Here is a 72,089-nt window from a genome sequence, read left to right as displayed (position 1 = left end):
AAATTCTCGCACATGCGATCCCGCATCTGCGGAAATTGCTCAACCCAACTACCTTCGCTTCTGCGAGCTTTGGTCCGCATCTGCACCTTCGCAGGTGCGGAAAATTCCATCGCACCTGCGAACCTGCCCGCATCTGCGCCCTTCCTTTCGCTTCTGCGCAATATGAGCCACATCTGCAGCTCCAACTGGGCAGCCCTTCGTCCGCTTCTGCGAGCCACAGCTCACTTGTGCGAGTCCGCACCTGCGGTCAGTCCCTCCGCATGTGCGATGACACCAGAAGCTGCAAATTTCAGAATTTGCCTAAGTCCAAAAATTGATCCGATTTCGATCCGGATCGCACTCGGGGTACTCGGGACCCCGTCCGAAAATACCAACAAGTCCTAAATCATCATAAGAATTTAGTCAAGTCTTCAAATCACATCCAATAACAATAAAACACGAATCACACATAGATTCAAGCCTAATGAACTTTGAAATTTCTAATTTTTACAAATGACTCCGGAACCTATCAAATTACGTCCGATTTTTCTCGAATTTTGCGTACAAGTCATAAATGACATAACGGAGGTACTCAAATTTTCAGAATCGGATTTCGGCCCCAATATCAAAAAAGTCAACCCCTCGGTCAAACTTCCCAAAAATTCAACTTTCGGCATTTCAAGCCTAATTCCACTACGGACTTCCAAATAAGATTTCGATCACGCTCCTAAGTCCAAATTCACCATACAGAGCTGTTGGGCTCCACGTCTCGGAATCCGGAAAAAGTTACGAAATATGAATGCTCATTCAACTACGAGTCTAACCATACCATTTTTACAAAAATCCAACATCAACTTGACCTCTAAATCTCATATTCTCATTTTGAAATCCCTAGGCCCAAATCCTCTAATTTCACCTCAAAAACATGTAATCTATTTGAAATATTTAATGATAATCCAATATAATTGACTAACAATGATCACATGTGACTTACCTCAAGTTTTTCCGTGAATTCTCTCTGAAACATCGCCCAAAACCGTGTTGAAAATGTCCAAATGACAAAAATATCGAAACCCCTCTATTTTTGTAATCTGGTAAGTGCTTTCGCACCTGCGGACAAAATTCTTGCACCTGCGGTCCCGCATCTGCGTTGAAATACCGCATCTACGGAAATTGCTCAGCCCAGCTGCCTTCGCTTATGCGAGCTTTGGACCGCATCTGCGCCTTCGCAGGTGCAGAAAATTCCATCGCACCTGCGGACCTGCCTGCACCTGCGCCCTTCCTCTCGCTTCTGCGCAAGCGCCTCTGCGCAACATGAGCCGCATCTGCGGCTCCAACTGGGCAGCCCTTCATCTGCTTCTGCGAGCCACAGCTCGCTTGTGCGAGTCCGCACCTGCGGTCAGTCCCTCCGCAGGTGCGATGACACCAGAAGCTGCAAATTTCAGAATTTGCCTAAGTCTAAAAATTGATCCGATTTCGGTCCAGATCGCACTCGGGGGTACTTGGGACCCCGTCCGAAAATACCAACAAGTCCTAAATCATCATACGAACTTAGTCGAGTCTTCAAATCACATCCAACAACAATAAAATACGAATCACACATAGATTCAAGCCTAATGAACTTTGAAATTTCTAATTTATACAAATGACTCCGGAACCTATCAAATTACGTCCGATTTTCCTCGAATTTTGCGCACAAGTCATAAATGACATAACGGAGGTACTCAAATTTTCAGAATCGGATTTTGGCCCCGATATCAGAAAGTCAACCCCTCGGTCAAACTTCCCAAAAATTCAACTTTCGGCATTTCAAGCCTAATTCCACTACGGACTTTCAAATAAAATTCCGATCATGCTCCTAAGTCCAAATTCACCATACGGAGCTGTTGGGGCCCAGTCTCGAAATTCGGCAAAAGTTACAAAATATGAATGCTCATTCAACTACGAGTCCAACCATACCATTTTTACAAAAATCCCATATCAACTTGACCTCCAAATCTCAAATTCTCATTTTGAAATCCCTAGGCCCAAATCCTCTAATTTTACCTCAAAAACATGTAATCTATTCGAAATATTCAATGATAATCCAATATAATTGACTAACAATTATCACATGTGACTTACCTCAAATTTTTTCGTGAATTCTCTCTGAAACATCGCCCAAAACCGTGTTGAAAATGTCCAAATGACAAAGATATCGGAACCCTCTATTTTTGTAATCTGGTTAGTGCTTTCGCACCTACGGTCCCGCATCTGCAGTGAAATACTGCATCTGCGGAAATTGCTCAGCCCAGCTGCCTTCGCTTCTGCGTGCTTTGGACCGCATCTGTGCCTTCGCAGGTGCGGAAAATTCCATCGCACCTGCGAACCTGCCCGCACCTACGCCCTTCCTCTCGCTTCTGCGCAAGCGCTTCTGCGCAACATGAGCCGCATCTGCGGCTCCAACTGGGCAGCACTTCGTCCTCTTCTGCGAGCCACAGCTCGCTTGTGCGAGTCCGCACCTGCGTTCATTCCCTCCGCAGGTGCGATGGCACCAGAAGCTGCAAATTTTCGAATTTTCCTAAGTCCAAAAATTGATCTGATTTCGATCCGGATCGCACTTGGGGTACTCGGGATCCCGTCCGAAAATACCAACAAGTCCTAAATCATCATACGAACTTAGTCGAGTCTTCAAATCACATCTAACAACAATAAAACACGAATCACATATAGATTCAAGCCTAATGAACTTTGAAACTTCTAATTTCTACAAATGACTCCGAAACCTATCAAATTACGTCCGATTTTCCTCGAATTTTGCGCACAAGTCATAAATGATATAACGGAGGTACTCAAATTTTCAGAATCGGATTTCGGCCTCGATATCGAAAATTCAACCCCTCGGTCAAATTTCCCAAAAATTCAACTTTCGGCATTTCAAGCCTAATTCCACTACGAACTTCCAAATAAAATTCCGATCACGCTCCTAACTCCAAATTCACCATACGGAGCTGTTGGAATCATCAAAATTCTATTCCGGGGTCGTTTGCACATAATTCGACATCCGGTCACTATTTGAACTTAAGCTTTTAATTTTTCATCAAAATTTCATATCTCAGGTTAGGGACCTCAGAATTTGATTCCGGGCATACGCCCAAGTCCCAATTTACGATATAGACCTACCGGAACTGTCAAACTGCTGATCCGAGTCAGTTGAGTTTTAAAGTTTTAATTCATATTTTAATCCATTTTTCACATATAAACTTTTCAGAAAATTTTACAGACTGGGCACACAAGTCGAGGAATGATAAATAGTGCGTTTCGAGGTCTTAGAAAATATAATTAATTATTAAATTTAAAGATGACATTTTGGGTCATCACAGTTGCGCTAGCAAGGCGCCTATTCCATAATCCATGCACACTATGGGCCTCTATTCTTCTAGAAAAATACTGTAAATCCTCTTTGACCACTCCCTCAAACCCTTCTTTTATTTGGAAAAACATTCGGAGATGATGGGGTTACTGTAAGAAGGGCTCACTATGGACAATTAGCATTGGATATTTCATAAACTTTTGGCACGATGCATGGATTTCTCCAGACTGCCCATTACGCTCCCTCATAGCGGGGCCCCTAAATTAGTTTGAAAATAACATCTCTGTTGCAAACTTCATTCATAATAATCATTGGGACCTTCACAACACTTCTTTTGTCCTCCCCAGTACCTTGATTCAACGAATACATAATGTACACCTACCTCAGTTTCCTTCAGGCCATGATAAAATTATTTGGGCACTTAACGGAAATGCACAATTCACAGTTAAGTCCAGCTTCCACCTTCATTCCCTACTGCCTCTGGCACCTTTGATTAACGTAATCACAACTCCTTTAACAACTTACCACAAAAGGCTGACAGCCTTTTAATAACATCACGAGCCTCTGAATAGTTTTACCTAACCTCTCACACGTGCACCACTACACGTAAAACCCCTTTATATATCAAATGAAAGCCCCCCAAAGTGGGCCACTTTAAGTTAAATACTGACGGTGCCTCAGCTAACCGTCATGGCTCAAACGGCATTGGAGGTGTCTTTCGTGATTCAACAGGCGACTGGCTTATTGAAATAATCATAAATCCCACTGAATTGAAGTGAGTCTTTTGACTGCAAAAAAATAATTTTGCCCTCTAACAGAACACTATTATACATTTTATTCATTAGGTTCTAACGTTAAAACATACACCTTTTAATTAGAATTTATGAAAAAACGGTTCATAGCCACTTTAGCATACTCTACAACATTAAGATCAATTAGTTAACTACAGCAATAAGCCGGTGGTAAAATGTCGAAGAGTTCTATGTTAGTTCGACTGAATCTCCTCCTATATTTTTTAAATAATGTTTGTGCAGAAGAAGTTCACTATTCAAACGAAAGCTCAGCTCCGATACCAAAAAAAATTGTTCGTAATGTTTGTGTACTGCGAGTGTTTCTCGTTTTTGCACATTGAAATTTATAAATACTCGGAAGTGTTTACATTAGACAGTGTCTTGTTCATGATGCTTTAGAAAATTTCACTAAAGAAAAGAATTTATATCCTACGTGAATATAATTTTGTTGTTTTCAGTTTGTAAACAAAAGAGCTTATAAATGAGGTAGATCTGATCTCTTTAATTTTTATCTTAAACTTTAACTTGGATTCCTTAAGTAGTTTAATTTTAAAAGGATTCGTAAAATACCTATTTTCAAGCATGAATCACATTGTACACACACTCAAATATTGTTATGAATCAAAATAGCCGTGATTCCACATTTGGGCTTTTGGCAAATTACATATGGGACCCTGGCTGAAAATAGAGCATGTGCTGCGCGTGGGAGACCAAGGAAATGAGGCTCTATCTTCCCCTCAACTATTTCTCTCTGTGGCTCTATCTTCCCATCCCCTTTCTTTCTGTTACTATCCTTAGTTATTATTACTTTTCTTTGTTATCAGAATCAATATATCAATCTGTCATTTTTGTATTTGGTTGTGGATATTAGATCCATAACATTGGTGCTTTCATTGACTCCATCTACCATGGTGGACCTATCTCAAGACCCAGTAATGGGTTGTTTTAGCGGTGAGAATCCTCTAAATTGGGTTCTTCAGACAGAGAAGTATTTCACCTTCTATAAGATTTCGTCGGAGCATAAACTGTCATGGGCTTCATTTTATTTGGATGGCGAGGCTTTGAAATGGTATCATTGGTTATTTCGAAACACACAACTTGCAGGTTGGGACCATTTCGTGGACAAATTGTTTATTCGTTTTCGAGGTCGAAATCGGATGCACCTGATAAGCATTTAGCCTTTCTCCGACAGTTTACCACAGTGGATGCTTATCCGGCACGGGCTGTGACTATTCCGTCATGGAGCAACATTGCTAACTTTCCCTTTCCTCAGTACTGGAATGCGCCCTCAGAGAACACCAACCCGAACATTACCAACAAGGTGTTTGCGAAAAAGCCAAATAGGGGAACTAAAATTGTTATAGTTACTGAATCGATACTAACAACACATGAGGAGACCTACAATTCAGTTTTGGAGGAGGACAAAGAGGAATTTGAACCCCGTTTCCCACAATACTTGGTTGAGCCATCTGAATACAACAGCAACAATGGGGCGCGCAAGGTGTTCGATGAATTGTCCGATTGGTCTGAAGATGTTATTTAGGAGACGAATGCTATGCAGCAGCCACAAAAGGAGCTTACTTTAACAATATAGACTCATTTCCCTAATGATTTGATGTATCATCCGATTGATGCGGCAAACAATAATGCTAATGTTGTTGAAAATGAAGACAAAGATAATAAAGAAAAAGTTGTTGCTTCAATCATAGAGATGGCTCCACTGTATATTGGTTCTGCATTCTCTATTTCTAGTAACCTCATCATGATTGCTGGTCGATATGGACTTGGGCTAGCCCAAAACTTAGAGGCGATGTCTTGTATGCTTCCTGCTTGCAATTACGACCAACTTCTAAACAGAGGTATATTTAGTCACTTAGGTGACCTTGGTCATGCTGATCTTGTCTTACCATTGCATCGATAGTCACCTGATCAATTCGGATTAGACTTTCCATTTGATCCCAGCTCTAGTTTGCTTACCACGTTCCTTAGAGTTACAAAAGATTGTGTATTATGTGGTGCCTCGAGCAACTTTGAGCGTGATAAGTTCGTGACATTCACCGTGTGGAATTCTTGCACTGCACCTTTGAAATTTCGATTTAAAAATACATACAGTGTTCGCCAGTATGTTCTGTTGGGAGTTGCTTTCGACATGCTTTCTAGACTTGCCCAAGGTATTAGTATTGGTATAAACGATTTGGTTCCACAAACAAATTTAGGATATTTGCCACTGTGTTTTTGTTTGGATGATGCTCCTGGTATTTGGCTCTATTTTTATGGATCATGTGTCGATTTCTTTGCTCGAACACTTCCTCTTCAAATGACCAAGAAAGAAACATAAGCTATTGTGACTAACACTACACAAGTTATTGGTTGTATAATAATTTAGTTTAACATGTTGTGTGCTCAATTTGTTCGACGAAATGGTGGAAACTGTGATTATTTTTGTGTCTAACGAGGTATTTTTAGGAAATTGGAATGGAGTGACAGTAAGTCTTACGGTGGAGAACTATGGCTTGGTCATACAATTTTTGAAGTGGTTCGACACTGGGCATGCTTTTATGGTTGATTTTGGTTGTACAACTCTTCCTAATGTTCCTTTAAGCTCTAAATCGGACTCGCATACATCGTTTAACGAAATTGCTAAAAGGAGTAGAGGTTTTGTTGCAATGTCGTACTTTAAGACTGAGTGACATGGAATGTATGCGTCCGTATCCGATTTTCCCATGCTCTTATCCACAGACTGTGCAACAAATAGCAAAATTTGTCAATAGTGATAGCATCTAATATTGAGGTTGTGGATTATGTGGTTGGGCTTGAAGGTCTCTTACTAAAGGTGAAAAATTTTGAGATGAAAGCTTGGGCATTGGAGGTACATTCACTTTTGAAAACCTTAAGCAGGAAAGTGTCTGATTATATATTGCCACTAGCCAGAATAGCGATGTACAAAACTTGTTGGAGTTCTGGTTTCTATAATGTAGACTTGTTGGATGCATTCAATGGTGCACTTAGAGATGGGATTGTTTTATTATATTGGGGTCCTGATGCTTCCCAAGCAGATTATTTCAATGATGCCATTTCTATAGTGTCATTTCAAGCTTTAAGACTTGGAATTCTTGTGGTTGCTTCAGATGGTAATCAAGGAAGTCAAAGTTTATATACAAATCTAGCTCTATGGACGTTCATTGTTGCTGCCAGTTATACGAACATAGATTTTACACATGCAGTAGAGGAAAGGCTTAGTTTATATGATCTGATTGTAATGTGGTTAGAAGGAATTACTGACTCGAACATTGAGGGCAAGGTTCTTATTGAGGACAGGGGTATTGTTATGAATCAAAATAGTCGTGATTCCACATTTGCGCTTTTGGCAAATTACATATGGGACCCTGGCTGAAAATAGAGCATGTGCGCTGCGCGTGACAGAGACCAAGGAAATCAGGAGATAAATAATACGTTCATTGCATTCTAGAATTAGGCTGAATTTTGTAAAAACTTCCCCTCTCTAATCTCTCCCTTCCCCTCAACTATTTCTCTTTGTGGCTCTGTCTTTCCATCCCCTTTCTTTCTTTTACGATCCTTAGTTATTATTACTTTTCAGTGTAATTCCTTTGTTATCAGAATCAATATATCAATCAGTCATTTTTGTATTTGGTTATGGATATTGGATCCATAACAAATATTACCAGTGGACTGTAGTTTCCTTCCCAAAATCCACATGTTGAAGGATCCTAGTTTTCTTGGAAGTTAGAGTTTAAGTACAGTTGAACTTCCAATTAAATTAGTAGTGATTACGATTTTATCCGATATAATATTATTTATTTTTTAAATAATAAGTTATTTTCTGTTTGAAACAATTTGTAAGCTTCCCTAATTTTTTTCTTTACACGCATTTTCTCTGCTCTTTTATATGCTTGCGGTTATAATCATCTTTCTTGCTTTATCCTTACATTTTTAATTGTGTTTATGGTGCCTAATTAACTTATTATAATTTAGGGTAATTACTTCTTTCAAAAGAAGAAACCTCCCATTCTTACAATTTCATGATGAAAAATAAGAAAGAAAACTTGAAGAACAACATGCGACAACAGAGGAGAAAGCTCTCAATTATTGGTTGTGTAGTACTCTTGGTTGTGTATGTCTCCAGTTAGTTCTCTCACCTATGATAGGATGTAAGAGATTCACGGTGGATAATTTTCATAAATTATTCATTCCCTACTTTGAATTAAATGAACTTGATAAAAATCACTAACCAAGAAGGAAGAAATAGTTTTTAAAGTAAGAAAACATTCCGTAAGTTCCTAACTGAATAAATAAAAGGTATTAAAGAGCTTTCTAAAATGTCAAAAGGAATAAAATACCTATTCAAGAAGAAATCGTCATATTGTATTCGAAGATTAGAAGTAAAAAAGAAAAAAAAAACTTAGTATTTATAAAAAATATTCTGACACGTAAATAAAAATGAATCACGTTCCAGGATGGAATGAAATTCTTTACACAATAAAAAGGGTAAAAAAGAGTTCCTAATATTTTATTTTCCTAATGTAAATAAGAAAGAAAGAAAGAAAAAGCTCTCCAAGAAGGAATCAAATCATTTCAAAGTATATAAACCATTCCTAAAAATGAAACGAAATAGTGTTCAAAGGAAAAATAGTTCCCTATTAAGAAACGAAGGTCAAAGTAACAAGATAAAACAAGAATAACAAGCTAAGAGATATAGAGAGAAAGAGAAAAATGATTATTATTTCATCAAGTGTTTTCCAAGCGTGTACAATGTGATACCCAAACCCTCTATTTATAAGATGATATTTAGGAGTAATGGACATCCACCATAATTAAGTATTTTGTATACGGTCGAAATAGATTTCGGCATTCCTACGTTCGATCGAGTTCGAATGGTAAGCAACCGGAGTGGGATTTTGGGATGAGTTCCGAAGACAGTACAGACGAGCCTCGAGTTCCAAAGACTGATCGAGGAGTCGGCTCGATGCTATTATCGAGCCCATGACCAAATCGATCTACAAGGCAACGTGAGGGTGGTCGGAAATGCGCTACACCCCGAAGGTCGAACTCAAGCCAAAGCCGAGGGCTCGACCCAATAACGAGTTCGAGCCAGTATCGAGCTCGCAGATAAGAGCCGTTACAACCGCACTAAGGGAAAGAATCTTGGCGGGAATCAAGGAAGAGACAATTCATCATGGATTCTCCACTATATCTTTTTTTTGTAAATAAAGTAGGATCCCTCTACTATAAAAGGGAAAATCCTTGTAAGCATAAGGCAGTCTCACACACTGTAACTAAAGACCATTTCTCATATTGAAAGACATCCCCTTGTGCTTGTTTTACTTTATCTTATTCATTCTTCTTGCTTACTTTTCTCATTCTCATAGTCAAGAACATAGATATTACTATTTCTCTACACGGTTTGAATCAAATTATATCACATATCTTTAGAACCATACTCAAATTTAACTTTATCCAAGTTTCCGGGTAAATAGTTTGGCGCCCACCGTGGGGCTAAGGATAACAGTGGTTGTTTGATATAAATCTGTATTACACACCAGTTTACAACTTCGAATCAGCAATGGCTTTACCTATCGACCATGAAGCCGGCCTTCAAGATGAAACCAACAACTTGGTGCCCGGGACCGGAAGGCCACTTAATGATGGCACTGGAGCTCGAATCGAAGTACCTGAAATTCGAGCCGAAATACTGCTAGATGTCAATTCGCAAGTGGCTCTTGAGGCGAACCAGCGTTCCGAACCGGAAAAAAGTATTCAGGGCGGTACTCGATCCATAGCTCGAGACACCCATAATGTGGAGGAAATCGGAGTCAGCTTACGTATGATATTCGAGATGTTACAAGACCAACAAGTAGCGATAGCTCGATTGCAGAGCCAAACTCATATACAGAGCAGGCCAGATCCCAATCCGCTGCGGGAAATCACCCTCAGAACGGAGCCCGCCATAGTGAAGTCAAACGAGCAAGAATCTAGGACCACTCCCGAAATTACTAAATTGCTCGAGGAACTCACAAAACGAGTCGAAACCAACGACAAGAGAGTGAAAACATATAATGTCATGGTCGATCAGATCCCGGGAGCTCCACCAATGATAAAAGGGTTGGATTCGAAAAAATTCATACAAAAGCCTTTTCCCTCGAGTACGGCCCCAAAATCAATCCCCAAACAATTCTGTATCCCCGAAATTCCCAAATATAACGGTACAACCGATCCCAACGAACACGTCACCTCTTACACATGTGCCATCAAGGGTAATGATTTGGAGGACGATGAGATCGAATCCGTGTTGTTGAAAAAGTTCGGGGAGACCCTCTCGAAGGGAGCGATGATTTGGTATCACAATCTGCCGCCAAATTCCATCGATTCTTTTGCCATGTTAGCAGATTCATTCGTAAAGGCACATGCTGGTGCCATAAAGGTTGCAACAAGGAAATCAGACCTTTTCAAAGCAAAGCAAAGGGGTAATGAAATGCTGAGGGAATTCGTATCTCGATTTCAAATGGAACGCATGGAATTGCAACCGGTCACAGATGATTGGGCCGTCCAAGCTTTCATCCAAGGCTTGAACGAGCAAAGTTTGATAGCATCACATCGGCTGAAGCAAAATTTGATCGAGTATCCAGCAATAACTTGGGCGGATATACACAATCGATATCAGTCAAAAATTAGGGTCGAAGATGACCAGTTGGGAGCTCCGTCTGGATCCATGCATCAGAACAGGACAGTTATTAAAAACCAAAGGGAGATCGATAGAGAACAAAGGTCAAACGGAGACCAATATCAACCGTACGTCACAGATCGGATGAACAACGGTTCAACATGTAATACTGCTCGAAACAATCAAAGGAGTGATCGAGGGCAAAATTCTCGGGGACTTATGAGCAAGAGTGTCTTTGATAAATATGTTGATCCTATAGAAGCACCGCGGTTATCGGAATATAACTTCAGCGTTGATGCATCCGCCATCGTATCAGCTATCGGATGCATCAAAGACACTAAATGTCCTTGACCCATGCAGACCGATCCTGCCCAAAGGAATCCCAATCAAATGTGTGAATATCATGGCACCCATGGCCACAGAACGGAAGATTACAGGCAACTAAAAGAGGAAGTAGCCCGGTTATTTAACAAAGGCCACCTTCGGGAATTTTTAAGCGATAGGGCGAGGAATCATTTTAAAAATAGGGACTACGGCAAGCAAAACGAACAAGAAGAACCATAGCACTTCATTCACATGATCATCGGCTGCCCCGATACCCCTCAAGGACCAGTGCTTAAACGCACTAAAACATCGATTGTGAGAGAAAAGCGATCTCAAACTCAAAATTACATACCCATAGGAACATTGTCCTTCAATGATGAAGATGCATAAGGGGTCGTACAACCTCATAACGATGCACTGGTAATATCCGTACTCATGAATAAAACTAAAGTTAAGCGTGTGTTGATTGATCCAGGTAGCTCGGCCAACATCATCAGATCAAAGGTCGTAGAACAGCTCGGCCTGCAGGACCAGATCGTACCCGCAACCCTGGTTCTAAAAGGATTCAATATGGCAAGTGAAACCACCAAGGGCGAGATAATTCTACCAATACACGTGGCCGGAACCATCCAGGAAACAAAGTTTCACGTGATCGAAGGCGACATGAGATACAACGCCCTTTTCGGAAGGCCATGGATCCACAACATAAGAGTTGTACCTTTAACCCTGCATCAGGTCCTCAAATTCCCAACATCGAGAGGAGTCAAAGCAGTGTACGGAGAGCAACCAGCCGCAAAAGAAATGTCCGTCATCGAGGAAGCGAAACCAATATCCTCGCTTTCGCCAATAAAGGGATCGGGCTCTGAAGGAGAACGAGGTACCAAATAGCAATCACAGACATCAGCTTCGACCCAACCAGATAACCAGAAGATCGAAGAAGATGATGATCAGAGGATCCCTCGATCCTTCATGATTCCCAATAACTACGACGCCACCAAATCAACAATTGAGGAACTGGAGTAAGTCACACTAATCGAGCACTGGCCCGAACGGAAGGTATACCTGGGAACGGGGTTGAGCCCCGAACTCAGGAAGAAACTCATCCAATTTCTTATCGATAACATTGATTGTTTTGCCTGGTCCCATTTAGATATAACAGGGATCCCACCGGACATAACGACGCATTGACTAAGCTTGGACCCTAAGTTCAGACCGGTGAAGCAAAAAAGAAGACCCCAGTCCGAGGTAAAACACACATTCATAAAAGACGAGGTAACCAAACTTCTTAAGATAGGGTCCATTCGGGAGGTAAAATATCCCGAATGGTTAGCCAACATAGTTGTAGAGCCTAAAAAAGGTAACAAACTCAGAATGTGTGTGGACTATAAGGATTTGAACAAAGCATGCCCCAAAGATTCTTTTTCACTGCCCAACATCGAGCGCATGATCGATGCCACGGCCGGTCACAAGATCCTCACTTTTCTCGATGACTATTCCGGGTATAATCAAATCCAGATGAACCCGGAGGACCAGGAAAAGACTTCATTTGTCACCAAATATGGAACATATTGTTATAATGTGATGCCCTTCGGGCTAAAGAACGCAGGGGCTACGTACCAACGCCTAGTGAATAAAATCTTCGAAGAACAAATAGGTAAATCAATGGAAGTTTACATCGATGACATGCTTGTTAAGTCCCTGCGCGCAGAGGACAATTTGGCTCATTTGCAGGAAAAGTTCAAAATTCTAAGGAAACACAACATGAAGCTCAACCCCAAAAAATGTGCTTTCGGGGTAGGATCGGGCAAGTTCCTCGGCTTCATAGTGTCGGATAGGGGGATCGAGATCAACCCCGACAAAATCAAAGCCATCGGAGACATCACCGTCATGGATAGTGTGAAAGCAGTGCAAAGGCTAACCGGACGGATAGCTGCCTTAGACCGATTCATTTCAAGGTCATCAGATCGAAGCTACAGATTCTTCTCTCTACTCAGAAAGAAGAATGATTTCGCCTAGACCCCGGAATGCCAACATGCACTAGAACAACTGAAGTGGTACCTATCGAGCCCACCATTACTTCACACTAGAACACTTGGCAGTATCGAAAATTGTTGTGAGTGGTGTCCTAGTTCGAAAAGAGCAAGGTACGTAGTTTCCTGTTTATTATGTAAGTCGGACCTTAGGAAAGGCAGAGATTAGGTACTTACACTTAGAGAAACTGGCGCTTGCATTGATAAGCGCCTCTAGAAAGTTAAGACCATACTTTCAATGTCACCCCGTATGCGTTTTAACCACTTACCCGCTTCGAAACATTTTGCACAAGCCCGAGCTATCGGGCTCGGTGGGTACAATATTGAATATCAGCCTCGGACGGCCATCAAGTCCCAAATTCTAGCCGACTTCGTGGCCGACTTCACACCAACCCTTGTACCCGAAGTTGAAAAGGAACTCTTGTTAAAATCGGGTACATCGACGGGGGTTTGGACCCTCTACACAGATGGTGCTTCAAATGTGAAGGGTTTCGGGCTTGGCATCGTACTAAAGCCTCCCACAGGTGGAATTATTAGGCAATCCATCAAAACTACTAGATTAACTAACAACGAGGCCGAGTACGAGGCTATGATTGTAGGTCTCGAGCTAGCTAAAAGCTTGGGAGCAGAAGTCATCGAAGCCAAATATGACTCTTTGCTAGTGGTAAACCAAGTGAACAAAACTTTCGAGGTTCAAGAAGATAGGATGCAGAGGTATTTGGACAAACTACAGATAACTCTACACCATTTCAAAGAATGGACCCTACAACATGTACCTCGAGAACAAAACAGTGAGGTCGACGTACTCGCAAATCTGGAGTCATCGGTCGAAGAGGATAAGATAGACTTGGGGACTGTCATTCAACTCTCGAGATCTATAATCGAGGGTGGGAATGCCGAAATAAATTCCACAAGCTTAACTTGGGATTGGAGGAACAAGTACATTGAATACTTAAAAAATGGAAAACTCCCATCAGACTCTAAAGAATCTAGAGTTCTACGAACCAAAGCTGCTCGATTCACGTTGGTTGAAGATGGAACATTGTATAGAAGGACGTTCGATGGACCACTGGCAGTGTGCTTAGGGCCAGGGGACACCGATTATGTATTACGGGAGGTCCATGAAGGCACTTGTGGAAACCACTCCGGCGCCGAACCACTAATTCGCAAAATCATCAGAGCAGGATACTACTGGGATAGCATGGAAAAGGACACTAAGGAGTTCGTTCGAGGATGCGATAAATGTCAGAGGTTTGCGCCAATGATCCATCAACCAGGAGAGCAACTCCATTCAGTCATCTCTCCAAGGCCATTTATGAAAGGGGGAATGGATAACGTCGGCCCTCTACCATCTGCCCCAGGTAAAGCTAAATTCATTTTATTTATGATTGACTATTTCTCTAAATTGGTTGAAGCACAGGCGTTCGAAAAAGTAAGAGAGAAAGAGGTTATAGATTTCATCGGGGATCACATCGTGTGTAGATTTGTTATACCAGCAGAAATAATATGTGACAATGGTAAGAAATTTATCGGCGATAAAGTGACAAAATTTCTCGAAGACCATAAAATAAAAAGGATACTATCAACACCATATCATCCTAGTGGGAACGGACAGGCCGAATCAACGAACAAAACTATCATCCAAAACATGAAGAAAAGATTGAACGAAGCTAAAGGAAAGTGGAGAGAAATTTTGCCCGAAGTCCTTTGGGCATATCGGACAACATCTAAATCCAGTACAGGAGCAACTCCATTTTCCCTAGTATTTGGCTCCGAAGCCTTAATTCCGGACAAAGTCGGGGAGCCAAGCGCAAGGTTTCGACATGCATAGGAAGAATCGAACTACGAGGCAATGAATACTAGCCTTGAATTATTAGACGAAAAATGAGAAGCGGCACTGGTTCGAATGGCTGCACAAAAACAACGAATCGAGAGGTACTACAACAGAAGAACCAATCTCCGCCATTTCAAGACCGGGGACTTAGTCCTAAGGAAGGTCACTATCAACACTCGAGATCCTAATGAAGGGAAGCTCGGCCCAAATTGGGAAGGACCCTATAGAGTCCTCGATATAGTCGGGAAATTGTCTTATAAACTTGGGGAAATGGATGGAAAACCACTACCAAACAATTGGAACATACCGCTTCTCAAACGATATTACTGTTAAGGTATGATTTTCTCCTCTCTATCATCTATATACGTTCATTGGACGCTAACTCATTGCAGGAATTCGACTAAAAACATCAAGACCTCCGATTTCAAAGCACGCGTTGTACTCTTTTTTCCCCTTAGTTCGGTTTTTATCCCAAATGGGTTTTTTCCGGCAAGGTTTTTAACGAGGCAACAAATATGTGCTACCCGAGGACAAAATCAGCAGTATCCAAGGCTCCTTCATAATCAACCTCGAATACTGGGGGGGCTACCAATCGAGTAAATCATGTTCGGCACAAGAAAATTATTTTCATATCTAATTCTTGTCGAACAGGGTCTTGATAGAGAAAAGTGTAAGGGCCAAATGGTCAAAACGAACCATGCCCACGTAGTTTTGCTAGAACCCTGGCACAAGATACAAACATATGTATGATAACATAAAGGAGAGCTTCTAATTTCAGATATCTCACACTTTGAAAAGATTTTCCTGCTTCATGATTCAAACAGGTTAAAAAGCCTACGAGCTAAGATATTTTGAGTTCGAGTTAGAAACAATCACTCACTCAATTAGTAAAGCCTAAGGGCTATCTTACTTCGAGTTAGAGCAATCACTCACTTGATCATAAATGACCTACGGGCTAAGATATTTTGAGTTCGAGTTCGAAACAATCACTCACTCAATTAGTAAAGCCTAAGGGCTATCTTACTTCAAGTTCAAGAAATCACTCACTCGATCATAAATGACCTACGGGATAAGATATTTTGAGTTCGAGTTCGAAACAATCACTCACTTAATTATTAAAGCCTAAGGGCTGTCTTACTTCGAGTTCGAGAGATCACTCACTCGATCATAAATGGCCTACGGGCTAAGATATTTTGAGTTCGAGTTCGAAACAATCACTCACTCAATTATTAAAGCCTAAGGGCTATCTTACTTTGAGTTCGAGCAATCACTCACTCGATCATAAATGGCCTACGGGCTAAGATATTTTGAGCTCGAGTTCGAAACAATCACTCACTCAATTATTAAAGCCTAAGGGATATCTTACTTCGAGTTCGAGCAATTACTCAATCGATCATAAATGACCTGCGGGCTAAGATATTTTGAGTTCGAGTTTGAAACAATCACTCACTCAATTATTAAAGCCTAAGGGCTATCTTACTTCGAGTTTGAGCAATCACTCACTCGATCATAAATGACCTACAGGCTAAGATATTTTGAGTTCGAGTTCGAAACAATCACTCACTCAATTATTAAAGCCTAAGGGCTATCTTACTTCGAGTTCGAGCAATCACTCACTCGATCATAAATGGCCTATGGGCTAAGATATTTTGAGTTCGAGTTCGAAATAATCACTCACTCAATTATTAAAGCCTAAGGGCTATCTTACTTCGAGTTCAAGCAATCACTCACTCGATCATAAATGGCCTATGGGCTAAGATATTTTGAGCTCGAGTTCGAAACAATCACTCACTCAATTATTAAAGCCTAAGGGCTATCTTACATCAAGTTCAAGCAATCACTCACTCGATCATAAATTGCCTACGGGCTAAGATATTTTAAGTTCAAGTTCGAAACAATCACTAACTCAATTATTAAAGCCTAAGGGCTATCTTGCTTCGACTTCGAGCAATCACTCACTCGATCATAAATGGCCTACGGGCTAAGATATTTTAAGTTCGAGTTCGAAACAATCACTCACTCAATTATTAAAGCCTAAGGGCTATCTTACTTCGAGTTCGAGTAATCACTCAATCGATCATAAATTGCCTACGGGCTAATATATTTTGAGTTCGAGTTCGAAACAATCACTCACTCAATTATTAAAGCCTAAGGGCTATCTTGCTTCGAGTTCGAGCAATCACTCACTCGATCATAAATGGCCTACGGGCTAAGATATTTTGAGTTCGATTTCGAAATAATCACTCACTCAATTATTAAAGCCTAAGGGCTATCTTGCTTCGAGTTCGAGCAATTACTCACTCGATCATAAATAGCCTACGGACTAAGATATTTTGAGTTCGAGTTCGAAATAATCACTTACTCGGCCATAAAAGCTACGAAGACCGAATTCGATGGAATCGCCTATAAAAACATTCGCAAGGCATGAACGAAAAGCTTCACAAGGCAAGAAGGCTGAAATGAGTCAGTAAAAGAAAAAGATATTTGTATAAATATACAAAGATTATTTACATGAATAAAAGCGACATAGAAGCCAAGGGCTAAGCTTCTGGGTTATCATCAAGAGCGGTCTCTTCTCCACCGGGCTCCCCTTCATCATCGGACCCGCCCTTGCTATCATCGTCGTCATCATCATCATCGTCATCATCACCATCGTCATCACCATCGGAGACTAAGGCTTCAACATCAGCTTCGAGTTCTTTGGCCTTTTTTATCTCTGCGGCAAGATCGAAACCTCGAGCATGTATCTCCTCAAGGGTCTCCCTCCGAGATCGACACTTAGCAAGTTCAACAACCCGATGTGCTCGAGTGTCGGCAGCATCCGCTGCCTCTCTTGCCTCCATTTGAGAAGCCTCGGCATCGGCCCGATAAACAGCAATAGACTTGTCCGCCATGACTTTCGATGATTCGACCCCCGCCTTGGCCTCAGCAAGCCTTGCTTCAAGCTCCCTGATCCTCTTAGCCTGAGCCGAGCCTTTTTGCTTAATGTTTCGAAGCTCAACATCGGCCGGTAATAATTTGGCCAAGATGGTTTCCTTTTATGCAGCCAGGCGGTCAATAGTCTCCTTCCACCGATCGCATTCGTCTTTGATTTTATCAACTTCTTCCCAAAGCAATCCGATCTTTTTGACCTTTTTCTGCAGCTGAGATAACGAAGGGTTAGCTTCCACAGTTGGATCAAACCCATACTCTAACAGAACAACGCTCACTTGCTTATCCAGTTCGGCCTCTTCTTCTCGAGCCTTAGCCAAATCTGCTTGGAGGTCATTTATAACCTTATCCTTTTAGCCGCAGAGAAGCCTCAGAGCGTCTCTCTCCCCCAAAACTTTCTGAAGATCGACCTCACACTGACTGAGGTCAGCTCGAAACTTGCTAATGGCCTACACATAAGGGAAAAAACACGAGTCAAGTTTAGAAAAGAACGAAGAAACCAAGCTCAGTAAGGTCATTACCCGAGAAATGAAATGTTGGGCCTCTTCTAGGAAAAGAGAAGCGTCACCGATATCGGAATCATCATCGACTCCATCGAAGCAATCCCGAAAAGGATCCCCTGCACTAGAGCCTCCGCCCATATCGGAGGTCTTCAATTCTCGATCTTCTTTTAACGCCTCCTCAGAGAAGGTCGGGAGAGAAGGCAAACGACCCACAATCATGGTACCGAGCGAATCGCTCGGGGTACTCTGATGGAGACTTGGGGTATTGGAACCGGCCCCGACCGGTATGGCTATCATCGGCTCAGAAGGTCTGGCGATCTCGATAGCTTTCGCAGATCGAACTACCAAAGCCGAACCATCTTCTTCTTCTTCTCTCAGGCGTTGGACCGATTCCATCGAAAGAGCGATTTCTTTCCTTTTCACTCTTAGAGTTTTGGGCTTGGGGTCCTCAAATCGAAAGACAGCCTTTCGCTTTTTGTCTTTCCCCGATTTCGGGACCGGGGACTTGGTTCTTTTCTCACCACTTGGAGGCCTCAAAATGGCATCCTTGGTTACGCCTGCATGAAAGGAAGTCAGTAACGAATGGAGCATATAAAGCATTTCGCAAAAACATAAAAAGAGACCCTTATCGTGATTCTTGGCCTCCCACCTACCTTTTTCCAAATCACGCCAAGCACGTTCGGCATAAGAGGAAGTCGAGGCTAACTTTCGAACCCAATCCTCAATATCGGGCACCGCTTGCGGCATCCAAGGGGCGGTTGTACATCGAAGGAAGATATCAGGTAAAATCAAAGAAAAATACAAAAGCAACGCCTTATGAAAATCACGTACGGTCGAAATTCCACTCCTCGGGGAACGGTAGCTTCTCTTCCAGGATAAGGTCACGGGTCCTCACTCGAATATAGTGGCCCATCCAACCCCAATCCTTGTCTTCGTCGATGCTCGACATTAAAGCTTTCGATGCCTAACGATGGAGCCTGATTAGACCTCGAAAGATTTGAGGCCGATATAATCGTATAAGGTGATTTTGGGTAAAATCCAGCCCCACGGCCTTGTTAGAGAAGAAGCGAAGTAAGATTACTATGCGCCATAGAGAAGGATGAATTTGACCGATGGTGACCTAATATCTTTTGCAAAAATTGTTGATCACTGGGTCGACGGGACCCAACGTGAAGGGATAAGTATAAACACTTAAAAATTCCTCCACATGAGTGGTAATGCTCTCTTCGGAAGAGGGGATTTGCAACATAACCTCGGGACCCCAGTTGCAGTTTTTCCTCACAGCCTCGAGATGGCCCTCTGTTATCGAGCACATGTACATCGACACATGCTCACATCGGCATGGAACCGACGAAGGATTTTCGACTTTAAAATCGATTTTCAGAGTGCACGGGCCGGGAACATACTCGTGGGGAGGCGGCTCCACCGATGCCTTATCACCGGACGGCCGTGATGAGGAAGCTTTCTCCTTCTGAGGTACAGTTTTCGAAGTTTTGGCCATTGATATAAGAGAAAGAAAGGCAAAGGAAGATGAAAGGTTGATGATGCCAAACGCTGGTGTAGATGGCTCTACAAGAGGCGAAATAGAGAGAGAAAGAGTAAGAAAATTTGGAAGAGCGAAGATGTAAAAGTGATAAATGATAAATGAAGGGGTTATTTATAGGCTTACATCTTGGCGGTTCAGTATCAGCGTTGGCCGACTACCGTCTGACATGCATTAAATACCTTGAAAGACTAAATCGATGGGACAGCTATCATGTACGCCATGATCGAGCCCTGTGAAAACGTCAGCTTATAACCCGATCGAACCGTCGAAAATCATATCGATTCTCACCACATCCTTCCTGAGAAACGAGGGAACTATCTGTATACGGTTTCTTCATCGATTATATGTGTAGTACTTGAAACCACTCTCAAAAATTTTTAAAATAAATAAGAAATTAAAGAATGTAAAAACAATTTCACGTGAACAATATTGAAGGATAATAATTTTGAGATAGAATATGAGATTATTCAATTTCATGTTTGGTTGAATTTACATTTTCGACATAAGAAATTAGTTATACCATAATTTGGTACTATTTTATTTTATATAGAGATTAGCTATGTATCACAATAAAAAATATAAATAAATGCCCAAAATATCCTCCTTCAAAGCTTTTCACCTAAATTATTCAAAAAGTATAAGGTTAAAATTAAAAATAAAAGATTATGCAAGTTTATATATGATAAAATCAAACAAATATTTCTATTATACTTCGTATATTCTATTTTAATCCAATGACTCAAACATCTACCAAAATAATTTATATCCAATAAGTAATTTTGATATTATTTAATCACTGCATTATAACATACGTATAAGTTTTTGCGGTATTCTAAATGAGAGTTTTTAATTATTTTCTTTCTTTTTCATTCATTCCAACAAATCTATATCTTTTTATATTACTAAGTTATTTGTTATAAAATATCAATTCAACATTAGTCATCCTTATACTATACACTATCGTGAGTTCTTAAACTATAGGGCAATCTCTTCATTCCCAAATCTCTAAAGATATAACGATTTAACTTTTAAATAGGTATTATTAAATAAATATTTAAAGAATTTTGATAAAAGTATTTATGCATAAATATTTATTTTTAGTATTAGGTCACAAAAAATAACAATAAAATTTCATAAGATGTTCACAAAGAAGTCTTTAGAAATTACAATAAGGCATCTTAGAATTTATGTGGTGAAGGATTTCTTTCTTTATTAAGTGAGCTAAGTGAGATTAACATTCACTACTTTCAAAAACTTACACTTTTTATTTTTTCTTTTATAACTCAAATATATTATTTAATTATTATTTATATAATTCTTTAAAATTATATATTTATTAGTATGGGGTAAACGCGTGAAACGCGTATCCTAAGACTAGTAATATAGATATAGATTGATTGATAGATAGATATAGATTAAGGCGCTTACTATTTCTTTCATCAATTGGCATATTTGTTCGACCAAGAAATATAATCTCAGGTTAAACTATTTAATTTATATAAAGATGGGTCAATTCTAGTTAAGGATAATGACTCTAGATATTAAGCGTAAGGATGCACGATAGATGGGACTGAGTCCGCATATGATTGATGACAATAAATATAAAATACTCTTGCAACAAGAATATTAAATGAGATATATCTAGCATTAAATGTCAATAAATGATATTTATGTAAATAAAAAAAATGGTTCACCCGATAACGAATGGACAAGGTGAATATTTTGTCTGAGAATGGTGAATGACAGATAGATCCAAGATTTGTATGAAAAATCCTTGGATCAGGTAGAAAAGTCGGGAATAATGAACGAGAATCTTTATAAAAAGGTAGACTTTGTGTTTTTATCCGAAAAGGAGTCTTCTTCTCAAAAGTCTTCTTATCAGAAAAATATTACATGCCCTTATCATTGTCTCTTCTTTCTATATATATGGGCTCATTTTCTTAGAAAACCCTAATAGTACAAACACCATGAATATTCACTAGAATATTCCCCTTTTTAATACCCTATTCTGACAAATTAGTTGTTACAAGTCTTATCACTAATAATCGATCTCGACCTCGACCCGTGTTGACCTTTTGACTGCGATCTCTATTGATATCTCGACCACGGCTTATATCGAAACTGCGGCCATTAATCTCGCTATGGCTTAGGCGAGCTCGACCGATGATATTCATTAATGCCATTTTATGCTAAATATTCCAAGGGTAGATTTTTGGCCTATACAGTTAGTCTATCCGCTTATTAAGGCCGAGATCGGGTGGCCTTGGTGAGCGAACGTTGTTTGTCATTGTTGATGAAATCGGGAGAGCAAGTTGGGTAGCGGTGCTTTAGGCGAGGTGGCAACCTGACTTTTCGTAAGTTGCAATATTTGGGGGTGCATCTTTCAGAATGATGTCATGACATCATGCGTCATCATGGCGCATTTTTCCGATGCTCTGCGTCATTTTTTGCACCTCTACCGTTTCGATATCTGTGCTGGATAATGATGGCTTGATTTCTTGGTTTTGGTGCTCGAACTCTTATAAATAGGGATCTGAGGCCATTTGTGTTTGTTTTGCTTTCATCTGATATCGAATCCCCTGCATTTCTCTCTTTCGCTTTCCATATTGAACCCTAGTCTCTATTCTGCTTCGTCGTTGCATGCCAATTCCCCTGGTTTTACTGACCGTTGCTTCCAACTTATGCGCTTTAGACATCCTCCTTAAAGACCATGGTTAACTCAACTTCCGACTCTGGTGCGACGTCTAATCCTGCTCCCCTGGTGGTGCGTGTGCCTCCTCACGGTGACAGCACTTTTTCTACCCTCGAGGATGAAGGGTTCCCGATGGTGGAGGAAATAATTCCTCGTAGTGAAAAGCCTAGAGATGATTTCTCGAAGTTACCGGAGGATGACCCTGAGGCCTTGGAATCGGTGATGAATAGGTTGCTCTTGCTGATTTCAGGGCGAAGTTTAAAATTCCAGCCCACATCGATCTGGTCCTGGCGGGGCGTGATGTGGTGCAGATTCATCACTCCGGATACTGCGCATTCTACATATACCCGTTCTATGTAGGCTACTCATTTCCCCTTCTCCCATTGGTGGAGGAATTTTGCCGCTACTTTGGCATCTTCCCGGCCCAACTTTTACCTTACATCTACAAACTTATACACATGTTGACGAAATATGCGGAATTGGCTGGCCGTATGAGCTCTCTTTACCACCTAATGCACCTCTTCGCACCTAATTTCTAGAGGGACGATGTTTTATCTTCGCCATCGAGAAAGTAAGAGTTTGGTAGTGAAGATGGACGATAAAGTAAATTGTCGATTCTGGCTCAGCTACTTCTACGTCAAGACCGAGGACACAGTGCCCAACGCAAATGGATTTCCTAAGGCATGGAATTATGCCCGTAAGTATCTTTTGCTAAGCGCTTAATTTTCCTGCTTTGATTGTAGCCTAACGTTCTGCATTTTCCCCGTCCAGATGAGACTTCGCCCCCTCCTTTGGTTGCGAATATTCACGAATGGGTTAGCCAGGTCTTGCCTCACACAGTGAGAATTCATGAATGGCCAGCCTTTTATCAAGAAGCCAAGCATTCAGCGACCGGTGAGTTTGTCCGTCCATATTCATCTATACAGTGATCTTTTATATATGTCGTTCGGACCTTGTGTTCACTTGCTCATTACACCTTTAAGTAACAGTTGATGTTCTAATCTCTTTTGCAGCCCGAGGGTCTTCGAGGAGGAAGAAGGCTCCTATTTTGGCATTCCGCAAGAGGAAAACCATTTCTATTCTTTCTGCTGCGGTGAGGCTTGCTCGGTCGTCGACTACTTCCGCAACGGCACTTTCGACGTCCCCTCTGCATCATCTAATTGACGAGGACGACGAGGAAGGATCATCACCGAATGATGATAATTTGATTCCCTGCAAGAGATGATTAGTAGATATCGACGAGGGAGTTGTCCGTGTGGGGAGTTCGACAATGGAGGATTTCGTCGTCAGAGAAAAGGCGACCACAGACCTCGGAGATAATGCCGAGCTACTGCCCATAATTCGACAGTCGTCGGGGGCCGAGGGATGTACGTTGCTCCCTGAGGTCGAAATGAATTTTGAAGGGCCATCGGCAAGAGTCCCTGATGCCCTACAAAGGGGTGAGCCATCGACCTCGCTATCAACCGAGGATCCTTCCTCTCGGGTTGACACGAAGGGAAAAAGAGTAGCCGAAGAGGGTTACGAGATGGGCTCCGATATGGACTCCGAGGAGGTTAGGATGATGGGAGAAGGACTCACCCGGCTCGAGGTGAGATTGGAGGGGACCACGCGGACTATTGCGATCCCTCTGGAATGGGATCTACTAGTTAATACGGAGGACGTGGTCCCTTCTCTTGGTCCCCTCTGCTCCGATGTGGAGGGTAAGACCCTCGAGAAACTGAAGGACTCCACTTTGTCGAAAAGCATAGCCAGCCTTGCTCTTAGGGTAAGTTTGGTATTTCATTTTTATGTTCATTTTTCATGTCGAATCCGATTTTGTTCTTACTCTCTCTAGCTTTCTTTCAGACCGTGATCCTAGAGGTCGAAAGTTCCTACCGAGAGGAGAGGCGTAAGGCCATTTTCCAAAAGATAGAGCGGAACTATCGCGAGTATCGTGATAAACACCGCGCACCTAGCAAGTGGCTTGGTGGGAGTAGCAACTTTCGGGCTCTCCGAAACGAGCTAAAGGTGAAGGATGACGAATTGGTGAAGGACATCGGAAAATTTAGTGAGCTCGAGGGGGTGTTGAAGGACAAAGAAGAGGAGCTCGAGGTGATCAGGGGAGTCGAAGCCCAATGCGCAGACCTTCAAGCCCAAGTGGTCTCATTGTGTGCCGAGCTAGAGAAGTATCAACTCCGAGTGGTCGATTTGAGTGGAGAGATCGCTGAGAATGTGGAGAGTTTGGAGAGGGTGAAGTCGACCCAGTTATCAGCTGCGAGAAAAGCAGAAGCTTTAGAGGACACGATCAGCATTCTCCGTTCTAAGCGGGATTGCGCTTTGGAGACAACTAGGCTCAGATAGGAGCGGCTTGATGAGTGGATAGGGGAGATAGAAAAAGAGGTTGCGGGCCTTAGTGATCGAGTTGTTTCCCTCGAGGTCGAAAAGGCACAGTTATTGGCTCAGTCGTCCTCATCCTAAACTTCTGCTTTTTCTGATGTTCCTCGGGATCTGTACGAGGAATGGATTCATGCTGAGGCCCAGCTGGATATATTCAAGGATCTGATGGGGGCGGGGGTTATTTCAGAAGTCGACTTTGAGAATGCACGTGCTAAGGCACGTAAAGCTCGGTTTGCTTGTGGCTATAACCCCGCTACACCGGAAGTTGGCGATGATGAGGAGGGTGTGGGCGTGGACCGTATTGACCAGGATGCCTGGTACGAGGATGAATATCCTGTTGGCGATGGCGATGAGGTGGGTGAAGACGGTCTTAATGATTAAGCGGGTAACGCTGCTGAGCCGGGTGGTGATTAGTTCTTTTTTGTCTTAGTCGCAGGCATGTGAACTTTTTGTAGGCATGCAGCCTTTGTAAAAAATATTCTTAATGAAGTGTTGGTTTTGTTGTTCGTACCTGACTTCTTTTCTTTGTTTGGATTTGTGCACTTTTTTGATTTAATTGCTTGATTGCCTTTGTCGTAACAGACTTGAGTGGGTTGAATGGTAGTTAAGGTAGCCTTCATTTGGTTAAGGTCGTGGGCCGAGTAGGTAGTAATTCGAAAAGAGGTCAAATGTACTTTAATTAATTGAGGTCGTGGGGCGAATAGGTGTTAATTTGAACGAGGTCGAATGTAACCTTTGATTAATTGAGGTCGTGGGCCGAATAGGTGTTAATTCAAATGAGGTCGAATGTAACCTTTAATTAATTGAGGTTGTGAGCCGAATAGGTGTTAATTCGAACGAGGTCGAATGTAACCTTTAATTAATTGAGGTTGTGGACCGAATAGGTGTTAATTCGAATGAGGTCGAATGTAGCCTTTAATTAATTGAAGTTGTGGGCCGAATAGGTGTTAATTCGAACGAGGTCAAATGTAACCTTTTCTTGGAGAGTAGAGATAAACTTTCATGTACTCGTGCTTTATTCATACTTTTGGAGAGATTTACATATTTTTTGGGTGATGGCTGGTAGTTCAGTCCCAGTCCCGATCTATCTAGTCCCTTCATTGGTCGAGTTGGAAAGATAGTGAGAGATTGAGCAATGAACTGATCGTCATGTGCTTTCCATCTGTGCACTTCAATTCTAAAGTATCCCCGTCATCGCCTCGTTAAAAACCTCCTCGAGAAAACCCAATTGGGACAAAACTCGAGCGAGGGAAAAAGAGTGTGACTTTGTGGACCTCTTCCTTTTAAAAGTTGAAGTACTTAAGGTGCGTAATGTTCCAGTTGTTTGGTAGTCGTTTTCCTTCCATTATTTCTAGTGTGAATAACCCTTTGCTTGCTGCTGCCGTGATTTTGTAGGGGGGCGTCCCAGTTTGTTCCGAGTCTTCCTTCTCGCGGGTCTTTGCTTTTTTGTGTTTTGGCTTTAAGCACGTAGTCCCCGACTTTAAGTGGCCTGATCTTTGCCCTCTTGCTATAGTAGCGTTCTACTTGTTGTTTTTGGGCGACCATTCTTACGTAAGCCATATCTCTTCGTTCCTCGACTTCGTCGAGTTCTTGCCTCCTACTGTCATCGTTCTGGGATCAGCTCTCGCGGAAGTACCTTAGAGTAGGCTCCCCGACCTCGACTGGTATTACTGCATCAGTCCCATAGACTAACGAGTATGGCATTTCCCCGGTGCTCGCCTTTGGCGTTGTTCGGTAGGCCCAGAGTACTTCTGGTAATACCTCTGGCCACAGTCCCTTGGCGTCTTCGAGTTCTTTTTCATGATGTTCAGTATTGACTTGTTGGAGGATTCCGCTTGCCCGTTACCTGCAGGGTGGTAAGGCATTGACAGTATTCTTTTGATGCGCCATTTTTCAAAAAATTCGGCGACCTTCTTTCCTGCAAATTGAGGTCCGTTGTCGCAGCTGATTTCATTGGGGAGACCGAAGCGGCATATGATATTTTTCCATATGAAGGCGATTACTTCCTATTCACGTATATGGGTGAATGCTCCTGCTTCCACCCATTTAGAGAAATAATCAGTTAAAACTAAGAGAAATAGTACATTACCTCGTCCGGCCGGGAGGGGGCCCATGATATCCATTCCTCATTTGATGAACGGCCAAGGGGAAGTCATTGAGCGTAGTTGTTCGCCCGTTTGGTGGATCATTGGGGCATACTTCTGGTATTGCTCGCATTTTTTCACAAAATCTGCGGCTTCTTTTTTCATGGTGGGCTAGTAGTATCCTGCTCGTATGAGGCACCTGACCAACGCTCGATTGCCGGAGTGAGCTCCATAGTGGCCCTCGTGCACTTCTTCAACGACGCACCGCGTATGATTTGGGCCCAAGCATTTCGCTAAAGGGCCGCCATATGTCCTTTTGTACATGTCATTTTGAGCCATGTTACACATAGCTACTTGCATCCACAGTTTCTTGGCCTCTTTTTTTATCATTGGGGAGTATACCGTCCTACAAATATGTAGCAATACGGTTGCGCCAGTCCCAAGTTAGGTTTACGGTTCTTACCTCGATTTGGTCTATCGACGAATTGAGGAGGTGGACCACACTTTGATCTTCGGTTGTGATGTTTTTGGTGGCTGCCGCCAATTTGGCGAGGCTATCTGCCTTGATATTCTATGCTCGGGGAATCTACTCGAGCTGACATTCGTCGAACTCGGGTAGTAGTTTGCAGATATCGGTCTGGTATTTTTGTAACCTCTGCTCCTTGATTTGGAAAGTCCCTGTTACTTGGTTGACCACGAGCTGAGAATTGCAACACAGCCTTAGCCGCTTCGCCCCGTATTTGAGTGCTAGTCTTAGTCCTGCAATTACATCCTCACACTCGGCCTCGTTGTTAGTCATGTCCAGCACTTTATGGACCTTGATTCACTTCGCCTGTTGGGACTTCGAGTATGAGTCCCAGCCCGGACCCCGACGCGTTAGATGTGCCTTCGGTGTATAGGACCCAGAGGTCGTGTGTTTGAGAAGTGTGGAGGGCTTCCTTTTCGACTTCGGGCAGTATGTGCGCACTGAAGTTGGCAACAAAGTAGGCGAGGACCAGAGACTTTATCGTCGTTCGTGGTTGATATGTGATATCGTGATCGCTTAGTTCGATGGCTCATTAGGTCAATCTGCCCAAAAGTTTGGGTTTGTGTAAAATGCATCTTAAGGGGAAAGTCGTGACGATCAAGATGGGATGGCATTAGAAATACGGTCTAAGCTTCCGTGAAGCTACGACTAAGGCTAGAGCCAGTTTTTCAAGGTAGGGGTACCTCATGCCGGCGTCGACTAGTGTCTTGCTAATGTAATAGATGGGATATGGCATACATTTGCTTTCTTGGACTAGGAATGCGCTCACAGCTACTTAGGATACGGCAAGATAGAAGATCAGAGGTTGTCCTGGTTCCGATTTTAAGAGCAATGGTGGTGAGGATAGGTATACCTTCAACTCCTTCAATGCTTAGACGTATCCAGGGGGTCCATAGGAGGTCGTTTTCCTTTTTAAGTATGCCGAAGAATTTATGGCACCTATCGGAGGATTGCAAGATGAACCTTAACAGGGCGCTGATACTGCCGGTTAGCTTCTGGACTTGGTTTTTGGTGGTCAGGTGCTCTGGCATACCCTTGATGGCCTTGATTTGGTAAGGATTGACCTCATACCCCGCTGCGACACTAAGAAACCCAAGAATTTTCCTGAGGCCACGCCGAATGCGCACTTTTCGAGGTTCAACTTCATGTCGTATTGCCTGAGTATGCCGAAGGCTTCTCTTAAATGATCGATGTGATCTTCTTTCTTTTTGGATTTGACCAGCATGTCGTCGATGTATACCTCCATCGTCTTTCCGAGTTGTTCTTTGAACATTTTCGTCACCAGTATCTGGTAAGTTGCCCTCGCATTTTTCAGTCCAAAAGGCATGACCCTGTAGCAGTACGTCCCCTGGTGGGTGATGAAGGTGGTCTTTTCCTAGTCCGCTTCCTCCATAAGGATCTGGTTGTAGCCCGAGTAGGCATCCAGGAAACTCAGCAACTCATGTTCGGTTGTCGCGTCGATGAGTTGGTCGATATGAGGTAGTGAAAACGAATCCTTGGGGCAAGCTTTGTTCAGGTCGGTGAAATCCACGCACATCTGCCACTTGCCATTTTTCTTTTTTACCATGACCACGTTGGCAACCCATTGGGGGTACTTCGACTCTATGATAGAGCCATTTTCCAATAATTTTTCCACTTACTTCGTGCACTGCATCATTGATTACTGAATTGAACTTGCATCGAACCTGTCTTACCGAGGGATAGAGTGGATCGACGTTCAATCTATGTGTGGCGATCATTTTGGAATACCGGGCATATCTGCATGGCTAAAAGCAAACATGTTCGCGTTAGCAATTAAGAATTTGTGAAACTTACCTCGCTCTTGGAGTTTTTAGCCGATGTAAGCTTTCTTGGTGAGATCGTTGACATCTAGCTGAACGGGGTCGAGGTCCTCTATAGTCGATCCTGCGGCCTCGGCCACATCGGGGTCTTTGATGACGTCTTTGATGTCGTCGTCTACCGACCTCGACCATGTTGATTTCTATGCTTCTTTCTCTTTGTCTCTCATTTGCTGAGTGGTCGTGCAGTCTAGGGCGATGCGGTAGCATTCTTGAAATGTACGTTGTTCCCCGCGTATGCTGAATATCCCCCATGAAGTTGGAAATTTGATGACTTGGTACAAGCTGGAGGGTATAGCTCTCATGGTATGTATCCACGGTCACCCTATTATGGCGTTGTATGCCGTGTCCTGATCCATGGTGTGGAATGTGGTCTCCAGAGTGACGCCACCCACCAGGACGGGGAGTGTGATCTTGCCAGATGTTCGTTCAACTGCATTGTTAAAACCCATTAGTGTGATGCAGTGTGGTACTATCTTGTCCTCGAGTTTCATTTGTGTGAGTACTCGGGTATGGATAATACACGCGCCGTTTTCGCTATCTACCATAATCCGTATTACATCGGTATCTAAAATTCGTAAAGTAATAACAAGAGCGTTATAGTAAGGGAATGCCAAACCATTGGTATGACTTATCAAAGATGATACTTTCTTCGAGTTTGTAATACCGTTCATGTGCTATCGACCGTTTGAGCTTGTCGGTCGTGGTGAACTTTACACTGTTAATGGAAGCGTCATCTTCACCGCTGATGATCATGTGGATGGTGCGGGCTGGTGAGGGCGGCTTTGGCTGTCCTTGATGTTGTTCGCGCCCCCTGGCAAAGTTAGTTCTTCCCCGATCGCTCAGTAGCTCTTTGAGGTGCCCCTGTCGCAACATATTTACGACCTCCTATTTTAGGGCAATGCAATCTTCGATTTTGTGTCCTTGCTTTTGATGGAACTCGCAAAGGGCGTCTGATTTTCTGGTATTCGGGTCTGACCTCATCTTTTGCAGTCACTTCACCTTTGACCCGAGCTTCTCCAGGGCGTAGACAATCTCTGTAGGTGACACGCAAAAAATTATGAGCAGATAATAAAGGGGGCATACCTCTTTCATTCCGGTGAGTTCCTGTCCTTGACCGGGGTGGGCCTTCTTCATGGCGGGATGAGGGTATAGCGGTAGTTTTGACATATGGGAGATATCGGTCCCGGTTTGGCCGTAAGGTTGCCGGATCTCTTTTGATATCACTTCTCCGATCTTTTCTGGATTCTGCTTGTACTAAGGTCAGTCGATGAGTTGGCCCATTGAGGTCGTCTTCGTCTGCTCGAACCTCGGCACAGTATGCATTATTTATTTCGTCCCAAGTTTTTGTAGGGTATTTCATAAGCCCACTCAGTAATTTTCTTGTCGCTCTTGAACCATTTCTGTCCAGTCCATTTTGAAAAGCAGCCACCGCCATTCCTTCTGATACATTAGGCAAAGTCATTCTCACTCGGTTGAAACGGGCGAGAAAATCCCTAAGTCCTTCTCCTTGTGACTATTTGATAACAAAGATATCATTTACTCTCGCCTCAGCCTTTTTGGCTCTGGCGTGGGCCGTCACGAATTTATCGGCCATTTTCTCAAAAGTTTCGATGGAACGGGCTGGTAGTTGTGAGTACCAGGTTAGTGATAGAACGGGCTGGTAGTTGTGAGTCCTCCTCCTGTGAGGTTTTCGCAGAACTTCTTTAGCGGAACGGAGGATACTTGTTCCTTTGTGAGGTCGTTGACTTTCACGGCGGTGACGTAATGGGTCATATGATTTTCGGGTTCGGTCATGCCATCGTATATTTTCAAGTAGGGCGGCATTTTAAAAGTCTTCGGTATGGCGTGCGGGGCAGCGCCATCGCTATACGGCTGCTCGACGAACCGACCGGCATCTCTCTTCGGTAATAACTTAGGAGCGCCCGGTATTTTATCGACCCTTTCTTGGTGCTCTCTCATTTGGTCCTGAAGTGCCTTGTTCTCGTTTTTCATTCCTTCCATCCTTTTCAGAATGGTTGTGAGGGCTTCATTACTTGCATTATAAACAACATTGTGAGTGATACCTGTTGTTGCGAGCGAGGGGGGAAGTTGATCATGTTGCTCGTTCTCTGGTGGCATAGCATAGGTTCTCGCAGTTGCTACGACCGCGCCCTGAACGGACTTATGGAGGATGCTGGTCAATGTATCAGTTAGCCAGGCTTCAAGAAGCTTCTTTATCGCTGGCGGTGCCTCCTCTCCCATGGATGTGGAGGTTGTCTTGCCAAGGGATTTCATGATGCTATAGTGGGGGTGATCCACCTCGCCTAGGAGAGGCATTGGGCGTTGTGTCCTCGTCCACTGCTTCTGAGCTCTCGTAGATGATGTACATGAGGTTGGTTGGGAGGTCACTCATAATTCTTACTCTTTCTTCTCTGTTACCTGCCATGTTAGATCTATGCAAGTGGAGAGAAAAGGGTTTTTTTTACGTCAGCAATCAGTGTCAATTGTAGATCTAGAAGAAACTAAAAAGCTTAGCTAGAAAATCCCCACAGACGGCGCCAAATTATTCGACCAAGAAATATAATCTCCAGTTAAACTATTTAATTTATATAATGAAGGGTCAATTCTAGTTAAGGATAATGACTCTAGATATTAAGCGTAAGGATGCACGATAGATGGGATTGAGTCCGCATATGATTGATGACAATAAATATAAAATACTCTTGCAACAAGAACATTAAATGAGATATATCTAGCAATAAATGTCAATAAATGGCATTTATGTAAATAAAAAGAATGGTTCACGTGATAACGAATGGACAAGATGAATATTTTGCCTGACAATGGTGAATGACAGATAGATCCAAGATTTGCATGAACAATCCTTGGATCTTGTGGAAAAGTCAAGAATAATATGAACGAGAATCTTTATAAAAAGGTAGCCTTTGTGTTTTTATCTGAAAAGGAGTCTTCTTCTCAAAAGTCTTCTTATTAGAAAAATATGACATGCCCTTATCATTGTCTCTTCTTTCTATTTATATAGGCCCATTTTTTTAGAAAACCCTAATAGTACAAACACCGGAAATATTCACTAGAATATTCCCCTTTTTAATACTCTATTGTGACAAATTAGTCGTTACAAGTCTTATCACTAATAATCGATCTCGACCTCGCCCCTTGTTGACATTTTGACTGCAATCTCTATTGATATCTCGATCGCGGCATATATCGACACCGCGGCCATTAATCTCGCTATGGCTTAGGCGAGCTCGACCGATGAGATTCATTAATGCCATTTTATGCTAAATATTCCAAGGGCAGATTTTTGGCCTATGCAATATTGCTTCTTGATTGTATTAGTAATCTAGAAGCGGTTTTTATCACCTTTTTAAACGTAATTAACCTAGACGTCAAACAGGTTCTGCAATTTAAGCCGTCCATTTCAACTTTAAGTTTGGAACGTATATATATAGGACCAGAAACATTGTCGTGTATTTGACATCTTTTATGCCTCATGCATATATATCGTTTATGCAGATTTCATGCTTTAGCTGTGTGTAATGAACAAATTCCCTGCTGCTACTAGTTTTGAATATTATAACTTATAAGGTATCTAAGAATGCAAATGTTCAATATCGAATATCATCTTGAGCTATCAATTTTCTAAATATTCTTAAACATTTAGCTTTTCAAGATATTCTTAAACCGCATGGGTTGGCTGAGTTGGTTGGGTGAGTGGTTTCTCACATGGCAGACCTAGAATCGATTCCCCTCACCAGCAGCCTCCTCAGTCAGGACTCATCGCATCGGGCTTGCCTAGTGCGGTTTACGAGCTATTGCACATACCCAGTGCGCGCCCAAAGAGTAGTGGCTGCGAGTTTCCATGGGATATATATATATAAAGAAAGAATTAATTAATTCGTTGCTATGACAACTTTAAGCGCGTCAAAGAGGTTATCTATTATTTAAGGTATTATTTATGCAGGTTACATTCTTTAGCTTTGTGAAATGAATAAATTCCCTACAATTGTATTGGATATTATAAGACATCTAAGAATGCAAATGTTCACATCGAATGTCATTTTGAGCTATCATCAATTTTCCATATTTTTGGCTTCTCAACATAGAAAAAAAGAAAGAAAGAATTAGTTCGTTGCTGAAGAGTGCATGCGGGTGTGCTTTTTCTTCTTTCAGCACTTCTGGTGAAAAGAGTGAAAACTACAAGGAAATGACTGAAAGAAGAAAAATTAGAATCGCCATTGAACTAAGATAATGTTTTTTGGGATTTAGCTCTTCTTAATTATGCCTCTAATCATGGCCCTATTACTCAACCTAGACTATATCTTTTGAATATACAAAGATGCAATCGCATTAATTAAGTCTGTGATTCTGAGTTTAATTTTAGTTAACATATGGTCTGTAAAACAAGAAATTCCATTAAATGGGATCTTTACACAATTAGCCGCCAAATTCACTGTTTATTTTTGTTAGTACATAGATTATGAACTAATTATACATATATTGTACTTGGATTATACATATATTATATATTCGCTGACTATTTTTAGTTTAAGCGACTAGATGAGCGGTTATTAACTAGGCCAATTTTTCGTGATAAAGTATCATACAAACCAACTAATCCTACACCAACCCATTGTCAAACAATTTTATTGAAATTAGGCTCTTCAATCCACATATTTGCCTAGCATACATTACATGCAAGTCCAATACAACGAAATAAAAAGAGTAAAAGCCCAATATCTCAATCGGTACTTTATTCTAAATTGGTGACCAAATATGTAGAACAGCTAGGAGAGATTGTGACCATTAATTAGAATCTGTCTCATGAGTCTTATTCTGAGCATTAGAATCTGCCTCATGTGTCTCATTCTCTAGCTGGTCCAAATTACCAGCCTCTCTTCTTCGCTTCTGTTGTGCAATATCAAGAAAACAAGGAGTCAACATAGTTTCATATTCAGGTACCTTAGCATAACCAGGGAAGTAATTAATATCAATAATAAGATATCGATTTCCAACTCTACTATCCCTTATCATATCATAGTTAAAAAGATGCAGATTCATAGCATGCCTCAGCTTATTAGACACTTCATTTATGAATCCCATTGGAGGCATCTCCGCCGCTTCCATCATTTTTGCAAGACTCTCATCACTCTGTTCTTGATCAGCAAAGTAAGATATCATAGAAAACGGTATTAAACTCTCTGAATTTCCCATTTTCTCCTCAGAAATATCAGCCAACGATTTCCTTTTAACACATTTCACGTGATCACCTGCTACATAAACCTTTAATATAACTCCCCCGTGGTTCACGAATTCCTGTAATACAATTGGTGGTTTAATTCCGTTTAATCCGTCTTTGTTTAAGACTAAATACATCTGATGAGCATCAGCTGTGGCATTGGCGAGCATCGTCTTGGCAATTATGGGAAATTTTAACCCCTCACGAGTGACAACGTCATGCAATGATAATTCAGAATCGTTTGAATTAACGAAAGCTTGCAGGGGAATACCAAGATTCTCCATTTTCAATTGACTGACTACGTCGAGCATGGATACTCGATTGTGTAGTGTCTCGATTGATTCGATTGGGTCGACGATTATGGAAGTTGGGTTTTTGAGGGAAAATTCTTCTAACTGTTTCTTCCATTCTGAGTCGTAGAGTTTGTGAAAGACAGAGTCAAAGGGACCTTGTTCGACCAATGGTTTGTCGATATCGATAGGAATGAGATCAACGCCTTGTTCTTTGGCGTGAATGAGGAGAGAATCTTGAATAAAGCTGCTGACACTTCTGGGTGCAAGAGCGTAACCAATTCGAAACCTCTTTCCAGTTACTGATTCAGACATGGCTGCACAAAGAGGAAGATATATAGAAATGGTGAAACAAGAGAAAGATTTTATTTAAGGAGAGGATTTTAGAGATTGAAGTTTAGTGAGTGTGGTGTATGGCATTGGTATTGGGAGTGTATTTATGGACATGCAGAGGAAGCACAATATGGTAATAAGAAATGGAGTAGTTAACTTTTTTAAAAGCAAAAGACGACATGCATGGCAATCGAAAATAGCTACCTTTGTTTAATGATTGTAATTTGGAATAATAATTAGGTAGCTACGTTGTAAAGTGTAATTAAGTGCGAATAAGCAAAAGAAAAGATGTCAATAGAAATAAAATTAATTTAGCTTTTGTTTAAAGCGAAAGTGCGAATAAGCATATTACAACATAGCAATAGTAGAAAATAGATAGCTTGTTGTTTTTAAACTATAAATAGGAATAAGAAGATGAACAACATGCAATATTCAATAAATGGCTTTGTTCAAAGTGTACCTTGAGATTATCAAAAGGATGAGAATTCACGTGGAGCTGCACTAGGAAAGAGAAGATTTGGGAATCCCCACTTTTATTTTCTCTATATGTTTTAAATTGTATTTGGCCGTCCTTTACTTTGTCACTTTGCAATGATGCATGCAATAGAGTGAAGAAAGGAAAAAACGAGGCATGCAATAGAAATAGAAAGTTTTTTAAAAAAATAAAAGTATATATAACTGTAAAAATAAGTAAATGTGTGAGAATATGCCCACGCGGTGGAAAGATGCTGTTGATTTTCCAGTCTCGCACCAACGTTAGTTTTCCTCAGGCTGCGTCAAATTTTGTCTAATTGTAATTCGCTCAACATGTGATATGTCAATTTCAGTGCAACTCGTTCAACATATGATATGTCAATTTCAGTATAATTCAAATTAATCCATCTTCAGTTTGAGTTAAATTGACCCTATCAAATTGTTCAAGTAAATACGATTTGATTATTTATTAAAAAAATAAAAGTAAACAACCAAATAAAAAATAATATTCAGTTAAGTTAGACGATGACTCGTTGTTTAGCAGGTTAGCTCAAATTAAACTCGGCATTTGAACCTAACAAAATTTAGATGACTTGACTTGTGACACATTTATTGACAAAATCTATTTTAACCTACCCTTATTTAGCCAAACCTCCACCCAAATTGACACCCCCACTTGGTTTCTATAGAAACTACCAAACCAACCATGTTAAACTTAAACGATGATTTAAGTTTGGTTTAGCCAAATCTTACCTTAAAGATTAAAAGGACATGTTTACCACGAGGTAGGCACGTATACGCAAAAGCTTGTCGCTATAGTATTGAGTAAAGAAATAATTGTTCCCTAATTGAAAAAGAAAGGCCATAGTAAATAGCAGTTTGACTAACCATGTTGTCACTCTATAATTCACTAAAGCAAATCTGACTAACTAAAAATAGTTAATGAAAATTGAACTTGAATATTGTGTATTGTTCTTGGAAAAAGTAAGGAATCTTGAGTACAGTTTGAAATCTATTGTATCTTTCATTAAAACAATAAATTTATATTTAACAACTATGAATACGTGGAGATCGAGAATTATGGTAGAAGGTTAGTAGATAGATGACAGTTTCCCCCTTTCTTTACCAGTAGTATTAGTAGCTCTTTTGTATTTTCATATTCTTAGATCTCTATCACATCATGTTGTTTCGTTTGCTTTAGTTATCGTATCTTACTATTGTTACTATTTGTACTACTTTTTTTCTTCTTTTTCATTTTTTTCTTTTTCTTCTCACCTTTAAAGAAAGATACCACTACTTCGCCTCTTTGTTGGACCGCCGGCACGAACACAGTGGTCTCTAACCAGGACTAGGAACCAAGTCGAATTTGGATCTTGACATGTCGGTGGTTTTTAACCGTAGGCATTTTGCCAGAAAGTTGGTGGGCTTATCATGAATTAGGTGGTCTATCGTAAACAATCTCTCTACCTTCACTAAGTAGGGGTAAGGTCTACGTACACACTACCCTCCTCAGACCTCACATATGAGATTAAACTGGGTTTGTTGTTTTAATTCTTGTACCCCCCCACCCCAAAACCCCGCCTTAAAAAAAATTCCATCCAAGACTAGGAGAATGATCGAGCAAAGGTCAACAACTGCAACCATCGATTCCACAATCGGCTAATCAATTCAAAGCAAAAATGATATTCATTCTCAAAGTAGAGGAATATACTAGTTTCATGCACTAACGAACCAAATTTTGTCTCAGCATAGTTGCGTATACGTTATGCTATGCACGATTCTGTCTATCGTGATTTGAACCCAGGGCTCGTGTTCACAAAACCAATTAAGAGTCCATTGGGATGAAAAAGTACAAGAAATTTGTTTACCTCAACTCTCCGCAGCAAGCTCTGCAGTTTCTACTACTTTAAGATGCAAAAGGTTTTCCATTTCTTTCCTATTCCTTTAGTGTTTCCCCCTAGTTCTTTAGCTTTTCATTGTTGGCAAAACGCAAAACTGTGGAGGACATTACTTAGTCATCCTATACTGACCATTGACCTAGATCAACAAAATCATTCTTTTACAAGAACCACAGAAAAGCAATAATGAAGCAACAAATCTCTCAATAATGATCAGGGATGATGATATATACCAGCTCCTGCCTCACCATTTCTCCAAGCTCCAGAGCAACACATCGTATTTCTATGACCAAAACTTGTTATGGGGAATTGGGTATTTTATAATCTTCCAAAAACTGATGCCAAGTTCTTATGTTGCAGTGAGGTGTGTTATTTCCCATGTAAACCAAGAATGACAAAACTGATACACTAAATTATTTGGCCATTGAGCAATTCTTACTGTTTAACCATTGTAGACGGGCTATTATCTAGATTGGAATCGTGTGTGTGTGTGTGTGTGTGAAAGAGAGAGAGAGAGAGAGAGAGAGAGAGAGACCAAAGGCACTTCTGTGAAATTCTCTTGCACGCCCAGAGATGTAGTTACAAATAACGCAAGCTCACATATTATAATGCATACTATCAGTTCATTTCAGTTACGTAGCTTTTAGATAGATAGCCACGTCTGATGAGCAACTAATGTTACAATAGAAGGAAAGGATACACGCTTAGGAGACGATATCTTTAGCAGATAGATCATGTCTAATGATTCTTATTTTATGTCAATTTGCTTTTTTTTGCGTGATTACATGAGCTAGCTGTTTATAGGAACCCACAGAAGGAGGAAGTACTTTTGGTCAGAACGAATCATATAAAGCTGGGTGACGTCCATTGAGAAGACAAACAAGCTCATACCTCAAAATCATTCATATGTTTTCAGTGACACCAATTTGATACTACATTTTGTATATGTGCTATCAGACTCTGCAAGAATGCCTTTGCATACACAAGATCATGCATCAGTCTCTTGCTAGTTCAAAGTCTACATGGTAATCAAGAGAGTGCAAGATGAAGTGGAACTGATCCAGATATGAGAAGTTTAAAGTACTTTACTGTGATCTTCAAAATGAGACAATACTTGAACTATGACTCAATGCGACTTCAAGGAGTTACTTCAGTTCACAGTTCATTACTTCAATATAGCTCTTCCCTGACAAACGGTTGTACCATTTATTTTAAATCGTAAACTAAACTTATCGCAACCATGTTGAGGAGGAGATAAACATCCATGTTCGAGAACAAGATGTTTAGCATTCCAAGGGTAAAAGCACAAATAAACGCACAACCAAAGATGAGAAGGCCAACATTTTCGAGAGTACATCCCAATTGCAGAAGTTGAATATGAGACTGAATATGGAACAAAGAACCTGTAGTCCTTATCGAGTTTTATAATGTTCATCAAATAGATTCCTAACCCATCAAATAATAAGGGACATGTCTCTTCACTATAGAAAATGAATAAACCATGTGGTAGATTATAAGGCAGCACAACATAGCAGTAGACGATACATGTAGATAATACACGAAAAAATCTAGCAAAGCAATTCCAACTCAGACAACATAGCATGTGGACAATACATGTTTAAACAACTCTCATTCTAAAAATCTAGCAAAGCAATTCCAATCTAGATAATAGCCCGTCTACAATGTTTAAACAGTAACAATTGCTCAATAGCCAAATAATTTAGTGTCTCAGCTTGTCATTCTTGGTTTACATGGGAAATAACACACCTCACTGCAACTTAAGAACTTGGCATCAGCTTTTTAATTGAGCCAGTTAGCATATTATATTTTACCCAAATTTTTGGATTGAACCACAAATCCTTTACACTAGAAACAAAGTCAATAATTATCAGCTAATGTACATTACAAGAACATACAGTCAGTAAAAACAGAAGAGCATATCCAAATAAGCCTGTAAATCATACATTGTTTAATACCCCAAAAATGCCCATGAATTTGATAATTCCACTAACAGTAATTTGAGTGGTATTTTAAATATTAACCTGACTAAGGCAATGATGGAGCCAACGTCCATTGTTGAGAAGAAGAAGAGGGGGTTTCTTGGCGAAGCTCCTTAATAACAGCAGCCAATGCCTCAGGGTTAAAACCCAAATCGCAGAGGGAAATCAGAACAGAGAGAGTGTGACGATCGAGGCCTGTGTCCAGAATATTTGACATATGAAATACCAGCTCTAGAGAATCACGTGCTGTACGTGCAGCCTCCGGATCCATTTCGACAGTCTGTAAAGCCAAATTCTTGAACATAAGAAGTTGAAAACTAACCAGGATTTAGACAACTAAAATATTTAAATTAGAGTCTAAATGGAATGGGGAACCGAAAATTTACTTGGGAATTTGCTTCCTTTCAGTGAATCGAGGATAAGAACGTTGCTGCTTCAAAATAGCTGCACTGCGAACGGGCAAAGATTTGGGCGGATTTCCGTTTAGACGATATGTATTTGGACTTGGGGACTGGTTTTCTTTTTCTTTTTTTTTGTTCTTTTCTCTTTTACATAAGTAGTCCCTTAAATTATAGAAGTACTCTATTTTTACTAGATTTTAAAGAATTTTGTTGGTGCTGTTAGGATGGACTAAAATTGCTGATTGAACAAACTTCAAACTTAAGTACAGTACTAATAGGGTTAAGAAAATTAATTATTTTCGTAACTTTGGAAATGGAGTGTGTTTTTTTTTAAAAAGCCAAATGGATTTCTAACTTTCCCTGCTTGGTCTCATCCAGATAGTACTCCATTCATTTTAACAGATAGTATTTCATTCATTTTAAAAGGAGAAAAATCAGTTTACGTGGCATTTATGTGATTTTATTTCTCTTTAATTTATTATTAAAAGAATGACTTATTATTTTGCCCTTGAACTATGCCGAAATAGAACAGCTTTATCCTACGTTAACAAAGTTCTAGGTTAACGGCATTAGCATAGGAGGCAAATTTAGAATTCTCATAAAGTTCAAGGACAAACTCTCTCAATTTAACCCTATTGAACTAATGAACTTTCGACTTTCAAAACTTATACGAATCATATTAATCAACTTTGAATGATCTCAAATTTTGCATGTAAGTTCCAAATGATATAATAGACCTATTCTAATTTTCGGAACCAAAATTCGAACCCAATATCTACAAAGTCAACTCTCGATCAAATTTATTAACCTCCCAAACTTTTAAAGATAAATTTGTTTAAATCCTAAACTCTAAACAGTTTCATTTAAATCCAACTGAAGGTAATTAAGTATCACTAACTATGAATAACATATAAAAGAGGAAAAATACATGTCAAAGTACATCAAATGTGAGCATTTTTTATTTCTGTCAAATAAAGCTATTTGAATATATCTACAATTCCTTCTGTAACCATTATCCTTGTACTTGAAAATCCAAAGGGTTAGCACAATTTAAGCAAACCACAAAAGGAAGACCGACTAATTTTGCGTGTAAGCTTGTGATGGAGAAGTAAACTCTCCAATTTTTCTTGTCTACTCAAAACAGGTGGTTGAGCTGCAAAATCCCTTCCCCTTCCTTCTTTTCCTCTACATATCTCTCTCTTTAATTCCATATAATAATTAACAAGCCTTAATTAATTAAACAACTCATCGTTTCCTTTTCCTTTTATTCAATTCCTCTCACTCTCGCATTCATGTATATTACTTTCCTGCAAAGTTGTTATACCTAGGTCACCTACCCAAGATTAATTTATGTGTTTTATTTATTGTTTCCATTTGAAGACAAATGATATTGTAGGACTAAAGTTACAACGAAGAACAACGTAAAATGGCAATGATGATCAAAGATGTAAGCTTGCATTATCCGAATAATTTGTCAAAAACTGAGCAGGAGAATGAAGGGTTGGCTTGTATTCAGAATTTGAAATTTGGATCTTTGAATCCTAAGAAAGGCAATGGGAGAACGATTTTGAAGGTGATAAACGCGAGCAAGAGCAGTTCTAGGAATCAACACACAATTAATGGGAAGAAAATAAATGGTGTGCATGTTGAGGAGTATCCATATTTAGGGCAAAGGGGCAATGATAATAATAATGTAGTAATTGAGAAAACAGAAGGATCATCAAATAATTCACTCTATCTTCTAGGGAATTTTGTGGATGATAGGTTTGTGTATAGACAATCCTTTGTGATTAGGTCTTATGAAATTGGACCTGATAAGACTGCTACCATGGAAACTATCATGAATCTCCTCCAGGTTGGTCCCATTTTCTTTTTAAATTTATTTATTTATTGAATTCTTTTTCATCGTGGCATTGAGGGAAGCTTGCGCGACCTTTGGCTATTGTTTCATTAGGCGCATGTTACCTCCTACTAGAACAAAATAAGGCAAGTCACTTCACACAGGTTTAGGCGGATGGGGAGAAACCTCTTATTAGTTTTTCTATAGTGGAATTTGAATCCCAATCGAGAGCGGAGCTAGATAGGAATAAGGATATTCATTGAATCCCCTTCATCGAAAAAGTTCTAGTTTAATGAAAAAGGAGTTCAAAGATTGCTTTTGATCACGGGTCAAATCCTAGGTGTGACATTATAGTGTATTTTTGAATCCTCTCGTATAAATTTTTGGATTCGCCACTGGCCCTAAATATGTTATGGTTTTCTCTCGTTTTATTAAACTTAAACACACCTTTGGCCTTATGGTGCTTCTTTTAAATTTGTTTTGGTTAAGTACTCATGGAAGAATTCATGTTATAAATGTCACAATATATTGCAGGAGACAGCTCTAAATCATGTGGCAAGCTCAGGGGTTGGGGGTAATGGATTTGGGGCTACCCGAGAAATGAGTCTTAGGAAACTCATTTGGGTGGTCACTCGCATACAGATCCAAGTTGAACAATATAGCTCCTGGTATTGCTCTTTTTCACTCTTTCCATTCTTCATATTTTCATTGTAAGATAAAGGTAGCAATTTTTCACCTTCTGCTTCAAGTTTCTTGTATCTAATGAAGTAATGAACAATTTGCAAACATAAATGAAAAACATGGTCATTCAACTTTGAATGACTTTTATGTGACACAAATAGAAAAGTAACTTTTGTGTTACAAACTCAAAGTTAAATGATTTTTATGTGACAAAAAATAGAAAACTGACTTTTATGTGACAAACTCAAAGTTGAATGATCACCGGTGAAATTTACTCTAATACTTGATGGCAAACTTTTCATGGTAAAAGCAAAAGATATTACAATTTTAAATCAAAACTGCAGTCACTAACTGAGGCTTTTCAAAAAATTACAGGGGAGATGTGGTAGAAATAGATACATGGGTAGATGCAGCAGGTAAAAATGGAATGAGGAGGGACTGGATCATTCGTGACTCCAACACTCGCAACATCATCACAAAAGCAACAAGGTATATAAAAACTTGTCAAACTATAAGTTACGGGTTCGAGCCGTAAAATCAGCCAAAGATACTTGTATCACGGTAGGCTGCAGCCGTTTCTGGCCGCTGCGTGAATGCTTAATGCTTCATGCATCGGGCTATCTTTTTTTTTTCTTTTTAATATGATGAGTATTAAAAAAGATACACTATATATGTGGTATTTTGCAGCACATGGGTGATTATGAACAGAGAAACAAGAAAGTTATCAAAAATACCTGAGCAGGTGAAAGCAGAAGTTCAACCTTTCTACATCAACAGATGCGCAATTCCTACTGAACAAACTGATTCTGAAAAGATTGAGAAACTCACTGATGAAACCGCGGAAATTATCAGTTCTGGCTTAGCTGTAAGAAACTAAAATCATATTCCCCAAAGAAAAAGATGTTTGATATACTCCCTCCGTTCCAGTTTATGTGAACCTATTTACTTTTTGGTCCGTTCCAAAAAGAATGAACCCTTTCTAAATTTGGAAATAATTTTACTTAAACTTACAATTCTACCCTTAATGAGAAGCTTTTATAACCACACAAATACTCTGGGCCCTTTTTGACTTGTTTAGGACCACAAATTCCAAAAATCTTCATTTTTTCTTAAACTCCGTGCTCAATCAAACAGGTTCACATAAATTGGAACAGAGGGCTAGAGTTCATAACCTTAACCAGTCATGTCTGATTTTGATTTTAGCCGCGATGGAGCGACATGGATGCAAACCAACATGTGAACAATGTCAAATATATTGGATGGATTTTGGAGGTAAAATCCTTTCACTAGGGTGTCACGGTTTTAAACGTATATCCAAGTATCCTATAGGATATACCTTATATACACTGTCCATTTCTTTTGCACTAGACTAGAAGTATATTTCATGTTGTAGCAGGTTACTTAGTTTATTTTTCATTTCATGTACAAGATAAGTAAACTGAGAGTGTAAAATTCTTTAGTGTAGAGAAATTAAACTTCTATCCTATAACGTTTAAAGTTACCACTCATTCATGTTTGAACGGAATGACAACAATCTTTGTCTGCAGAGTGTGCCCATAAATGTATTAGAAGAGTACAACCTAATGAGCTTAACATTAGAGTATCGACGGGAATGTCGCTTGTCAAATGTGCTGCAATCTATGACAAGTATGAGAGAAATAGCAACAGCAGCAGCAGCTAGTGAAAATGATGGAGTTAGTGCAGATAAGGAATGCACACATCTGATTCGCATGGAAGAGGATCGAGCGGAGGTAGTTCGAGCCAGGTCTATATGGCAGACTAAGCAGTGATTTAATTGTATCTAGTGCTATTCTTCACTGTGTATCTTCTTCTTCTTTGTTTCTACGTAATTAATTAGAGAATGTATAAGTTGTTTCTCTTCTTAGATCAGGAGCGGATCCACTTTTTCGGCAATGGATGCTGGTGTCCTATTGCCTTTAACTCGGACAATATTAGTATGTATTCATGCACATTTTGTATTTAAAAAGAAAACATATTTATTTGTAGCATTTCATTCTGTTCTTGCTAACTGTTTTTCGGATTCCATTTCTTATCTTCTCATGTGCTGATGGAACTATTAAATAATTTCAGAATTGATAACCATATATTGTGAAGGCATGGAATTTTCATATTTGGGTTGTGTGCAATATTTGGGCTTTAATCAATTTAATGGGTCCATAATAATTTTTGTTTGCCTGTGAGGTTGTGACTATTTGTAGAATATGGCAGGACAGTTCAATTGACAAGACGAGGTATCCAATTAGTGATCACATTTCTGTCACAAAGAAAGAAAAAAAAAAGATTAGTGGCATTGATCAATGATCATGTTTTTTTGCTTATTTATCTTATAAAAAGAGTTGTTTATATTTTTCTGGTTCAAATGAAACTGTCTAGAGTCCATTTTGGAGTGTTAATTGACTAATTCTTTACATTAAATCTTGTAAGGGGCAGAATTACTTTAAAGTACGAGTAAACACGTGTTACAGTCAAATGATTTAAAAGAATAATAGAGAAATACTGTATACAAAAACAAATCTCGATAAATGGGCAAATACTTAAAGACACTACATAAAATTAAGGAGAAAATTCAGAATAGCAGAAAGAAAAATACAGAAACCAACTAAAATATTGAGGGAACGTATACCCCTGTTGTTCTTTGATCATGAGTTCAGGACCATACTTTTTTGTCTTGCTATTTATTTATTTCGTCTGATTCTGATAGCAGGAGATAAATGAGGTGCAACTACAAAAATATTTAAAAAAAAACGAAATGAAGCTCGGGATTAAAGTAAGATTTTTTAAATCAATTTTATATATCTGAAGTATGAAATAAATTAGAAGTAATTCCTAAGACGAATACAAAGAAAATTATACGACTTTTTAAATTATATTAAATTATATGTATTCCCCTTTTAAAAATGAAAACACTTACTGTATATTATAGATAAAGTAAAATATACTTTGTATTTACTGTTTATATCAAATCAATATAAGCGTAATCGCATTATGGTTGAAAGAATTTTCCCTAAAATATGGGGGCTTTCTTGAAAATTTTGAAACACTTTTTTTTTTTGGGTTGAAAACAAAGTCAGGTGAAAAAAGACGAGGAAAAGACAAAATATTGTAAAAGCGTCAAATGATTAAAATGCAATTATGTCGCACTCACGTGGGTTAGTCCAGCAAATTTCCTCCGGCCCATAAGTTGGGGGCCCGGCATACTGCAATGATATACTGCTGCTCGCCCCATGCTACAACGTATCACGTTTATATAAATAAATACTCACGTTCTAATTTGTAAATACACTCAAACCTCTCTATAACAGTCTCGTTTGTTTCTAATATTTTTAAATATTATAATAAAATATTATTATATAAAACATATATTATAACATAACATAAAAATTAATTTCGAAAAAAATTGAACTTTTATATTAAAGTATTGTTATATATAGATATTATTATAAAGAGATATCATTTTACCTTAATTCTTACCTTTTGAAAAGCTAAATTCTTTTAAGTAATAATAAACCTAGAGAAATAATGTGATGGGTCTTTCACACCATCTACGTCAATTAATTTATGTAAACGTTTCGTTTACTTTGCGAAGAACAATCACGAGGTGAATTTGTATTGTATCAGCTTCAAACTTATGTGAATTTTTAATAATTTTTTACTAGTATGAAAATTGTTAGAATCGGTCGTTTATTATCATGCCAAAAGTTATAGTTGATAGCAATATCGTAACTTTATTTCTTAACCAAGCATATCAACCAAGCGTCATGTTCCACTATAACTCCAATCCGGGTCACCTCAGCCTCATCATGGGCATTGCCATAGATAGGATGTTGGTGTTAACTAACAATCTCCATCCCAACACCTGCCTCATGCAGCATGACATCTACTATGATATCGCTTATTAGAATTCATTTTATACATCATTGCAAAAGGTATGGCTGATAACAAAGACATAACTTTATTTCTTAATCAGGCCCCAAACAAATGTCATATTCGATAATGACTCTAACCCGAGCCACCTCAGCCTTATCATAGATAGAATGTTGGCATTACCCCCACAAAAATTAATAAATAAGTAAATATTTAAGCATGATAAACGCCACCTAACTAAACTAAACAAGCTATTCTAAACCACAATATGGTGGGGGAAAAACAAGGTTGAAAAAAACTGTAGAAGATGAAGATGGTGGTTGTGTGGACCAAGCAGAAAGTAAAAGGCACATGGCGGCTTAAACTGACACAGCAGAGATGCTCTGAATTATGATGCCATCCTAACGCAATCTCATTTACAAACTTGCAGCCTGCTGCTAACTTCGAATCTAAACTACTCAACCTATTTTCTGATTACGGTTTTATCTTCATCAAACGAAGTAAATAGAAATAAAGTTATTAGAATGGAAAATATAGAAACAATTACGAGTTATTATTATAATAAAAATGAGAAAGAATAATAAGTAGGTTAAAGTTACAGTCCGAAGGAGACCGGGGGACAATGTAACTTCATAGCCATGGACCGAGTTAGAAGTCCGAAAACGTATTTGATCGAATTCAATAATTTTTTCTCATACAGTATATTTATATTAAAAATTATTAAATATAAATAAATATTAAATTTATAACAAAGTTACTAACACTTGATATAATCATTCTAAAATTTAGATAGCATAAAGTTGACATGCCAGCTCAAGCTCAATTCACGGCAAGAGGCTACAATGATTTGAAGTGAGATCGGTTCCCTGTTGGATTTTCCTTCTTCTTCCATTGATAATTAATTTTATGTTAAGTAGCCAATAGAAAGTCAAGATTATGTTGATTGTTTGACATGGATATTGTTTTTTTTCTTTAGCAAAAAAAGAATGTAAGATGACAGAGGGAACACAATGTTCATGGAAATCGTTCCATTTACTTGGTACGTATAATTTGGGAGCTTTTGGGATGCAAATTGATTGTAGATTAAGTGCTTAACTTCAGTACATTGAATGCATAAAATCTTTTTATACTTCCATATTAAAGCAACTCATAACAATAGATAATTGCATAAAATAAACCTAATTTGATGACATGAAAAAGAAAATAAACAGCCTAATGTAAGAGTACATAAGATTACCGAACTTTGATTTTGCAAGTCCTACACTTCATTTGATACTCTTTTCCCTTTTCCAAAGATTGTAAGTTTTTGTACCCTTCAAGTACGTTAAATTGAGCCGTGGAGTCTTGAAACTCTTCATTAAATTTTTCTTTATTTATTGCTTCCTTTCGTTCACTTTTACTTGTCATATTTTATTTTTTTGAGAGTCAAAATACATAAATTTTGACCAACGTTTTAATATATATTTTTTTATCATATTGATATGAGAAAAATTACAAATTATAATAATTTTCGTATAGTTTTTGAATATCTAAATTTTAATTTAGAAATATTAAAAAAATCTAATGCAATTTAACTTCAAAAATTAATCGAATTGACTCTCGAAAAATAAAACGTGACAAGTAAAATTGAACGGAATGAGTATTTGTGAAGGAAAAGACTAGGATTAGACGTAAATTGACCTACTGACATCCAATAAGATTGGTTTATTATTAGCAAGAATCTATTGCGTCAATATTTACTGGTAAAAGTTTTTATTTTTGAATTCGTTTAGTGCTTTGTGAGGTTGTAGTTATGTTTTAAACACTTCGAAATATTCTTTTCGGTGTTAAAATCATTTATCAATAAGTTTTTGATGCTCCTAGCTAGATTGTACCTATTTTATTTAAAAGACTGCTTTTTGTTAAAGGGATTATTCCTTCAGGTGTAAGAAAGTTTTTACATAATGAGATTATTTAAATCTCAACTGCAAGTAGGTGTTTTCACTAATATGAATTGGTAGAAAAAATAATAGCGAGGAATACATATAAGAGCAATCAATTTTTAAAGAGCATATAAAAGCTTTTATATCGTGATATAACTTCAACATTAATCACAACATATCAAGTATAATCCCACAAGTGAGATCTGAGAAGGGTAGTGTGTACTTAGATCTTCTCTTACGAAGGTAGAAAAATGATTTTCGATAGACCATCGGCTCAAAAAAAGCATAATTGCAACCGTTATCGAGATATAACTTAAATCATTTTTATTAAAAATGTACATCCGCGATTTTATGAAACTTCCCAGTTTACACTAATTAGCCAAAAGCAAAGAGGTACCAATTAGCTGATGCAAGCAATGCCGTGAATTTTTTCGATCAAAAGAGAAAGAGGATAACGAAGAAATTAGAGATGTGATGCAAGCATAGTTCTCCTTATTGACAAAAAATGTGACGAAGAGAACCAACTCTTTTCTTCAATTTGACTCCACAATTCGATCTCTTTTTTTCTCAATATTTACTTCGTCGTTTTGAGTGCTACCGTAACTATAATAGACAAAGACTTTTATGCATTTCGTCTCAATCAAGACTCCAATTGTTTACCCGTAAAATGGTACACTTAAATCTATACAAAGTTTCTAGATAAATAAATTAATTCGATCCCGAAATAATAAAATAATTAAATAAATATGCAATACTTAACCTTGAAATGAAGATAAAATCACGAAAAATGATAATTCCGGGCTCAACAGTGATGAAAATAAGAAACAAGAAAGTAAAATTATGTAAAGCTTTTGATCGATTATAGCGTAAATTTTCCAAAAAAAGTCGTGTCATTTACAATGAAAACAGAGCTCATTATTTATAGTTACGTCTAGGGAACAAGGTCTTAGCGTCGTGCCCTTCTTTAATATCAATTATGGGGGTCATCGATGAAGGTGTAACGGTGAGCATAAATGACAAATTCTCTGTAACGGACAGTGCACTAAATGCTGTGGAATATTCTCCATTAAATGCTACCGGTCGGAGGGTATTTGTTGCATCTTTACGAGTATCGTTCTTTCCGGTGACAAACGAGATAACTGTCTTCGGTTCTATATAACTTTCCCCGCCTTAAGTACCACGTGTCATTCTCTTAAGCGACCACGTATCGTAACGTATTTTACCGTGTATACCAATGTCCATCATCTTCCTCCCCACAATCAGAAACCACACCAACTACCTCAGTTTATTCAAGCAACAACTGGCTATAACATGAATATACATATATAGATGGATTTAAGTTATGTATATCCACTGGAATCGTAAAAATATTGTGCAATTTAACATGTGATAACATGTTATAAATTAGTACCATTTAATTATATTACCAAATTAATGTTTATTGCATAGGTTTACTTTTAGTTAACATATAAGTGACTTAATTGTATAAAAAAGATATGCACAATCTGTCAACACTTTTTAAAATTTTAATGTTATACTCTATTTACGTAATTTTCTACCGTAAAATCGAATTTAATCAAGTAGTAAAAAAACTAGTGAATTATGATATCATTGAAAGCAATGAAGCTTTTTTTAATCAATGTATAATCTTTGTATATGATTAAAAAAAAAATAATATGACCGGCTATTTGTGTAAAAATTCACTGCAAATTCCTAACCTTAATGTGTACCAATTTACATGAAATACCTCTACTTCAACTAGTTTCTTTTGTTGTTATCACTAATCATCTATTCAAACTTGGAATATATACTCCCGTTTAGAAAACAAGAGTAATTTATATATATATGCGACCCTATGAGATGACTTGAAGCCTAAAATGGTACTTGACGTTTGTAATATCTTATTCTAAAGTATTACGAAGATATAGTCAACACTCACAAGCGGTTAACAATTAAAATCAATTCATGGTTGACTAGCTTAAAAGAAAGAAAACATTATTTCTACATTGGATTGGTGGAATTAATGTCACGTTTTTTTGCGGAAAAGTTGCGATAAAACAGATCGTTGCTATTATAACATTTTGGGATAATACCAATGGCCAGGTAGTCACACTTCACAATTCCTAATAAACAAATGTTGGCAAGTGCGATCGAAATTTACTTTTGCAAACTTGAAATGTCTTTTTTTGGGTTATACCTTGTACCCGGTATCCGTATTCAAACCCGACTATATTCGGATTCGCGTCGTATAAGGCTCCATTCGGAGTAACCGCTCCCTACGAAGGATTTTTCATACTCAGGGCTCAAAGTGTTATACCCTGTGCCCGGTACCCGTATTCAAACCCGACTATATTCGGATTCGGGCCGTATAAGGCTCCATTCGGAGTAACCACTCCCTACATAGGAGTTTTCATACTCAGGGCTCAAATCCTCATTATCCGCTGCACCAAATTCATTGGTGGTGAAATGTCTATTCTATAGATAAGCTGAAAAGGTAGAAGTGATCACTACAAAATACAATTTAAAGGAAACAAGGGATATCATGATACAAGCAATTAGTGTGTTTGAAACTGAAAGGAACAAGAAAAATCACATTTTTATCATTTTAGAGAAATGCTCACCTCGTGAATGTATACATCAAATCTTTACCAACCTCCCATCTAACTGTTAATTTTCCGTTGAGAATTACTGGATTAAAGAATGACACTTCTTATTATACCTACTACCATATGCAACTACCAATGGATGTGACACTTTTAACAGCAGCTAATCCAAACCAACATTTCTCAATTTTTTTTAACATAAGACAAACAAAATCATGATTTTTGCTTTCGCTTTTCAAATTACCTTAGGCAAAATTAACTTAACCAAATTCACCCTCCCCACTTACCTCAAACAGCCATTTGTATTCTTTGTTGGTTTGGGGTGGGGTGGGGGTAGGGAAGATCTGCACTCAGAAGAAACAACTTGCAAGAATAAAGTACAACATTTAAAATTCTGCTAAATATACTATACTACTAGTATATACATACAACATTGATTATAGTATATAACAACAGGCTTATAATAGAGAAGAAAACCAGAAAAAAGTACAAAGTGCTCACAAAATTCTATAGTTTTTTGCCTGCAGACATATTACTAAAGGCCCCAGACAGGGCCACATGTAGAGCACAACCACAAGAAGTTGCAGAAATAGCCATGGACATTTCCCATGTGACCACAATTCCTTGTTTTTCCACATATACCCTTCATGTTTCTCCTAATTTACATCACAGAACATGCATTGGGATTCTCATCACTGAACATTTGTGGAGGATATGGATTATACATTTCATGGGCATATCTTTGAGGGTAAACCTGGTAATTCTGTGGGTAATTATAGTAAAACTCATTCTTCTTCATTTCTAATTTTGGGTCTTCTTGAACAGCCACCTCTTTACCTGAATCAGCCTCTTCACTGCCGCCGGCGGTGGCGGCGCCGCCATCTCCACCACCCTCTTTTTTCTCTTTAGTGTCTCCCTCTTCACCTTTTTTTGCTTCTTTTTCGCCTTCTTCTGCCTTCTTCTCTTCATTTCCTTCTTTGGGTTTTTCCTCTTCTTTCTTTTCTGGTTCTACTTTAACTATAACTGCCCTTTTCCCTGTTCTTTTGCTTACATAATCCACAAGTTGTGTTGCCTCAAATACCCCTTTTACTGTCACTTGTGAGTTCTTCAAGTCTGGTTCTGCATTCTCCACACCTTCAAAATTATAAATTTATGGTCAAATTGTTAATGCCAGTTGACAGATTCTAAAGATTCCTCAATTAATTTAACAAATGGACGTGATTAGTTGTTGACAGAATGTGTTTGAATTGACTTAAATTTGAATATATTGTAAAGAATGATTATATTATTCTAAATTAAAGACTGCACCGATTGCGAAAGATGCAGAGAATATAGAATCCTTAAAATACTGAATACTATTATAGAGATCCGAAAAAGGGAAAAGTGTAACAAAAGCATAATCAGACTAACAATTAGTTGCACCAAAAAATAAATCAAAAAGTTCTTACTAATTCATACAACCCCAAAATGGGAAAAAAGAAGAAAAAATCATACCTTTCATTCTTTGTATACGCCTTTTGATTTCTTGAGCACAAGCTTCACAATGCATGTGAACTTTCAGAACTACAATAATCACTTGGGGCGGCTGCAAAACAAACCAGAAATACCATATTCATTATCTTACCTTAAAAACTGATAAAAACCCAGAAGGGGAAAAGACTAAAGAGAGAAAAAGAGTCATATATAAAAAGAAACAACTCGCGTGAGAGATAAAAAGGAAAAAAAATTAAAGATTAAATTAAACAAACCTCCTCTTTTTTCTCTTCGGGTTTAACGACTTCTTTTTCCTCCGGTTTCTTTGGCTCTTCGGCCGGCGGTTTTGGGATCGGAGAGAGAAGCTCAACTTGACGGTGGCTCTTCTTTTGCACTCTCTCTAAAACCTTCAACGGATCTGCTTTTTCCCCTTTCACAACCACCTTATGTGTCTTGCAATCCGTGATAACATCCTCAACTCCTATATAAACACATTTAAATTACTACAAAAGACCCAAAGAGTAAATTCAAAAAAGGTTTTGTTTTTTCAGTGAAATCTTGAATTCAAACTAATAAATCTGCTTACCTTCGAAGCCTTTAAGGGATTTACGGACTTTACGAGCACAACCTTCACAATGCATGTACACTCTCAACACTATTTCTTGAGGTGGCGGTGGAGGTGCTGGTGTTTCTTCTTTGGTTTCCTCTGTTTTCTTTTCTTCCTTCTTTTCATTATCACCTTTTGGAGCCTCTTCCTTCTTCTCTTCCTCTGGTTTTTTCACTTCTTCTGGTTTCTTCTCTTCCTATATCCAAAAAAATCAGAAATCTCAAACCACAAAACCAAAACAAAAAAAAAAAACGAAAAGAGGTAGAGAGCAAAACAAACCTCGCCCATTGATGTTCTTGGATATGGATAGTGGTAACTGATAAGCTTAAAGAGAGAAAGAGAGAGATACTTAATTGTTTCTCTCTTTTTAAGTTTTTTTTTGTTTTTGTGAGAGTGTGAGTACTATTTGGTGTTATTCTCAAAAAAGTTCAAAAGGAAGTGGTGAGCACTGAGCATGGGCTAGTAATGACCATAGAGATCAACGAGGCACTAATTTTCGTCATCTAAAAAAGCACAAGTGGCGTGGCTTTTATATAGATGGCACGTGTGACGGACATATACTTTGCTATTAGTACTACTCACACTATAGTTCCAGAACATTACGTTGTTTCTTTTTTGATCCTGTGTGTGTGATTACGTATTCTTTCTTCTCACTGCATCATGGATTTTTATTTTTATTCCATTCATTTTTACGAATCAAGTATTCTAAAAATAAATTTTTATTATTATTTTTTACTTTAAAAAAAATAATTTATTTTTTTATTTTACACTTAGCATTTATTACTCTATTCAAATTTATTAAAATTATATATCAATTAATATATGTATTATGATAATTATGTATTTTATTTATTATTTTTTAGAGATGTGCAGAGTCAATAGTGAATAAATAAAAGTGAACGGAGAGGAATTCAGGAGCGGCTCGACATAATATGGGGCCTAAGGCGAAAATAAAAAGCGAGGCCTTAAATTTTTTTTAATTATTTGTTTTACTCTTATAATTTGATAAATTATAATTAGTTTTAATTATTGTCAATATCTAACCAATTTGTTTAATCTCCCTTGTGTTATCATGTTGAACTTTATTGATTTAGCTTTGAAAAACTTTTTTAACTGAGGAACAAATATAGAAATTATTAATGGTAATTGAATTAACACTTTTTACCTGATTGAGTTCGCCAATTAGAGTATTCTTCTACTTATATAAATATAAGTCGAAATAAATAATATTGTAGTAACTACTGGTATGGCACTCAAAGAATTAAAAAATATTTTTATAAACTAACATTGTAAGAAGACCGATTTAAGTTGGGATGAATTAAAGAAAGAAAATAACTAGTAATTAACTACAATTTAAAATGTGTATAACTTTTAGCTATAACTATTTTAAACAAATAATTTTAAATTCTATCAATAGTACATAATTATTAAATATTATATATATTATTTATAAAATTTGGGGCCTAAGTATTTTGGGGGCCTAAGGCCATTGCCTTAGTGGCCTTAGGCTTCGGCCGGCCTTGAGAGGGTGGCTATGTAGGATGTAACAAATTGGAATTTTCATTTTCCTAAGCTTAACAGAAATTGGTTAACTTTGTAAATATAATCTTTGACGTTGAGTGTTTTGTGTACTTTGTTAGACTTTTAGTCTGGTATTATTTTTGCTATTAAGAGAAAGTCTTATTGTAGCCCTTAAATTCTAATTGAACTCCAATTTGAAATTAATTTTAAATTATAGTCTTGGGCGGTCAATTTGGATCATTTTTCACGAAGAATTTGTGCACATAAATTTCACTCATTTTACGTTTATTATTGTAACGACCCGACTTGTCGTTTTAAGGATTAGTGTCTCGTTCAACGATTTAAGGTCATGAGCAACTTTGGGATGTGTATTATGACTTGCGTGTATGGTCGAGTTTGATTTTCGAATAATTCGGGTTAAATTAAAAGAACAATTCTTATTTTTGAAGCTTAAATGGAAAGAGTTGACCAAAGTTGGACTTATGAGTAAACGTCCCCGGAATAGAGTTTTGATTATTCCAATAGTTTCGTATGGTAATTTTGGAATTAGGAGTGTGTCCGAAAAATTATTTGGAAGCTCGTAGTTAAATTAGGCTTGAAATAGCGAAAATAGGAAGTTTAAGTTAGAAACTTGATCGGGGAGTTGACTTTTTGATATTGAGGTCGGAATCTAATTCTGAAAATTTTTATAGGTCTGTTACGTCATTTATGACCTGTGTACAAAATTTGAGGTCAATCGGACTTGATTTGATAGGTTTCGGCGTCGAATATAAAAGTTAAAATTTCTTAGTTTTATTAAGCTAGAAATAGGGTATGATTCGTGGTTTTAGCGTTGTTTTATGTGATTTGAGGTTTTGACTAAGTCCGTAAAATATTTTGAGACTTACTGGTATGTTCGGACGGGGTCCTGAGTGGCTCGGGTGAGTTTCGGACCATTTCTAGGCCATTTTTAGTTGGGGGGTTTTTGCCACAAAGATATGCATCGCGATCGCGGACAAACGATCACGATCAGGAAGAGCAATTTTGTTGTTTGGACACGGTGAGTCGCGATCGCGGAAGCCTTTTCGCGATTACGTAAAGGAAAATCCTGCTCCACTAACCCGGTTTTGAAAGCTTATATCTCGCAATCTATAACGAATTTGGAGATGATCCAAAAATAAAAGTTGTAGCTATATGTGTCTAGTTTTCAGAAAATTAAACCATTTATAATTTAGAATTTTTTACAAATGTTATGACTATTAAACTATAGGTTATCTCGAAGAGCTGGGCACTTGTTATTCGCGATCGCGAGGCATTTTTCGCGATCACGAAAAGCAAATTTTGGGCTGAGAATAGTTGTGCTTCGTGATCGCGAATCATTTTCCGCGATCGCGAAGAGTAAATACTTGGGCAATAGATATATTTCGAGGTTTCGGCCATTTTTAACATATTTAGAGATATGGAGCTCGGATTGAAGCAATATTTGAGGCAATTTTTACCATATGGATTGGGGTAAGTGTTCTATATCCTAAAGTGTTTATATTTCATGAATCTATGGTTATATTTATCGTTTAATTCGTATTTTTATGGAAGATCAAAACTGAAAATTTAAGATTTGGAGGTCGAGTTATTATCGGAATTGGATAAAATTGGTGTGGTTGAACTCGTATCAGAATAGGTGTTCGAATTTCATAAAAATTATGTCGGATTCCGAGAGGCGGGACCCGCTTGACTTTTGTTGACTTTTTTAGGATAAATTTCTAAGTCGACGTTTTATTATCCGGAATTATTTTCGATGAAATTTAGTGGAGTGTTACAATTAATTTGGATAGATTTGAGAGGTACGGAAGTCGATTCAAGCAAGAAGACGATTTTGAAATATCGACATAACTTCGAAAAGGTAAGTATCTTGCTTAACTTTGAGTGGGAGAAATTCTCCTTAGGCGTTGAGTCTTATGTGCAATTTGTGTATTTTAAAATCATGTACGCGAGGTGACGAGTACGTACTTGGTTTATATATATAAATTACACTAGTTAAGAACCTTAGACGTCCTTATGTACTAAATTAAAAATTATTGACACTTATTAAATCCTTTAATTTTCTTGCCTAATTTCTTGTTTTGTTGGATTTATTTTTATATGATGATTTGGTGTGATTGCCACCTTGATTTTTATGTGAAATATTATTTTGTTGAGTTGTTCACTCCCGGATATATCTGTTAACATTTTGTGTACATTATGGTCGAGCCATGAGCTCCTTATTGTGAAAATAATGTATTGTTGAATTTGGTGGCGAGTTGTAATATTTGAGCACTTGATGTGCAATCTGTGATAAATTATAATATTTGAGCACTTGATGTACAATCTGTGATAAATTGTAATATTGAGCACTTGATGTGCAAATATGTGATATGTTATAATATTTGAGCACTTGAGATGCAATTTATGAGATGTGATATTGGCACATTATATTGTTGGGAAGTTTTGTTCGGGTGTTTGCACTAGGTTTCTGTCGTACTATTATTACTATTGATTTATGCACATACGGCGTGACAAGGCGGGCTATATATATATATATATATATATATATATATATATATATATATATATATATATGGGTCTGCGCATGTGGCGAAATAATGTGAGAATATTATTATGCGCGTGTGGCGAGACAAGGCGGGCATTTACTTTATTATTGCACACGTGACGAGATAAGGCAGGCTATGTCAGGATTTGAATTGTGATGACTTGTGATAGCGTGAGGGCATTGTTGTTGTTGCATATTTACTTTGGGACTACGAGGCGGTACCTCGGGAGAACCCCCTGTATTGCATATTTACTGTTGGGACTACGAGACGGTGCCTCGGGAGATCCCCTATTGAGCATTTACTTTTGGGACTACGAGACAGTATCTCGGGAGTGTCGTTTTGTTGACATCTCTCTATGGTTGCACTTGTCTTTGGTTATTTTGTATTCCCGTGATAGGTCAATCCTTGTGATATGCCATGATATATTATTTGATTTTACTATGTATTTGTACTCTTTGTTGTATTGTGTTGGCTTGGCCTTTTTAGTCGATACTCTAAAGATTTATATTTCTGGGTTTTTTACCGATTTTTTATGACTGGGTTATTTTAAATTAAAGAAGTTACTATTATGTTTTAAACTAATCAGTTTTACATCCGAAATAATAGATTATCTGATATTTTATTTAAATTGAAATGTCATTTTTCTTTGCTCAAACTATTTCTAAAATGAGCTCATTTCTTTGTTGAATTCGTACTTGGTTTTAAAAATTGTAATCTTACTTTATTGAGAATAAATTAATCGTGCGGAACTTATGTATTGAAATATTTGGCACGAAAGTTGTTTGTGTGGTTATGATTAGATATATGGGCATGAAGTGTCGTGAGAATATGAAAGGGGGTCGAGAACCGTATTTTATGATTATGATATGAGATATTTATTTGGAAGAGTTTTATATTCGAAGGATACTTATTTGAAGAAATATATTTGGAGGGTATTTAATTGAAGAGATTATATGTGAAAGACTTGTTTAATTGGTTCTTCTTGTGTTTCTTATTCGTCTAAGTAATAATTATGATGTTCTTGTAACCTTATTGTTTATAGCACTAAGGGATTATTGTTGCTATCACTGCTATTTGTTTTATTGATGATCCAAAGTGTCATCTTTAAATTTAATAAGTAATTATGTGTTCTTAGACCTTGAAAAATACCATTTTTCATTCCTCGACTTGTGTGCGCAGTCCGTAAAATTTTTCGGAAAGTTTTCATATGAAAAATGGATTAAAATGTGAAATGGAGCTTTAAAACTCAATTGAATTGACTTTGGTCAATATTTTGAGCAAACGGACCCGGATCAATATTTTAACAGTTCTAGTAGCACCATATCGTGATTTGGGACATGGGCGTATGCCCGAAATTTAATTTGGAAGTCCCTAACTCAAGTTATGACCATTTGACTGAACTAGCAATTTAAAGGCTAAAGATTTTCAAGTTTGACCACGGGGTTGACTTTTAGATATCGGAGCCGGAATCCGATTCTGGAAATTTAAATAGCTCCGTTATATGCAGGATCGAGCCCTGGCCTTGGAAGCCATCCATTCAAGCCTTCCCAGTCCTTTTTTATTATTTTTTTATCGGACTTTCTAACTCCATATGGTATGATATGGCTTTCAAGCTTCCTAGCCTAGGTTTGTGTGAAGCATGAGAACATGAGCAAGCTCAGTCTTTTGCTACTCGTGTGACTCCGCCTCATGGCTTTCAGAAGGGCCTAAAGTGCATGATAATTCGATTTTCAAAATATATAAATATAAAGAAAAAGACCTCCTCTTGTTGTTCTCTTTCTTTCTCTCTCCTATTGACTATTGACATAGCAAAGTCTAATTCTATTGAGCGTGATACCCGTCCTCTACAAAGTGGTTTTTGAAAAGGTCTCGTTCTTCCTTCAAAAAGAGTCTCAACTTTCTCTCGGCTGAAGCTATCATTGGTATTCACCGACTTAAATCATTTATGACTTATGTGCCAAATTTGAAGTCATTCCGGATTCATTTAATATGTTTTGGCACGATATTTGCAAATTGAAAGTTTAAAACTCAAAGTTTGAATCGGGGTGTGAATTATAATTTCAGCATTGTTTGACGTGATACGAGACCCCGAGTAAGCCCGTATTATGTTATTTGACTTATTGGTATATTCGTACGGGGTCCCGAGTATCCCGAGAGTGACACGGATTGAAATCGGATCAAGAATTGGACTTAAGCAAAATCTGTATTTTTCCTTCTACTCTAATCGCACATGCAGATTTTTCTCGCAAGTGCGAGCTCGGGAAAGCGAGCCTTCGATCGTAGATGCGCCCAGGCATGGCTGGGTAAAAGTCCGCAGGTGCGGAAACCTGCACGCACCCGCGCGTTCGCAGAAGCGGACCAAATGATCGCTGAACCGAAGGCAACACAGGTGCACATTTTTTCTCCGCATATGCGAGGCCTCGCATGACAGCCTCATTTCGCAGATGCGAGATTTTTCTCGTAGATACAAGCGCGCATGTGCGAGCCCAGGCAATGCAGGTGCGGAAATACCTGGGCAGTGTATATATCGAAGAGTCCGACATTTTTACTCATTTTGGTCATTTTGAGCTCGGTTAAGGCGAATATTTGGGCGACTTTCACGGGAAACATTGGGGTAAGTGTTCCTTATCCTATATTGATTATATTTCATAATTCCATACACGTTTATATCATGAATGCGTGAATTTATGGAAGAAAAATTAAATTTTTCAAAAATCTTCCAAAAAATGAGAAATTTAGATTTGAAGGTACATTTGATATCGGAATTGGATAATTTTTGTATGGTTGAACTCGTATCGGAACGGGTGTTCGGATTTCATGAGTTTTTCTGGGATTTGAGACGTGGGTCCCACTGTCGAATATTTAAATGAATTTCGGATTTTTATCCGAAAAATTTATAAATTCATATAGAATTAATTCATATGATTATTATTGAATATATCAAATTATTTGTGAATAGATTTGAAGCTTCGGAGATAAATTTAAAAGAAAAAGCTATGGTTGAATAATTGATTGGAATTTACAAAGCGAGGTAAGTGTCGTGGTTAACCTTGACTTGAGGGAATAGAACCCTTAAACTATTTGTTATGTGAATTGCATGTGAAAGACGTATAGGCGAGGTGACGAGTGTCTATACGTCGTCAAATTAATTGTTTGTCTGCTTACTTGAAAAATCATAAATTACTTTAAATCATAAATTAATTATTATAATAATTGTTTCTCTCCTATTCTTTGTCAAATATTAATTCTTGAATTTCTGCATTAATTGTTGCATGCTATTTGAATTATGTGTTTTAATTGTTATTTAACATTTAGCATATTAAATATTAAACTACCTAAATTCTCTATGATTTTCATAATAAATTGTTATTTGTCATTGTTTGGTTCATAAATAAATTATAATTATTGTGTGCCTTGATGCTTAATAATTTCTCATTGGACGTGGTATATATTGGAGTAAGTTTTATTACATTTATGAGTTATTTAAAATTATATTGGGGGAACGGGTTGCACGCCGCAATGGGAATGAAAGTATATAAATATATTGGGGGATCGGATTGCACGCCGCAATAGACTTATTTAAAAGTCAATATTGGGGGATCGGATTGCACGCCGCAATAGACTTATTTAAAAGTCAATATTGGGGGATCGGATTGCACGCCGCAATAGACTTATTTAAAAGTCAATATTGGGGGATCAGATTGCACGCCGCAACAGACTTATTTAAAAGTCTATATATATACTTGATTGAAATAAATATATGACAGACTTTATTAAAAGAAATATATTGGGAGAGCGGATTGTACGCTGCAACAGAATTGAAAGTGAATATATTGTGAGAGCGGGTTGCACGCTGCAACAGATTTGGGTGAAATAATAATGGATTATGACTGCTGAGTTTGCTTCAATTATTATAAATGAGTTACCCGATTTATTTTTATTATTTGTTGTTGTTATTAATATTGCGTACAGGTTAATATAAGTGAACCGCCTTAGCCTCGTCACTACTTCGTTGAGGTTAGGCTCAGCACTTACCAATACATGGGGTCGGTTGTACTGATACTACACTCTGCATTTCTTGTGCAGATTTCGGAGTTGGTTCCAGCGACGTGCCATAGACTTGCTCGGATTTCAGCTACTCGGATGAGGCTTGAGGTATAACTGCATGACGTCCGCAGTTCTGAAGTCCCCGTCTATTTTACTTTAGCTATGTATTTATTTTCAGACAGCTTTATTTTATTCAGACCTTTATTTGTATTATTCTAGAAGCTCGTGCACTTGTGACACCAATTCTGGGATGGTATTTAGACACAACTATTTTTATGGATTATTCACTATATTTCAAACTTTGCTTCCGCATTTGTTTCTTTGTTATTAATAAATTTAAAATTATTTTAAAAATGGATAATATTATTCTAACGTTGGCTTGTCTAGCAAGTGAAATATTAGGCGCCATCACGGTCCGAAGGTGGGAATTTCGTGCCGTGACAGTTTTCAATTATTTTAGTATGGCACAGGTTATTTGACTAGTGAGTGTCTTGACTGTACCTCGTCACTACTCCACTGAGGTTAGTCTTGATACTTACTGGGTACCGACTGTGGTGTACTCATACTACACTTTTGCACATTTTTGTGCAGAGCCAGGTAAATGTGGAGTTAGTTGACCGATCGCTAGCAGTACGGATCTTGCTGTGGAGACTCAAGGTAAACTTGTGGCTGCGTTCGCAGGCCTCAGAGTCACCTTCTGATATTGTACTATTGTTTTATCTCTATTTCAAAATAGTTGTATTTATAGGTCTAGTAACTTAGTAGATCTTGTGACTTGTACTACCGGTTTTGGGAATTGTAAATTTTATAGAAATTTTCATTTAAAAAAAATTTGTTAGATGTTATTTAATTATTGTTGTTATTCAGTAAATGTTAGGCTTACCTAGTCCCTAAGACTAGGTGCCATCACGACATCTTACGGAGAAAGATTTGGGTCGTGATAATTACTGTTAATGAGAAAGGTAAATTTCATAAATGAATATAACTGTGGCATTTTCATATGCATAATTTTTTTAAAAAAAAAATAGGAGTATTTTGCATGAGATTCTGACCAAAAAGTGAAAAGAAATAAAAGATATGGATAATCAAAAAGTTCTTGAAGTAATAATATTACCAATTTGAATAAAAATCTAAAAAATAAAAATAGGAGTATCATGTATTTGAGGAAAGGATTCACTTTTAGTTTATTTTAATTTGTGTATATGGGTATTGGATTGTATCGGGTCGGGTTGGGTTATTTTAATTTTAATTTGGCTATTATTTATTAGACTGAAAATAAAAAATAAGAAAATACTATCGAAAAGTTGTATATTTCAATTATTATAATTATTGTGTGATTTAGTGAAATATTTATAATTTTTACGTGAAAAACTAGTTATATGATTTTGGTGAAAACAAGTAACAATTATATTATTATTTGTCAAATTTACCCTTAATGATGAAGACAATTACGAGATAATATATTGTATTAAGAATATAAATGAACCACAAATACTATGAAGGACAAAATTGAATAATTTCAAGTAGTACAAGTCAAAGTTAGATATTTTCATTAATTTTAACATAAAAATATGTGATTCATCAAATTAGTAATTGGTATAGGCATTTGCAATGTGGGTACGTTTAAGATGCGATAAACGGGGCCAAATTCACTAGCTACTACTGGAGTCAAAATCATTGGACTCTAGATAGTTTTGGGTGGGGGATTGAGCCAACCGTGGCTGTTTCAGAAACGATCTGGGGTTAGATTTCAATAAATAAATAAAATAAAATAACTGGACCACAAAATCAATAGTCACTTCTGTAGATTTCTTAAGATTAATTATCTTGATGTCTCATTCTACATGATAGTATTTGACTGTAGATTAGAATATATCACGTTAAATATTAGTGACATTTTGATAATGTAATGAATTTCACTTATTAAAAGCTGTTAAATCTAGGGAAAATTACGTGACGCATTAAATATTTATACTGTATTTGTCATTTGTAATTATACTTTTAAAAAATTTATCATTCGTAACTATATTTGATTTTTATAGCAAATCTATGAAACAAGAGAGCAACAAGCTCTCGTAGCAAAATAGGTTAGAGCCCCCGCTTAGTTAGCGGAGATCTTAAGTTTAACTATCAACAAGAATATTTTATTTTTTTGTATTTCTGTATTTCGCCTTAGTTGTATTTATTGCGCGAATAAACACAGTCGATAAAAGTTGTATCCTTTGTATACCCCATTGTATTTTATCTTGGTTACAGTTGATACATATTGTATTCGTTGCACGAATAAATACAATTGCACGAACAAGTACAGTTGATACACATAGTATTCGTTGCACGAACGAAAATATTTGATACAGGTTGTATTCGTTGCGCGTTTTAATACAAGTGATATAAATTAATAACAATTGAATAATAATTACAAATGATAATTAAGCAAACTATAGTTACTAAGCTCTAAAGTACGGTGGTTTACGAAAATTCCTCTTAAATCTACGTGAACTATTTATGTTTAGACCTAAAAGAGTGTTAGCATGTGAATTGGGACCGAAAGATTAATTGATACTCCCTCCGGTCCACAATAACTGATTTTTTGGTCCCTTTTTTGTGGTCCAAAATATCTGATTTTTTCAGATTTCAAGAATAAATTAATTACTTTTTTCCTACATTGCCCTTGGAGTAAATAGTGTATGAGTATGTGTTAGGAGTGTTTATGTGAAGAGATAGTAAAGGTTAATATGGTCAATTTTATTACTAATTAATGTTAAAATATGAATTTTTTAATCTGTGTGAAAACTGCCAAAAAATTACTTATTGTGGACTGGAGAAAGTACCTTATTTCTTTTTTTTGTTGTTATCTATTTATCTATATTAGTACTACTAGCTAATAGCCTATTTGGCCAAACTTTTATTTTTTGGCCAAAAGTATTTTTTTTGGCCAAAAGTGTTTTTGGTAAAAATTTGAGGTGTTTGGCCAAGTTTTAAAAAGGAAAAAAGTATTTTTGAGGAGAAGTGGGAGCAGATTTTGAGAAGAGAAAAAAATGTAGCTTCTTTCCAAAATTACTTTTCTAAGAAGCACTTTTGAGAAAAATACACTTATAAGCAATTTTCAAACGCTTTGTCAAACACTAATTACTGCTCCAAAGTGCTTTTCAAATTAATTAGTCAAATACAAATTAATTATCACAAAAAATATTTTTTTGAAAAGTATTTTTTAAAAAATATTCTAAAAATAAGTAGATTTTAAAAGATTGGCCAAACAAGGCTATAAGACAAAATGTGTCTCATAGAAGTAGAAAAATGATTGAGTAGTAGCAAAAAGTTAATGAGATAGGTAGTCTAGTTTGTTTGCCAATACAATGATACATACAGCCTAATAAATGCCATGGTACTATGTAGTAGTGTAGTGCGAGTGCCATGTGGGCTGAAACTAGTTATTACCCTTTTGAATTGTCTCTTTGGTGGGCCATTGTTAAATGTCTTTTTATAAGTAATCATTCAATAAAATCTTGGATGGAATAATTGATAACTTTTAATCCCTCCTTTTTAATTTGCATGGAGCACAAAAATATAAGAAATAATGAATGATTTGATTATGCTATAAAAAATTTATGGTTTTAAAAGGATTTTTTTTTGTTCTCATTTGATTTTTATATCAAATCATAACAACTCACTATTGATGAAATGATTTAATGAACTAAGAATATTTACTAATAAATCACGGTGGAGTGGAAAAAAAAACGCACATTCGTAAAAATACATGTCATTTATTTATTGATTTGATTAAACAGTAAATGCATGTAAGTTTTTATCATATAAAAGTATGTCATTAAAGATAATAATATGAAAAATTTAAATTATCTGAAAATATATTACTAATTTTTTAAAATAAACTAATAAAAAAATAATGTGACATAAAGTGAAAGGAAGGAATTATCTTTCATGTACATGGTGGTCCATGACAATATCTGCTCAAGTAGGAAAACAATAAATGCGAATAATCCTGCAAATATTATGTTATATTATGTGTGTGTATATGGTGGTCCCTGACAACTGAATTAATATAGATTTTGCAGTTATTGGCGGATGAGTAGTAGCCTATTTTAGGTACACCTTGGTAGATATCTGGTAAGCAACCTCCACTTCCAACTAAGAGGTTGTGAGTTCGAGTCACCCCAAGAGCAAGATGGAGAGTTCTTGGAGAGAAGGATGCCGAGTGTCTATTGGAAATAGCTTCTTTACCTCATGGTAGGGGTAAGGTCTGCGTACATACTATCCTTCCCACACCCTACTAGTAGGATTATACTGGGTTGTTGTTGTTATTGTACGTACCTAGTAACCATAAGTTTTTTTTTTTTGTTACTTTTATGGGACAACTCTTGATGCTTCGTCTCAATCTGTACGTAATTTGGTCCAAAGGTTGGTCAATTTTTCAAAACTAGTCATTTACTCTTTTTCGATCCGTAGATAGTAAGTTTATCTAAATAATAAATGTGAGCAAGAGTATGGTAAAGTAATTATTACTATGTATTTCTTATACATTTTAAAGTTTGAAAGACGAAAATAACCCTCAAAAATTGAATAACAATTTTGCCCTTCACATAAAAAATGACTTCTATTAAATGATAATTTTGGCTACATTGAGTCGGACTAATAGAGGATTGTTTCACCTGTGAGGGAAGTTGCGGTGGTGAAATATTTTTGAGAAAACAATTCTGTATAGCCCCTAAAAAATTTAATAGCCCATATTTTTTTCTTGAACCCGAAATGTTCCTCCGGCCCAAACATATTACATTTAATGATCCATAATCCATAATACACTGACCCGCCTCTTAACTCATTTTTCTATTGCTCTCGGCTCTCAATGCACTAACCCGCCTCTCGAAACACCATTTCTTCTCAAATACACCTTCTCCATGTTTACTCTTGCTCTCAATGTAAGTCAAAAATTTAATAGGTTTACCGATTTTTGTTCATAGTCGACTCTATAATGGAGAAAAAGAAGTCTTTGAAGAAAAATAAGATGTTGAGGGCATCTCCACATTCTTTGAAATTAGCTGGTAAATTAGTGAAATATAACCCTAGTTTTATTAGGAATGATGATGACGATTTTGAAAAATTACCAGAATTTGGGTACAATTTGGGGCATGCAACCCCTCAATATGTTGAAGCAAGGCAAAATGTCCCTATTGAAGGATGTAAAGTACCACTGTTAATAGAAGGACTCGTTCACATAGCGGGACTCCCAGTGATAGAGTAACGAGGTCACAAACTACTCAGCGAGTAGTTGTTGAAAAAGGCACAAGTTCAAAAAGAAAGATCAAAATGGTGGAAAAATGATGTTGTGAAGGATAAGGGTAAAGATTCTAAAAGGAAGGCTAAAATGGATGGGGATGATGTTCCATCAAAAAAAAGAGAAAAGTTCATGTTGATTAAAAATGTTCTAGCTCATCTGATTTGAAGGTATTTTCTAATGATATAACTCTGACTTGTGTGCGCTTAGTTTATTTTAGTATGTAGAAAATTTATCCAATATAGTAGTTATGTTCCAGATTTGAATATAAAATGTATCATTCTTTTTCATATTGCATATAATTTGTATCAAGTCAACAAGTAATGTGCAATTTGTATATAAAGTGTATCATCTATCCACATAGTGTATAAGTAATGTTTAAAGTGCGTATTTGTGGTTGTTATGAAGCTTATATATATTTATATTTTTGTGTTGTCTACAGCTTTGGGATTACTATATTCCTTTGGATGATCATTATAGTACTCGTATCAGTGTGCATACAAACTGCAGTATAGTGAAATATTTGAAAGATACTTTGGATGATCACCAGATTGGGATGTTTAGAAGAACATGTTTTGGTTATTTTGTGAACTTGCCCGAATTTTTTATACAGAACTAATTTATCCATTCACTATTGCTTAGGAAAGTGGTGTCACCTAAAGATGATGAGTTATGGATTAAAGTGAATAGCACCAAGTTGCGCTTTGGACTTGCAGAGTTTTGTATTATCACAGGTTTAAAGTGTAATGATGATCCCAATAAGGATTATGAATATGTCAAGTCGAGTCGGTTTATAGAATTATACTTTCCAAGCATGTCGAAATTGTCTAAGAAATTGTTAAGTGACTGTTTCTTAAAAAAAATATAGAAATCTGATGAGGATGCATTAAAGATTGCAGTATTATATTTCATTCACAGTTTCCTATTTTCTATTACGAATGATGATTTGATAACAAAGAATGATTTTCTGTTGGTTGAATATGGTGATTTTGAGACTTTTCCTTGGGAAAAAGTGGTTTTTAATGCTACGTTGGAGTCAATGAAGGATAAGGTTCGTAGCAGGAGAGAGATGTATCGATATGATGGTTTGCCTTTGGCATTCCAGTAATGGTTTTATGAATGCTGCCCCTATACTCAAAAAAACCTCACTTACCGGATTGGAGATCTTGTGCCATGCATACTAAACTTGACTGTAAAAGAAAAAGGTGACCTTCAAGAGGTTGAAGAAAGATTTTTTTTTTTTTAAGTCAAGAGCAGGTAAAAAAATATTTTTGATTAGTTTATAACATTTTGTAGCAATACATATGAATCTACTTTTGATACATAAATTATGCATTTCTGATACATAAATTATATATTTATGATACATAATATCAATTAACTGTATGGTGTGTAGTTTCTACAAGTACTATATTGGTTGTCTTTTATTTTTTTAAAATTTCATGATTGCTAAGTTTTTTTTTATTTGTAGTTGGTGTTTGGTAATATTGCCCAACAAATGTTGAACAAACAAGGCTTGATTTGCATGATTTTGTCCCTGTGTATGAAGATCAAAATACTGAAGTTAATCTAATAGATGATGTTGATGATTTCAACACTCAACCTAAAAAGAAATGCTAAGAAGCACCCAAAAAATAAGCAGGAATCACAACCTATTAACAATGAGAATACGGATCCACAGCCCAGTAACTTGAGTTCAAGTGAGAATGAGCTGAAACTTTTGAGAAGTGAAACCAACATGGTACCGTTCTATTTTGACTTTAAGCAGTTTCGACAATTTAATTGATATTCGATTTCACTCTTTCTTTTATAGGTAAACGACAAGGTTTCATATTTGGAGTAGTTAATGATTACCTCGGTTGAAAAGGTTTTTAAAGCTTTAGGTGAACGCGATACTTTAGTATTCTCATGACTATGCTTATTTGTTATTTTTACCTATTATTATAATTTTTATAATTTTTTGTATATTTTTTCTGAACATGATAATAGAAAAGATGACGACCATCATGATAGTCATGGCCATTATGATACTGGTGATATTCATAAAGATTATTTTGGCGATAAGGAAGTTGCAGAGAATAATTTTGGTAGTGAGGAAGTTGTAAAGAAAAATATTGACACTAAGGTAAGTCTAAAGCAAACCGTTATTGTTATTGAGGGTATGGTGAAGGATTCTATAGAAACTGATAAAAGTAGTGAAGGAGTTGGTGATGACGAAGCCTTGATTGAGGATGTCGAGCCTAAAATCACTGCAATCACCCAGAAGTTTTGTGAAAAGTTATTGGTGGAGGATTCTGTACAAGTTGTTGGTAAAAACAGTTGTGAGGAAGTTGGTGAGAATAATGGTTGGACTAGTGATGTTGAGGCTCAAATAACTGCAATTACCCAAAAGTATTTCAATCAAAATATTATACATGGTAATTGTTTAGGAGTGGATACAAATATTGCTACTATGCAAGAGGATCGTATAGTTGTTGTTGATCATGACACACCTGAAATGATCCCTAGAGAAAGGAAACGAGCAGGGGTCATGAAGTCACCATTCATGAACAAATTTGACTCTGGTGGCACCATTCAAGTTGCTCAAGATAAGCCAACTAAGTCAAAGAAGCCAATCTTGACAAATAAGTCCATCTTCACTATAAAGTATCCTTTTCAGAAAAATGTTGACAATCCTATTGATTTCAGAATATTATGTAAGTGGAACACTTTCATCAATTGAGGCTTAAGGACTAATGCACCGTAAGTTTTATGTTTCAGTTTTTTCTTTTTCTTTTTTTTTCTTGTTTATTTTTCGTGTTTCGTGTTATGCACCAATCTTTTTATCCTGATTCATCATGGACGGTGTTTATACAGAGATTAGCAATAAGCTAAATAAAATGTTTAAATTTGGAGCTGATGATATTGGAGAAAAAAATGGTTCTTCACATTTGCATATCCCGGCCTACCCTTGTGTGATTCAGTAAGTCAACGTTATAATGGTTGTTCATATTTTCAGCATATTGATGTTAATTTGTTAGCATAAATACCATTTCTTTTTCTTTTATCCATGTTGTAATTACATAAAGATTATAACTGTAATAAAATGAGAAATGAGACTCGCTAACCCATGGATAGCAGGCGGAAGAAAGGACTAGAGCTATATTGGCAATAGAAAACATAGTATCAACTTGGAAGAATATCTTTTTATGTATATTTGCAGTATCTTCTGTAAAATGTATAATCGATTTATACATAAAATATATATTTTAGTTTTCTCATACTGTAATATTCTGACAATGTGTGTTTATTCTTCATATTTCAGCATATTGATGTTATTTTTTATTATTTGGGAAAGAAAAGGAAGTACAGTGTTGATGTTCCAGTAAGATTCACAACTACCGACTGTTGGTTTAACTGCTTGATTTCGAATTTGTATAAGAAGTTTTTGGAAAAAAAGAGAGACATGAATTTGATTACTGAAACAGATCCAATTATTGAGTATATACTTGGGTGTTTTTTAAGATTTAATGTTCCTTAGTGTACTGTTGATGAAGTCCTTTTCCCTATAAATATGTCTGATAAGAGGCACTGGATATTGGCGAGACTGTCATTCAAAGATCTACGCATTTATATATACGATTCCATGAGTGGAGCACGGCAGAATAGTGCAGTTCAGAGATCAATTGAGCCATACTCAGTGTTGCTCCTATATTTCCTTCATCGTATTGGTTTTTGGGACACAAAGGAGAATCCAATGGGAATCTCCACCATTGATCCTTTTGAGATTCATGTCATTGATGGGTTGCCAACGCAAGATAACACGTAAATTATTATTGAATATTTCTGATTATTATTCATTTTTTTATACATGAATTCCTATTTAGATATTATACTAACTTATTCGTTTATGTGCGACCTTGTATATAGTGACCGTGGTGTTTATGTTATTGCATTTGCTGAGTACATCATTCAAGGCAGCAATATTCCTGAAGCTATTAATATTGATGGGATTCGGAACCGATATGGTATATTGCTATGGGATTATGGAGTGAAGAAACAAAGAGCACATGCACTTAGTGATGACGAGTCTACTGGTAGATTGAAGGATCTAGCCAAAAAGGATAACAAGAAAAAGGGCAAGTCGCATTCTATTGTCGATGACATGGATTTGAAGGATAACAAGAAAAATGTCAAGTCGCATTCCGTTATTGATGACAAGGCTTTGAAAGATAACAAGAAAAAAGGCAAGACGCGTGCCGTTGGTGATGACGAGACTTTGAAGGATATTAAGAAAAATGGCAAGTTGAAGGGCAAGAAAAAGTAGTTTGGGATAGTTTAGCAGAAAATTCACATGTAGTTTTAAGATGAACTAGTTTGGTTATGATATTGTCTTATGATTGGGTACAGTTGCATACTTATATCACGTTTTATGCTTTTTGTTTAGGATGTTTTTGAACAATATGTTTGAAATGCTAATATTGAATATTACTTTTAATTGCGACTTGTTTGTTTTCAGTTAATAGTGAAATTATGTAAGTTTCAGATTGTGTAGTTTTGACTTTTCTACAATTTTAGTTTTGTATTTTATACAGATAATTTGTTTCGACAAGTTTTGCAATTTTAGCTGGTGTTGCTAAGTTGTTATAGGAAGTTTTATGAATGAAGTTTGGGGGCAGCTAAACTGTATATAAATTGTATAGCGACAGTCTATTTTGTATAGTAACAGTCCTTTTGTATATGTTTTGTATAGTGACATCTATTTTGTATATTTTTTGTATAGTGACATCTATTTTTGTATATTATTTGTATAGCTATTCTGTATATTTTTTAGAGAAGTCATAGTCTATTGTATGTAAATTGTATATACAGTAGTGACGATTTTTTATTTTTTTTTGGTATAAATATACAAGTTCTATTTTGTATATGTTTTGTATAGCGAAAGTTTATTTTTTTATTTTTTGTATAGGAATAAAATATTATATATAAATTATATAGTTACAGTCTATTTTGTATATTATTTTTTTGTATAAATATACAAGTTTTATTTTGTATATTTTTTGTATAATGACAGTCTTTTTTGTATAGTGACATCTATTTTGTATATATTTTGTATAGCGATAATTTTTTTTTTTATTTTTTGTATAGGAATAAAATATTATATATAAATTGTATAGTTACAATCTATTTTATATATTATTTATAAAGTGATATTCTTTTTTGTATATATTTTTTGTATAATAACATCCATAATAGTATTTGGAATAAAACTTCTACCAATACTCTCATTTTGACAAAAAATAGCATCTTTATTCATACATCAGAGAGAATCTGATTGCAAATCTCATTATTTTTTCATTATTCTAATTGTAACATTCACAAGGAAAAATATTACAAAATACTAAATCATTGATGAACATCTACTAGTTGTCTTGAGCATTCCTGCATGTTCTTATGTTGTGTCCTTATTTTTCACACAGTCCACAGGTAACTGTTTCAGTATACAGATATTCATAAAGTCCCTTGCGTCGCGACTTCGTCGGTCTTCCTG

The 72,089-nt window shown here is 37.4% G+C and overlaps 4 protein-coding genes across 9 annotated transcripts; 1 reads left to right on the top strand and 3 right to left on the bottom strand.

The window, feature by feature from the left end:
- Positions 1–34,121: 34,121 nt before the first annotated feature.
- Positions 34,122–40,269, bottom strand: LOC104106298 (mitotic-spindle organizing protein 1A-like). 6 transcript variants are annotated; one of them, XR_001971250.3, is made up of 4 exons: positions 40,109–40,269; positions 39,765–40,002; positions 39,624–39,673; positions 38,608–38,908 (listed from the first exon to the last, which is right to left on the bottom strand). XR_001971250.3 is itself a non-coding variant. In XM_009614814.4 (3 exons), exon 2 carries the CDS (start codon positions 39,991–39,993, stop codon positions 39,769–39,771), a length of 225 nt encoding a protein of 74 aa, XP_009613109.1. In that variant the 5' UTR covers positions 39,994–40,002; positions 40,109–40,269; the 3' UTR covers positions 34,122–34,396; positions 39,765–39,768. The 6 variants fall into 6 exon arrangements, 4 of the variants coding, with proteins under 4 accessions (XP_009613109.1, XP_018629729.1, XP_009613111.1 ...); XM_009614814.4 differs by lacking the exons at positions 38,608–38,908; positions 39,624–39,673 and adding an exon at positions 34,122–34,396; XR_011414869.1 differs by having other exon boundaries at positions 39,624–40,002.
- On the bottom strand, positions 34,295–35,332 carry LOC104106303 (inositol-tetrakisphosphate 1-kinase 2-like). Its single transcript, XM_009614820.1, has one exon. It carries the CDS (start codon positions 35,330–35,332, stop codon positions 34,295–34,297), a length of 1,038 nt encoding a protein of 345 aa, XP_009613115.1.
- Positions 40,270–41,301: 1,032 nt separating the features above from the next.
- Positions 41,302–44,653, top strand: LOC104106300 (palmitoyl-acyl carrier protein thioesterase, chloroplastic-like). Its single transcript, XM_009614817.4, has 6 exons — positions 41,302–41,978; positions 42,498–42,631; positions 43,020–43,133; positions 43,332–43,509; positions 43,848–43,916; positions 44,192–44,653. Exons 1-6 carry the CDS (start codon positions 41,550–41,552, stop codon positions 44,432–44,434), a joined length of 1,167 nt encoding a protein of 388 aa, XP_009613112.1. The 5' UTR covers positions 41,302–41,549; the 3' UTR covers positions 44,435–44,653.
- A 6,765-nt stretch (positions 44,654–51,418) lies between these two features.
- On the bottom strand, positions 51,419–53,639 carry LOC104106301 (heavy metal-associated isoprenylated plant protein 7-like). The gene is made up of 5 exons (XM_009614818.4): positions 53,414–53,639; positions 53,114–53,330; positions 52,803–53,008; positions 52,549–52,639; positions 51,419–52,188 (listed from the first exon to the last, which is right to left on the bottom strand). The coding sequence occupies exons 1-5, from the start codon at positions 53,420–53,422 to the stop codon at positions 51,716–51,718; spliced, it is 996 nt and encodes a 331-aa protein (XP_009613113.1). The 5' UTR covers positions 53,423–53,639; the 3' UTR covers positions 51,419–51,715.
- Positions 53,640–72,089: the final 18,450 nt, after the last annotated feature.

Source organism: Nicotiana tomentosiformis, chromosome 3 (genome assembly GCF_000390325.3).
Source record: "Nicotiana tomentosiformis chromosome 3, ASM39032v3, whole genome shotgun sequence".
NCBI classification, from domain to species: Eukaryota; Viridiplantae; Streptophyta; class Magnoliopsida; order Solanales; family Solanaceae; genus Nicotiana; species Nicotiana tomentosiformis.
The sequence above is the reverse complement of the archived record's forward strand: the minus strand, read 5'-3'. Positions and strand labels throughout refer to the sequence as shown.

Bases quoted from the DNA above. Each gene is read 5' to 3' on its own strand.
- LOC104106300 (XM_009614817.4), top strand. From the start codon at position 41,550: ATGGCAATGATGATCAAAGATGTAAGCTTGCATTATCCGAATAATTTG. The intron at 42,632-43,019 runs GTATTGCTCTTT...AAAAAATTACAG, and splicing joins GTTGAACAATATAGCTCCTG to GGGAGATGTGGTAGAAATAG. The intron at 43,917-44,191 runs GTAAAATCCTTT...CTTTGTCTGCAG, and splicing joins ATATTGGATGGATTTTGGAG to AGTGTGCCCATAAATGTATT.
- LOC104106303 (XM_009614820.1), bottom strand. From the start codon at position 35,332: ATGTCTGAATCAGTAACTGGAAAGAGGTTTCGAATTGGTTACGCTCTT.
- LOC104106301 (XM_009614818.4), bottom strand. The intron at 52,640-52,802 runs GTTTGTTTAATT...TTTGTTTTGCAG, and splicing joins CCGAAGAGAAAAAAGAGGAG to CCGCCCCAAGTGATTATTGT. The intron at 52,189-52,548 runs GTATGATTTTTT...ATAATTTTGAAG, and splicing joins GCGTATACAAAGAATGAAAG to GTGTGGAGAATGCAGAACCA.
- LOC104106298 (XM_009614814.4), bottom strand. From the start codon at position 39,993: ATGGATCCGGAGGCTGCACGTACAGCACGTGATTCTCTAGAGCTGGTA.